General features: G+C 54.8%; 1 protein-coding gene across 1 annotated transcript; it reads left to right on the plus strand.

Moving 5' to 3' along the window:
• Window positions 1-9,385: 9,385 nt before the first annotated feature.
• On the plus strand, window positions 9,386-47,906 carry AJAP1 (adherens junctions associated protein 1). Its single transcript, XM_032131566.1, has 6 exons — window positions 9,386-9,494; window positions 26,268-26,944; window positions 34,180-34,267; window positions 37,070-37,312; window positions 38,489-38,619; window positions 43,268-47,906. Exons 1-5 carry the CDS (start codon window positions 9,466-9,468, stop codon window positions 38,559-38,561), a joined length of 1,110 nt encoding a protein of 369 aa, XP_031987457.1. The 5' UTR covers window positions 9,386-9,465; the 3' UTR covers window positions 38,562-38,619; window positions 43,268-47,906.
• The last annotated feature ends 13,317 nt before the right edge of the window (window positions 47,907-61,223 follow it).

A 61,223-nucleotide genomic window follows, 5' to 3' on the forward strand; every position in this document is an offset into this window, starting at 1 on the left:
AACACATCCAGTGCCTGCCCATCTGTCTGTCTGTCTGTCTGTCTGCAGCCTCAGCCCATGCTGGCCAGCACCTCGCAGCCTCTGGCACTGACTCCAGGAGCAAGCGGGCATCCCTTTGGAGGCAAACATGGGGAACCCAAGTCCCCTGCCTTGCCCTGTCCTCCCTGCTGCTTTCCTTCCCTCATTGCTGCTCACCTGGAAAACGGCCACAGCTGTTGCATTAAAGAAAAAAAAAACCAACCAAAAAAAAACCCCCCCAAAAAAAGGTGTTAAGTGCTTTGTTTGGGGCATAGCCCAAATATCTAGGCTTTTCTCCCAAACTCGTTACATTTATTATTCTCCTGGGAGTGTTTCCTTCCTCCCTGCGTTGAAATCAGCGAGTGTATCCAGCGGCAGGAGCAGGGAGGACCCGGGTGGATGAGGAGCAGGAGGATGTGAAGAGGTTTTCCCCAGCTGTTTCGGAGACAGCGAGCCAGGCTCCCCAGAGCCCTGCGGGAGGGTGGGATGGTGGCTGTCACCTCTCCATCCACACTGCCCGCTGGGTGTAGGAGCAAAGGAGCCCAGGAGCCTCATGGGGTGGTCAGGATGCTGCTGGAGCACCCTCGGAGCGCTCCGGGGAGAGCAGCGGGGGCTGAGGAGCAGCCGTGTCCTTCTGCCAGAGGACAGGAGCAGCCAAGGGACACTGCCCACCGTGGGAGCCAGGCAGGGCCACCCTCGCCGGCGCAGGGAGCTGCTGGGGGGCTGCGGCGCCTGGGTTTTACCCTTGAGCTCTTGTTTTGCTGCTGTTCTCTGGAGCAAGACACCTTCTCTTCCCACAAACAAAGCCATAAATCCTGGCGCAAGCAGGCTTCACAGGGAGAAAAAGTGAAGCTGGGATGACAGCGCCAGGGAGCTGTGTGAGGAGGTAAATTACTTGAAATATTGCTGAAAACTTCCATGCCGTAAATATAGTTCTGATCCCAGCTAATCAATCATCACAATTATTCTATAAATAAGGGAGAGGTTGGCTCTGGTGGTACCAGACTTTTTTCCGCAGGCCTCTGGAGCAAATTTGTTAGCACCTTAAAATAAACTATTTGCTCCAGGTAGTTTGTTTGTTCTCTCCAGGCTGCACCATCCTCTCATTCATTTTTCATCACCTTTGGATTGGTCGTTGGGAATCTTTTAGTGCTTTCTTCCCTGCCTGGCTCTCGCAGAGGGATACTGCAGGGAGCAGGTTTAAAAACCAGCCAGACAAAACACATCCAGGCGGGTCTCAGCCCAGAGTTCTCCCCCCCAGCTCCTCGCAGTGCTCATGCTAAGGAAGCCTCTGTTTAATGTCTTTTCCACAGGGCTATAAACTCACAACAGGCCATTTTTTTCCCTTTTATAGATCAGCATTACTAATTTATTGGCAGTTTACTATTTGGAAATGTTCTCATATAAATTAATGGGAAGGTGATATTACACCTAAGGCCCTGGGGGAGGAGAAAGCCAAACAAACCCATGGGCCCAGCGCTCAAGGAATGGCAGCATGTTAAATCACCCCTTTGCTCTGCAGAGGCCGTCGTTCCAAGGGCAGAGCTCGGGCTCTGTCTCCTCCAGGACTCCCACGGATCCCATCCTGGGGAGCCAGCCTGGTTCCAGGGCACACAGGTTGGCATTCTTCACTCGCCACATAATTTGCTTCTCTCCAGCTCCCAGGACCACCTGATCTTCCTTCCTAACTGTGCTTTCCAGGTGTGAAGACATTCCCAGCCACTTCACCAGGGATTTAATTACGTGCCAGAGGAAGATGCACCCAGCTCAGACAGCTCCAGTGCCCAGTGAAAATCTGTGCAATTGTGCAGTGAAATGGGATAAAAGTGGATAAACCCAGACAAATCGGTACTGGGGAGGGGATGAGGAGCCACAGTGTGTGTGGGAGGGAGGAGGAGGGTTTTTTCCAGAAGCATGAGCCATTATTAAAGACTGATCCTTCATCTCATGCACTTCAGGGGCAAAAATGGAAGTTTTCCACCCCAATAAGACCTCCCCTGCTTGATAGAAGTTTTCCCAGTCCCAGGTGCTTCCCAGTGCAAGCTCAGAGCTGGAGAGGGGCTGAATTTTGTGGCTGCTGGGGGGTCCTGCAGTGTCCCACACACAGGGCAGGACCCAAAGCCACTCGGCTGAAGGGGAACACCGTGTTCATTGACACACTCCTTTTATTTTATCAAACTATTGCTATTTATGAGGGAGGCTTATTGAGTTAAATCACTTCTCCCGCAGTAATATAAAAATGCTGCGGCTCGGGAATGCTGACAGGCGGGAGAGCCAGGCTCACTTTTCTTGCTGAGCAGACGAGGAACAGGAATGATTATTTTGTATCGCTTTGCGAAAGAGACCTTCTTGTAATATACCTGCTGTGCATTGATAAATAGCACCAGCAGATAATAAGGGCCTTGGGCAAGGAGCAAGGAAGAAAAAAGGCTTTCCAGCATGTGAACACAAATGCTTTAAATGTGAACTAAATTGGCCTGATCATTCCTCAGATTTGCAGAATTAAACCGTGCCCAATTGTCAACATCACTGAGATTGATGAGACAAATACAGCCAAAGCAAAGGGAATCTATAACAGCCCTGCTAGAGACGCTTGCAGGGTTTAAGAGCCACACACCGTTCATGAAACCCAGTGCTGTAATTTCATCCCCATCCGAGCCACCTCCCAGCAATGGGGAGCTGGGAAAGTTCATCAGCCAGGGACACAGGATGAGGACACTGGTGCTGGAGCTGGAGATAAGCCGAGCTCAGAGTCAGACCTCTGCTCTTACAAAAACCTCATTGCATGGGAGCTGCAGGGCTCAGCCTGTGAGCGTTGTGCACCCCATCGAGGTGAAACCCCGAGATTCAGCGCAGGTAAGGGTCCTGGGAAGCAGGATGGGTTTCTTTGCTTCGCCCTCTGTAGCACACCGGGATGGGATTGGCTTTCCTCTCCTGTGAGGAGCCTGTGACAGCCCCTCTCCTTCACAGAGCAGAGGAGACCTTTGCTTCAGCTCCACTTCTCCGGGTTGTTAACGGCTCCCAGCTGACAGGCACCGTGAAGGAGAGACGCCTTGCTTCACCTTGCAGCAGCTCGATGGAGAACCTGGGGAAACCATGGCAATGCTGAGGCCAGTGTCACCTTTCTAATGGTGCCGAGGATTTCTCAGCAGAGGTAACAAAGGCAGGTACCTCTCCTGCTGGTGAAAGCCTGGTCTCTCTGTGCCCTGTCTGAGCCCCCTGGGCTCTCCAGCCCCTGTCTCATCCCCCTGGGGTCTCCAGACCCTGCCTGACACCCCCGGCTCTGCAGCCCATGTGGCAGAGGTGAATCCAGCCGAGCTCTGCCTGTGCTTCCATCAAAACAAAAGGTACCTGAGGACAACATGCAGGGTGGGCAGGTGGATTCCTGCTGCTTGTGTTGAAGGTGATTAAGATGCTCACTCATCTGTCCTCAGGGTCCTGCTTCAGTCAGGGCTTTGCAGCCTGGCCAAGGAAGCCAGTGAGTGACAGATGATTGATTTGAGCTCATTCCTATCAGCCCTCACTCCTATCAGCCCTCACTCCTCTCATCCATGCTGGAAGAGTGGCAGAGCCAGAGCAGCTTCATCGACACAGTCCTGGACACCTGCCTTCAGGATTCTTGTACCTGGAGATATCTCACATGAGGAGCGTGTCCCCACCACACCCCACACAGAGACATGCTGAGGATCGTGGCATCCCACACTACCCTCAGCTCAACCAGGGGCTCATAAATTTCTTAAGCCAGCGCTGGAAATAAGAGGTGTAGGGGAACCTCAGGGCTGTTCCTGAATACCAAGAAGAAGAGGAAGCACTGAGCTCCCTGCTCAGCTCCAAGGACAAAGCGTTGCCCAGCTCCATCCCCATCCCCTCTGCAGTAGCCTGTGGGTGGCTCCTACGGGACCGGCAGGCAGTTAAGGGCAAAGACCAGAACCTGGGCAAGCTCTGGGGCTGTCAGTGACAGACATTTCGGAGCTTTGGCTCACTCTGGGGCTGGAGGAGGGGTATGGAGGGGGCAGGCATGTTCCCCGCTTTCACTGAGATCCGAGGCTTTAGCGCAGTTCTGCTGCCTGGCTGCTAAGTCAGGGCTTCACGCTTTCTAATTTTTTCTTTTGTCTTGCATACACACACGAGACAGATTTTGCTTCCACAAGGGATATTTATAGGACATATGTTGGAGCTTGAAGAAGCTGATTAGCAATGTTTAGCTTAAAAAGGGAAGAAACTGCATGAGAGCAGCCTGGCCAGACAAGTGCTACACAAGATGTGAGCTTTGGGGAGCAGCTCTGTGAGAGACTGAAGTGTTGAAGGTTACTGACTCAAACAATGCACCATTGGCAAAGCATCATGTGCCAGGTTTGCACCCCACAGCTGAAGGGAAAGAGGGAAGGTTTTGGCGGTGTGGTGGCTAAACTTCTGGTTTGCATAAGAGCAGCCCAGGTTCAGAGGGGGTGAGCACCCACCACTGGATGGTGACCTTTGTTGAGCAACAAGCTGGGTTTGGAGCCAGGCAAAGGAAAAGGCTGATAAGAAGCAGATCCTACGAGGTGGGGTAATGCTTTTTCATCAGGGCAATGTCCTCCCTTGCACAACCAGCTCAGGTGTAAAACTGCCGCCCAGGGGAAGGTATCAGGACATTCACACATAGGCCTGAGGGTTTTCATCCCTTCTGAGGGGCCATAACTGGCTCAGCTACGTTGGCAGCAGCTGTCATGTCTTAAAAGGGGTAATAAATCATCAAAGACCCCCAAAGTGCCCACAGACTCATTTCTGGGGCCCTCCACCAGAGGACTGCGCAGTATTGCAACACTCAGTGTAAAACTTCCATCGAGGGAGCTACCTGGGCATTCCCACCTGAACCTGAGCCTGTATGAACGCACTGGGGTTTGTAGGCTTTCCCCACCCCCAACAGACCGAGACCATCACTTCAAACAACAGACATCTAAATTGCAACAATCGAGTCTTGTCACTGGATCCCCAGGTGCTGAGATCCTTCCACTATCTACCCTTATCCTTTCTTTGTCTTTATTTTCCTTTTATATTTTCTTAAGTGATACCTTTATACTTTTGTATTGCTGTATTTTTATTAATGATAACCAAAACGGCTTCATTTTTTTCCCTTTCCATTGCAACCAAATTGTTTTAAAATAAACCTCTCACACACACATATATATATATCTAAAAATACTGGTCATTCAGCGTCATTTCACTCTGATTTGCCCCAAGGGGCCTATTAACAAGAACCTCAGTTACCCTATTTTCAGCTCCCTCCCTTCCTCGCTGGGCCCCAGGACTGGCTGAGCATCACGGGGCTCCTGGAGCTGGGGATGTGAGGTGGGCTCTGCCTCCTCTCCTTGGGGAAGGACTCTGGGGACAGAGGCAGCACCCCCCCTGGAAAAGCGAGCTGTGGCTGCAAGGCTGGCTGACACCTCCAGGCAGACAGCCCCTGCAGCAGGGAGGCTCTGGGGACTTGGGTGACTCTTCTAGGCTTGCAGAATGGGATCATGAAATCCCATCCAGCTTTTCCCCATCTCATCCCTCCCCTCCCGCTCTCCTGCCTTGTGATTCCCTTTCAGGGGTCCAGCATGCCAGGTTGGAGCTGTGCCTTGTTAGACAACCTGGTTTAGACCATTAGAGGAGTTTGGGGCAGTGGGGGATGCTTTCTGAAGGGAATGCAAGTCTCAAGAGAGCTGCTCAGTGTATAAAATCCCCGAGGTGCTTTCCAGAATCCTATTCCCTGTCAGCACTGGTCTGAAAAACGAAAGGACGATGCTACAAGGAGGCAGAAATTGCATTATACTCCTCTGTGCTTCACAAGCTCCAAGTAACACTTCTGCTTCTCCTGTATGAAAGGAAAATGGGTAATGACAACCTACTTCTACTGAAGAGACAATTTTCACTCCTCCTTGGCAAGCGTAGCTGGGGCAGTGTCTTTCTCTCCACTCAGAGGCAAATTAACAGATTTTGCCTCAGAACACGGTGGATGAAGTGCAGCACAGCTGGCAGCGTTCCCCTGCTGTGGTTCACAGCACCCTTGGGGTGCCCACACCTGATCCAACCCATGGTGGGTGGGTGGGTGAACACACAGGGGCTGTTATGGACAACCTGGGAAGCACAGACCGGATTGCAGGGAAAAACCCTCTTTTCTCCCCTAACACGGGTCTGCATGAGCATCTGTGCCCCCCAGCACAGCAGCCAGCCCCAGTCAGCGCCTGCAGCTTTTCACCAGCACCAGGAACTTTACTCTCTTAGAGCGACGACTCTGAGAAGAACAAGTTAGACAAATGAACTCGCTAATGACTTCCTTCCCTGCTACTTAAATGGTGGGATAATTCATGGTTCCCGCTCCTGCAGCGGGCTGCTCCATCGCCTGCCCGTGCAGGCGGCCCCGGCAGCGCTGCTGAGGAGATGAGTGAGACAAAGAGGGCCAAGATTGCCGAGTGGCACCGCCCGCCTATTCAAACACCACAAAAAATGCTGTGCTGGCTGCTTCGGGGAGGCACGGAGTGCGTGCTGCACGTGTCACTGGGCAGTGACAGGCAGGGCTCTCCGGAGGGCAGCAAGGATGCACACTCTCTGGCCAGGTATCTCCCTCCCTGTGAGGTTTCCGCTCCAAGCATCCCAAAGCAGCCCTGAAAACCTAAATAATCTCCTGTGTATAAAAGCTTTGCCTGAACACCTGCTTTGGTACTGTCGAAAACCTCAACCCTCCTTTGATCTCTTTTGTTTCTGGAAGCTTCTGGCTGGTGATGTTGCAATGTGGAATTGAGGCCAGAAGCTTGAGAAGAGGCTCAGGGCCAGAGGAAAGCTGATGATGAGGGCATGGGACCTTTCCATGCTTGCTGTCACTTGCCTGACCAATGTGCATAGACTAAAACAGATGTTTATAGCCAAAAATCCAGTAGCTCAACCCGCACTGCCAGGCCCCAGATCCCCAGCATGGTCCTCCCTGCAATCCTCCACCAGCTCCACACACTTGGCACAAATGGGGAAATAATATTTTTTTAAGTGGGGCTGAGTTAAGAGGATTTGTTTGAGATACAAGATAGCTCTCATTAACGTTTGCTCGTTTGGGTTTATTTAAGCCTTAATTGATTGTCTTTTACTTAACTGCGTTCCAGTATCTCTCGGGCTCCATCGAACGCTCTTCCCTTCTTGTCTCTCACGATCTTTCATGTTGGTGAGCTGGGTTTAATGGCTGATAAAGTCCGTGGGCTTGCAGTAAAGCTGAGCTTCCTCTTCCAGGTCCCTGCACATGCAGCCCCCAGGCAGGTGTGCCCAGGTGAACCCCGGGTTTTGTTACCTGTCTGTGCCGCAGCTGCCGTAATCAGCAGCTGAGAGCACTGTGAGTACAATCCTGGGATTGTTTGTAATGAACACGCCGGGGCTCGAGGCTCCTTCCCTTCCAGAGGCAGACTGGACAGAGCCACAGCCCGTTTGTAAGAGGCTCGCTCCAGGAGGTGGGGAGGGGACAGCATCGGCTTTGTGGCACCACCGAAGGTGGGATTCCTTTGGTGAGGGAACCAAGCCCTAACCACCCCAAGAAGTGAGGATCGTGCTTAGTGAAAACCAAACACAGCTCGGCCATTATTTAGGTACTTTTGTAGCCCTGGATCTGCCTGGGCTGGGATGGAAGACTTTGTTCCCCGGGCAGCTGCCGCGTCCCAGGATAAGCTGGTCCGCAGTTCAACCCCCGAGATTTCATCCTTCCCACATGAGGTTCCTTCTGACCAGGAATCCAGCTCCAAGGAACGTGGGGATTTGGATGCTGAGCTACAGCACTTCTAGCGGCAGCTGGAGCCGATCCAGCGGGAGCGCACGTGAGGAGCAGGGGCTGGCAAGGCGTCCAAGGGACAGCGCTGACCTTCCATCCAGCTGCCCTGTTCACAGGAGACTTCTTCTCTCCGGAGAGTAAGTTTCTCTGGAGGCAGAAAAGAAACCCAGTGAGTCAAAAAGGCAGCAGAGAGACTCATCTCTCCACAAGCCTTGCTTTCCGCTGTGGCTGTTCAGAGCCGAGTGAGCCGTGGTCACTGACGTGCCCCTTCCTTGCAGGTGGTTTGTCCCCGTGAGGGACACCCTGGCAGCGCTGGCTCTGGGCACCACGGTTCTGCTCCTCGCTTGTAGCCAGGAGCAGCTTTGAAGAATGTGTCCCCAAATGCATACAAAAACTTCTTTTATTGCAGCAGCTGAACAGAAAAGCAGCTCGACTTTTGAGAGACACACTTTTCTTACAGTACACCAGGAATAATGTCGCTCCTTACTGGCAGCACCCCCGGAAAGAGAGAAAACGCATCAGGCTCTGATGAAACACCTCCCAAAATAACCAGCGCCTCTCCCCGCAAGCTCCCCTTTGTGCTCGGCTGTCTTTGGGCGAGCACGGAGCACGAAAGGCACTTCCAGCCGAAGGGAATTCGGTGGTGGCTGCGTATCTCTCGGTGCGGGGGCCCGAGGCGGCGGTGGCGGATCCGCGCTCCCGCTGGCCCGACACTGTACCTGCGGGCCAGCTGTGCAGATCAGGATGGAAACTCTCCCAGGGTTGGCTCGGGAGCAGGATGCCCGCTCCGGGAGCAGGATGCCCGCTCGGCCGGCTGGTGGAGCCCGCTGCAGAAGCAGCCGGGCCCGCTCCGCCGGGCAGCGGGCCGGGGCTCCCCGGGGCTGCTGAACTGCGGGGGACCCCTCGCCCAGCCCGCAAAGCACGGATTGAACCCGCACTCCCCTGCTGCCCGCCCGGCGGGGACGGGCTGTACGGGACACCGGGGCTCCGCGCGGTGACACCGCGGTCCCGGGATGCGGAGCTGCTGGGCCAGTGCCCACCGGCGGAGCGGGGGCTTCGCTCCCCGGGGCCGCCGGCGAGCGACTGCTCGCGGGGTCCGGGGAAAGAAGCTCTCCAGCGGGGGAAACGGCTGCCGGAGGCGGCGTCCCGGGGAAGGACGGGCCGTTCTCCGGCGGGGTCCCGGCACTGCCCGGCGATCCCCACGGAGACGGAGCCGCAACCGGGTCCGGGCGCGGGTGCCGATCCGGGTCCACCCCCGCTCGGCCGCGGCGCGGAGGGGCCGCGCTCCGCCCCCGCCTCCGCCCCGCGCAACTTCCCCACGCCGCGGCCCCCCGCCCCCGCCCCGCGGGTGCGCGCACAGGCGCGCGCGCGCCCAGCCCCGCCGCGCCGAGCCGAGCCGAGCCGAGCCCCGGTGAACCGCACCGCGCCGAGCCGCACCGACACGCGCATGGGGCGCGCAGCCTCCGCGGGCGCGCAGCTGCCCCGCCGGCGCTGAGGGGCCGGAGCACCGGAGCACAGACCCCCGGTCCTCGCCGCCGCCGCCGGGCATGCCCGCCCCGCCGGCCGCCGCCTGCCCCGCCGCTGAGCGCCGCCGCGGGCGCGGGGCGGCGCGCCCGGATGGAGCGCTGAGGCGCTGAGCCCCGCCGGGCCGGGCCGGGCCGGGCCGAGACGTGACGATGTGGATGCGACGGCTCCCGGGAAGCAGGTAGGGCCGGGGAGCGGTGGCCTCGCGGGGCAGCGCCGGGCGCATCCCGCCGCCGGGCGCGCTCGGGGAGCGGCGGAGTTAAACCATGAACTTGGAGTGGGGAGCGGAGAGAGGGCTGGGGAGCGGAGCGGGGTGCGGGACGGGGAGCGGTGTGTGGAGCGGAGCGGGGAGCGCGCGGCGCAGCCGGCGGCTGCCGGCGCCCGGGGAGGCGGCCGGTCCGCGCTCCGCTCGCTGCCGGGCTCCCCCCGCCCGGTTTCCCCGGCCCCGCTCGCCCGCCCTGCCCAGGAGATGGATCCGCGGTCAGCGTCCCCTCGCCGGCTGCTCGCTCCCCCCTGGCCGCCCCGGCGGGGGCCGCTCGGGGGAAGGGGCTGGAGGGGCGGCCGGGGCGCGGGCAGATGGATGGATGGATGGATGGATGGATGAATGAATGGATGGATGGATGGATGGATGGATGGATGGATGTGTTCGGGAGATTAATCGAGAATTGCAAAGCAGAGGAGACGGAGGCAAAGTGTTACGTAACACATTTTCATTACCGCTGCGAAGTCATCTGAGCCGAAATCTTGTTATTTCCATGGTGCTGTGGCTGGAGAGCCCTGGCCCCGGACCCTGCCTGCGTGCGGCCCCGGGGCCCCAGCAGCACCCGGGCTTTGGTGGCTTCAGCCCATCTCAGCGGAATCGAGTGAAAGCAGCAGTGGGTTAAACAAGTGAGACCCTAAAGAAAAGTGAAATCCACGATCTGTTTCGTTCTCCCCAACCCGGTTTTGTACTTGGAAAGTCCTGGTTTTGAGCGGTTGTGTTGGGCAGGGGTCAAACATCCAACGTCCCTCCACCGAGCGGGACGGTGGTTCCGGCACATCACCTGCTGCTGGGGAGAGGGGTCCCAAGGCGAGCAGTCCCGAGCCGCCACCTCACTCCCGCAGCTCGCAGCGGGCCCTGTGGCTGCTCCCCGGGGAGCAGGACTGGGTGGGCAGGGGAGCAGCGGGGTGAGCGGATGGGTGCGTGTAGCCCCCACCGCCAGCCCTACCCCACGCAGCACCTCGGGGAGCCCATCAGCCCGCGCCGCCCCCCGCGCCCCTGCGCTCCGGCAGAACATGGCTGCAGCTTGGGGGCACGGAGGGAGGCGGGCAGGGCCCCCCGAATCCACGGACAGCGAGTGGTGATGCGAAAAGCCTTTGTCCGCCACCCTCGGGAATCGCTGGAGGCTTTGCCCCTCTGCCCGGGCTGTGGATGGAGTCCTGGAGGGTGAAACCTGAACTGAGGTTTTGTCTGTGCTGAGCAGCTGGGGGAGGCCCTCGGCCTCTCTGTTACACTCCCGTGCCGCGCCGCGTATTCCAGAGGCACGTGGCGAGCCGGCTTCCAATGCCCCCCCGTCTTTGTCCCGTGCCTCCGGCTGGTGCACCCCGACAGCCCGGGCACACCGGAGATGTCTGACATCGGAGACAGCTGCCGCCGGAGATGTCTGTCCATCCGTCAGCCGAGGATGCGCTGCTGCGTGTGGGAAGGACAGAGTCTGTGGTGATGTAGTGACCTTAGGAATTCCTCCCGGCGAAAGCACCCGAGGGTTTTCTCAGGGTGCCACGCGTTTGGATTTATCGTGTGTCCGGTGAAAAGCCCAGTGGAGCTGGAGGGCCGTTTCCCAAGGCTGGCGCGGCAGAAAGCTGTAATCCTGGGAACAGAGGACGCCCTCTGCTTTGTTATTTTTGAGGAGAGTTTAGCAATGGAAACAGGAGCCCTCTGCTTGCTTCCCTCCTCGATTCATTCGCCTTGCGAATTTCTGTGTTGTGTATCCTGGATCCCCAGCACCAGGCTGTCCTTTCTGCCACCTCATCAGCTTCCAGTCCCTCCGTGTTTTATTTTTAATAAGAGATAACTTTACTGCTAACCTTGCCTGCTGCTCTCCCTTCTCTCTAACTCTAATTGCTTCTGGCTTTATTTCTGACATTTCCCATGTCATTTCTCCTCATTTTCTCGAAGACTACTAGAAAAATAGCTCCAGGAGAAGCAGTGGAGCTTTGCAGCGCCCGTTTCACCCCACGCAGCCTCTGCCTGGAGCAGCTGCCTGCGGCGGGGAGATGGTACCGTGCTGCTCCTTTCAAGTCGGATCCCTTTCGCCCGGGGCGGTGGCAGTGCCTGACCTCGCGGCGAGACGTGCTCCTCCGCCGGGGAGGGCAGGACCTGTGCAACTGCATTGCTCAGAATTATTCGGTTCCTGTCAAGGGGAGCTGCTGCTCCCCGGTTCAGAGCAGGGCTGAGCGAGCAGCGCTGCCCTGAAAGCCTCTGCCAGGTCCCAGGGATGCTCCAGCCTTGCTCTGCTCTTGGCAGGTGTGGGTGCTGCGGGGCAAAATCTGTTCTTTGGGGAGGTGGCAGTGGCTCTGTCACTCCCTGAGTGTGCACAGACATAGGTGTACGTGCACACGCCTGCGTCAGTGCCTGCGCCCGCCTGTGAGGGCACGGCAGCTTTCTGCAGCATGCCAGGCTTCCAGCGCTGCCGAGGACTTCCCCTCCATAGCTACGAATATAATGTTTTAAACAATATGCCACGGTTTTTACAGCATTGAGCTGTGGAGTGATTTGCAGTAGGAGTAAAACCACCGTTTGCAATTTCTCGGCGATTGTATAAAACAACTCATTAAAAGCATACATCCCTGCACATTGGCTCCGTGGAAACTTTATGGGCCTTGTAGTTACTGCCAAAGAAAACATTTTCCATGAATTTCACTCATCAGGTTCACACTGTCAAATGTAGATTCAGCCGCTCGTCAAAGATGCAAGCCTTGCAGTCTGGGAAGTAATGAGAGCAGTAAGAAGTGGGAGTTAATGGCCTCCACTGAGGAGTCCTTACTCATCCCGCATCCACACAGGGGCTGAGCTGGCTGCTCCCGGGTGGATTGATTGTCACAGAAATTCATCTGGTGTCACTGGCTATGATACTTAACAGCCACAATAATGCTTGAATAAACTGCACTTTTATGCAGCGGTTCGTACCTCCACGCTGGCAGCAATTTCCCAGATGAGGCGAGGGGAGCAGCGCGGGGCTTCGGCAGCCGCTTCCCGGAGCATGAATAATTGTTGTAATAACGCCGGAGCCACTGCCTTGTCTTCGTGGTGTCTCCAGTGGGGTGGCGGGTGGGAGCTGTTGTGGTGCCACCGCTTGCCTGGGATGTTTGGGGGCTGCCCCGTGTGGCAGCTGCTGTGCCAGCCTTCGGCAGGCAGGACACGGGACGGGCGAGCTGCCGGCCCAGCTGCTCCCGGTGCCGGAGTGCCATGGCTTGGCTCTGCCTTATGTACATGGTCATCTGCTGGAAAGAAGGAGTTGCTAATGTTCCTTCAGAACCCAGCCTGTAACAGGGAATGGCAGCCAGGCAGAGGCCAGCTCTCCAACCTTGTTCCCACCTTCTCTCACCCAATCTGATCCTCGAGCTCTCTCAGCATGCCTTATTTACCTCGGTATCTATAGGTAGGTACGGATACAGGGCAGTGGTGAGCACTGCCAGCAGCTCCCAAGGGCAGCTCCATAGGGTGTGAATAAGCCGTGGGACTTCCAACAGGTTTGAGGTTCATTATGAAAATGTATGCATGCTTAAGCCTTTAAATATAGCTAATGGGAGAAGGACTGGGAGGAAAGATTACCAAGATTACCGGAACCTCAGTGCGCCGAGCAGGAGGAGCAGGAGCTGCTCTGCTCTGGGTTGTGGTGCCTGTTGTTCTCCTCGAGGGCTGGTGGTGACCAAGTGGGCAACAACAGTTCCAGCCCAACAGAGTTTGGGTTTGACAGCAACACTCTTCTAGCAGGATAATTTCTGGAGGCTGAATGTGTTGGGTGGGATCAGTGGATGGTGTGACATTGTTGGCACTTTCACCCCCTCCTTTAAAACAAAAGGGCTTTCCTTCTGTTCTGCCTTCCATCCTTCCTCCCTTCCACCTTCCTTCCCTCCCACGCTGGGTGGTGCTGCTGGGAGGGGGCTCCTGGCCAAGCCCAGCATCCCAGCAGCCACCATGGGTTATGAGGGGTTGTTCCCAAACCTGCTGCTTGGCCCTTCCTCACCTTGGCTCACTGTTTTCATCAGAGCAAATTTTATCACTAAGAGGATGTAAACTCTGGACCTGAAGTGACTCCTTAAAAATGGAATTTGAGTTTATATGAATATTTTTCTGTGGCTCTTCTTACTGGGACTTGCACCTACAGACTTTGATAGCTTATATAATTTCCTGTGATGGAGATGTACTTCATCTAATTTCACTTGGAAATGCATTGATTAAATCAGAACTGCTGAGAGATTTAAACTGAGTCTCAGTGGCCTGAACTTAACTGTGGGAGGTTTACCTGCCTTCATCCTTCAACATTAATTTGGTTTTATGAGGATTCCTTGTGAAATGAGGTTTTCTCTGCTGCTGAATCTCTGCTGCTTTCTGGGTTTGTCAGTTGCTTTCTCTGGCCTCAGAGGCTCTGCAAGGCAAAGCTGCACTAAAACCTCCGTTCAGTGCAGCACTGAGCTCCTTCACCGGGGATGTGGTGGGGACTGACAGGCATTTTGGCTCCATCACCCCCCAGTGCCCCTCGCACTCTGCCCAAGCTGGAGGCAAAGTGCCCACACTGCCTGTGGCGTGGTGGCAGGGCCGGGTGCTGTGCAGTGGGGTGCTGACATGAGGCCAAGGTTGCTGGGTGTGATGCTCTGGGAGCAGGGTGGAGACCTGCCCCAAGCGCAGCTGTGTGGGAGTGTCCTACCATCAGCGCTGAGAGATTTGGCATGTATGGTCCCAAGCAACACTGAGAAAAGGAGGAACAACCCAGCTTGGCTGGAGGTGGGTGAGCAGGGGTGGGGTCAGTGGGTGCTGGGTGCCCAGGGCAGGAGGCCAAAGCACTCACTGGGACTCACCTGAGGACTTACAAAAATAAATAAAGCACATCATTCACAAAGTGCTCATTTCCAACTCTGATCTGCAAAATGTCTTCTTGTGACTTGGAAATGATGCGTAGGCAGGAGATACGCTTTGACATGCGATGATTTTTGTTGAAGTTTGCTCTGAAGGTCTTTCTTGGCAGCTCCGCTTTCCTGGCAATGCTGGAGCATCCCAGGGGCACTATGTCCCTGCTGCCAATGGCTGCTGTGTCCCCACGAGCCAGAGCCACTGGGAGCAGAAGCTGTTCCCTGGCACAGCATCTCTGTGGGTATGGAAAGGACTCTTCAGCTCCTGCTGCAGAAACTGGCAGGGAGGAGAAGCAGCGCCTTGGCTGCAGAGCTGCTCCGGACCCCGGCTGAAGCATCCGTGGGATGAGGCTTAGCCGTGGCGAGGCGGGAGCAGTGAAGCTTCGCTGGCCTGGCTGCTCAACTGCTGGAAGTCAGCTCCACTGACTTCCAAATAAAGGCTGAGCAGAAGCTGCTTCAAAGACAACACGTAGCCTGGGAGCGGCAAGGCACTTCCTTCAAAAGGCAAGTCTGGATCCTTGAGGTGGAAAAACAGGAGCTCACCAGAGGGCAGATGCCCTAGCACAAGAGAAGCGTGGAGATGGGAACGTGCTGGTGCAGGGGTGACCGTGTGCCGCAGGACACCGGCAGCACAGCACATGCTGTGTGAGGAACCACCTTGTGCCACGCAGGAGAGCGGATTTGTAGCTTTCATCTACAGCTTGGTGAGAATTGATGGCTCCTGTCCCCAAGGGTATTGGCTGTGCCTCTTCTGCAATATCCTGGGATGGTCAGGAGAAACTCCAGCCATGTTTTATAGCACTATAAAGAGGGGATGTGGCTGTGTGATGCCAGCTGAGGAGCTGTGCAGAGCTGCTGTGCTCGGCATGGGAAGGCTGGGAACATGCTGCTCAGCAGCAGTGTTCGAGGCACTGGTGAGAGCAAATGCCGCTAATTGATGTTGCCACTTCACTGCACGCCATTCAGGTTGAAGATGTGACAAGGTCGGGGGCAGCTCAGGTTGCCCCCCCGGGAATTGCCTGCCTGGCGAGCACACGAAGCTTCCTCAGGGACGCGTTCCGTAATTGCCTGAGTCCCGCGCGTGACCCCAGCCCTGCTCCCGGAGCCTGCGATAGCATCTCTGCTCCCTTCGCAGGACTCCAGTAATGAGGCATCAGTTAATTGACATGGATGAGGACATCCACTTAAGGACCCACTGGAACGCGGGTGATGGATGCCAGGAGATGAAGCCGCGCATCCCGCCGGGAGCGTGGTTGGCTCTGCCTCATCCTGGCCAGAGCTAAAGCTTGGCTGAGTCCGCGGCGGCGGGGCGTTTATGTAGGGAAGGTGTGACCATTCCAGATGCCAGCAAGTGCTCCCAAAATGAATCAACCTGTCTTCTACAAGTAGCTGTCATTCATGCGTTTCCTTACAAAGTTTTTAATGGAAAGGACAAGGATGACTTATTCATCTTCCTGTTTCTTGTCTTTGTAAGGGGCTCTATTTTAGCATCATCCGACATGATACACTCAGGACTTACTCTGGGCTCCTGTCAAAGTGACATATTCTCTGGCAAAATCAATTTTGCTAATTTTGATGGATGAGGATGGATGCGCATAGGTGCCTTTGAAGGAAGTTGAGATTCTGAGGGATGCAGGAGATCATCCCTTGCTGCCAACCCATTGGAGATAATGCTGCAAAAGTTTAATCTCTCCCGCAAAGGGGATTATTGTTTTTTAATGAGATGCAGAGCGCAGTGATCCCTGACTCACTGGCAGTTGGGCTCTGAGGGGCTGTGCCCCCAATGGCACAGTGTTCTTGAGGTCCTGGAGGCAAATCCTCATCGTCACTTTGATCCATCAGGATTTTGCCATGGCTGCAGTTGGGAGAGCCTGTGAGCTGCCTGGCTTCTGTATGCGCAGTGAGATGGCCACGACAGGGAGAACGGCTCTTCTCCATGGAAAAGAAACTGCTCGGTGCTAAAAGGGATTTAAAACTCTCTGTGACAGGATCAAGAGTCTTTGCCCTGGAGTTCATTCCTGCTGCCTTCACTTTCTATTTTAGCTTGGCTTTTTCATCATCTTTTTGGGCTGTTCTTTCTCCATGCTGCGTGTCACGCTGACCCTTCTCTGGCAGCGGGATGTCCCTGTGGTGGGGCTGGGCACAGCCGGTGCTGTCTCAGGAGTTGGGGGGGGGGGGGCAGGAGCTCCCCAGGACCACCAGCCAGAGCCTCGGCTGGGCAATGCAGTGCCCTGCACTGAGCTCCCAGCTCCCAGGCCTTGGCTTTCTCCAGGCTTCCCTACTGACGATTCACACCTTCAAAGAGAGCTCTGCTGCTCCATTTTTTCCTATTGTATTTCTTGCTCCATAAAAGCCATCTGTTCCTCTTTCTGCGTTCAGAGTCTTCATTCCTCTCATCTTCTCCATTTCTGTTAGAGTTTATGGAGCTTTTGAAATTATTGACGTGTTGCCTGTGTTCATTCCTGGGGATGGCTGCTGAGGTTTCCGGGCAGGCTGTGCATCTCTGGGCTGCCGGGGACTTCCCAGGAGAAAGACAGGTTTGGATCTCAGCCACTGCAGTGCAAATTGAGAGCAGCTCCACCAGGAGACTGTGGTGCTGGAGTGAAGACCCGAGTTAGTTGGACTTCCATGTGTGGACATCCAGCCTTTGCTGTGGGGAAGGGTCGGCTGGGCCTGTGCTGGTCAGCCAGACGCTTCCAGCGGGTCAGTGCTTGTCTTTGCTCCTGGGAAAGCAAGGCACTTTGGGAAGCCATCATTAAAAATCCCGTTATGAGGTATTTTCTCCCTGGGTCTGTTCCATGGTTGGAGGCGTTTCCCGTTGATACGGATACCACGGTGCACTCTGATGCGCGGCTCCTGCGAAGACACATTGTGTTACAAAGCCACCACAGACCTCTTTTAATTGTTTTGTTTTAAAGCTTGTTAAGCTGCTACTTTAGATGTACTGAGCCAACTTATCTTATTTTTGTTTTAGATCAAAGCGTTTCCTGCATTCATTGTAATGACACGCTCGAGCACATTCATTTAGAAAATAAGATCAGTGCTGGGTTATTTATCTGGAAAGCTGTGGGGTTAAAGGGCAGCATAAGCTGTAGCTTTGTGCCATGGTTTTCCTCTCTGTAGGTCCTCCAGAGCCGAGGGCTGGGTTGAATTATTTGCTATCCCTTGGAATCACATTGTGAATATGTATTCAGAGGAACAAAATCCCTCATAAGCTCCGGTCTGGGATCTGGCAGGACTATTGCCATTCTGGTGGGGAGAGCCTTGCTTCTGCCATGCCATTCCCATTCCATCCCATCCCATCCCACCCCATCCAACAGTGCTGGGCATTGCATCCTGCTTGGACACCCCAGTGCAGTCCCTTTATCCAAGGGAGAGACCTGATCATGCTGCAGTTGATTGTACAGGAGGCAAACGTGTGGCAAAGGAAGAAAATTCATGAGCAAAACAGGGGAAGCAGAAAATCCTTGGATGGCAGCTGTGGGGAAGTGCGCTGTCCTGCCTGCGCCTGTGTCCACAGCAGGGAGCCCCTCAGCTCAGCCGCTGGCCCTATTTATTGTGGTTAGCATTAACTAAGAGCAGGGATGATCTCTAAGCTCTGGTTTTAATGTGCTTCTACATATGTTGCAGCCCTGTTCCCTCAGCAGACTGATTTTTGTACATGAGGGAGTGTTTTCTGTCCTGTGATGGGGATGGGAGAAGGCGGCACTGTCTCGTGTGCCAGGACCTCCTTGGTCGCCATCAGTATGTAAAGCCTGGGCAGCAATTCTGTGGTGCACGAGAAGGTGGAATACACGAGGAGGTTTGGGTAGAAGCTAAAATGAGGGGGGAAACCCCTGATTTCCTTAGGTTTATGGATTGTTTTTAATATCAGCAAGAGCAGAGCTTGAGACTGTGGCTCTTCAACAAGATTTTGGTGGATCTGGATATCTGAAACTTCCCAGCAAGTTGTATCTGAGCTGGAGCTCTTGCTGCTGCCTGGTCCCCAGCGCTGGTGCAGAGCTCAAGGGGGGGATGAGTGGGGTAAGTTGGCGACAGGTGCCAGTTTGGGCTGGAAAGCCAGCGCTCACAAACCCCCTTTATCCGGGCGGGACAAAAGCCGAGTGTTATCGCTGCCGGGTTGATGAAACGCCCCACTGTCCGTCCCTGCCACGCTAAATGCACGCAGTGTTTGCTGGCTGGGGCGGCCGGGTGGCAGTGGGGGAAGCGACGGCCGTGCTGTGCCCACTGAGGGGGATGCTCCAGCAGTACCCACACCATGTTTGCTGGGAGGGATGCTCCAGTGGTACCCATACTGTGTGTGCTCAGAGGGATGCTCCAGCGGTACTCACACTGTGTGTGCTGGGAGGGATGCTCCAGTGGTACTCACACTGTGTGTGCTGGGAGGGATGCTCCAGTGGTACCCACACTGTGTGTGCTCAGAGGGATGCTCCAGTGGTACCCACACTGTTTGTGCTCAGAGGGATGCTGCAGCAGTACTCACACTGTGTGTGCTCAGAGGGATGCTCCAGTGGTGCCCACACTGTGTGTGCTGGGAGGGATGCTGCAGCAGTATTCACACTGTGTGTGCTCAGAGGGATGCTCCAGTGGTACCCACACTGTGTGTGCTGGGGGGGATGCTCCAGTGGTACCCACACCGTGTTTGCTGGGAGGGATGCTCCAGTGGTACTCACACTGTGTGTGCTGGGAGGGATGCTCCAGTGGTACCCACACTGTGTGTGCTGGGAGGGATGCTCCAGTGGTACCCACACTGTGTGTGCTGGGAGGGATGCTCCAGTGGTACTCACACTGTGTGTGCTGGGAGGGATGCTCCAGTGGTACCCACACTGTGTGTGCTCAGAGGGATGCTCCAGCAATACTCACACTATGTGTGCTCAGAGGGATGCTCCAGTGGTACCCACACCGTGTTTGCTGGGAGGGATGCTCCAGTGGTACTCACACTGTTTGTGCTGGGAGGGATGCTCCAGTGGTAGTGATGGGCTGTGCCCATCACGGGGGATGCTCCAGTGGTATCTGGGCTGTGCCCACTGAGGGGAATGCTCTGGCGGTACCCAGGTTGTGCCTATCGTGGGGGATGCTCCAGTGGTATCCAAGCTATGCCCACTGTAGGGGATGCTCAAATGGTACCCAGGCTGTGCTGCTGGGGGAGATGTTCTAGTGGTACTTGCCCCATGCCCACTGTGGCGGATGCTCCAGGACCACCCACACTGTGCCTTGCCAGGAGGAATGCTCCAGCAGTACCGTGGGGTGCAGGGCCTGAGCCTGCCACTGTGCTGCTCCCCTTGGGGAGCACTCAGGCCAGTTCATCCCCTGGCTTGTCTGGGACCTGTCTTGCCATGCTGGCAGATGAGCCCGCAGCACTTGCCAGGGAGCCAGACTGGGCTCAGAGCTCCTGCTGCCAGAGTGGTGGCAGATAAATGATCGAGCACTGGTTTTGCACAGAAATTTGCTGGAGACATCTTTGTCTGAAGATGCATGCAAACTTCTGGGCTTCCCACCCACTTTGGCACTTCTCAAATCCTGCCTGAAATAATCCCTGAAGACCAGGGAAAACACTCTCAAGCAGATGTCCTGCCCTCTCTAATCAAGCTGAGCTGGACTGGCCATAATGGGCAGTGTTGGCCAGCTCACTGTGTTAGCTCTCACACTCATCATCAGGCTGCCTGGAGGCACTGGGCCCTTTGTCCCGCCAGTGTCTTTTAAAATATTTGAAAATGGGAACTGAACTTGAAACTCAGGGTTAAAGGTTGGCCCAACTTTGGCAGCAACTGGGCGCAGCTCTTGCCTTCGCAGCGATGCCACGCACGCCTGCTCTCTGCCCGCTCCCTTTTACTCTTCCCCACATTGCTCTGTCAGATCCTGACTCTTCCCACTGTGTGGGTGTGGGATGCACTGGAGACGTCCTGCGCTGGCAGGCCCCAGCACCAGCCCCAGGCGCCTGCACTGGGGCTTTGCCCTGCCTCTGCCTCTGGCAAAGGACGGGCCTGGAGGCGAGAGCAGCCGGGGCCGCGCGCTGCGGAGCCAAAGCTCTGCGCTGACGGCGTTGGCAGGGGCTGCACCTCCCGCATCAGCACATTGGCTGATGGTACCACTGGGTATTAATTATGCCTTCCGCACTCGCGGCTATTCAAATGGTAAAATTGTTTATTTGCAGCTGGGTGAGCTCAAGGCAGAGGCAGAAGAGCGAGCGGCTCCCCCCCGCCACGGCCGCCCTCCTGCCCCCCTCTCAGGGCTCCCCAAGCACCACCAGGGATGGATCCCACTGCCTCCATCTTGGCATTCCCATCCTGGGGGGAGCCGTGGCTTCCCAGCCCCACCCAACCCCTTTCTGCCCCGTTTTCCCAGGGAAGTGGGTGTTCACTGTCTGCCTGGCTGCAGCAGCGTGGCGGGGAGGATTCAACCTATTTCACCCTCTACTGATTTCCCTCCATGATAAATCCCATCCCCTCCACCGTGGGAAGCTGCATCAGTTTAATTACTTGTGGGGAGAAAGGGGCAGCGGAGGAACTTAGGACTTGTTTTAAATATCACTTTTATTAGCAGGTAATCCTGAAGCTCAGGACTGTAATATAGATAGGTAGTGATGTGGCACATTTAATTTACTTAGGTGCTATTGTGTGTCAGCCTTTGTGCCTTAAGTCCCAGTCCTGGCTTTAAAGAGCTTGGCAGCCATATTTTCACAAATTTATAATTATCTAGGAAGAAGCTGGGGCTACAGATGGCGCAGTGGGTTGTATGTTCCCGATTCCCATTGGGTCTGGGATCAGAAAAACTCATCCCATAGCAGAACACAGCTCAGGAGAGAGGTCTCCATGGTGCTGCTGATGGCAGGGGTGTGGGGTGGGACGTGGTTGACGCCACGCGGGAGTGGTCCACAAGGTCTCCTGCTGATCCCACAGCATCCATCATCCATGCCACCCTCACACGGGATGGTGCATCTCCCCTCCTCCCAGCCTTGGGGAGCGTCCTGGTCCAGCCCAGAGTGCAGGATGGCAATGCTCCATTTCCATGGTGATGGTTGGTAGTGTGACAAGAAAGGACAGTCGCTGCACTGCAGGGATCATCACACAGGACAGAGGGAAGGAGAGGAGAGCAGCTGCAGTGGTGGCTGCAGTTCCCACCTCAGCGAGGACACACAACCGCGGGCCAAGTATCTGCCACTGAAGTTTTCCCCTCTTCTTCCTGCTCCAGTGTGAAAGTCACCCGCTGGGATGCAGCGGCCTCGTTCTATTCTGTATGGAGCCAGCGAGTTCCTGCACGTACTCTCATAACCTGCCCCGCTCCGAGCACCTTTGTAGGACACGCCGCGCTGCCAAGGATGCTTTTCCTAGAGCTTTCTTGCCTTGTCTTGCCTGGGTCAAGGAAACATCACCCCAACTCTCTGACCACAGCTCGTGCTCCGGGCATTCACAGGAATATTTCTGTCCCTGCCTCGCTTGGTGTTCAGAGATATGAAATGCTCAGAGTGCGTAAATCACCCCAACAAGGACATAACCTTGATTCCCTGTGCAATACCGATAGATTACCTAACAGGAGGCATGAAATGGAAGAACGGCTCCATTTGTATAATTCTGCATTAAAAATCAGCCTATTCTGCAGTTAATGCTCCTCTGAAGTGTCTCCACAGGCAGGGGAGAAAGGGGCCGATGCTGGAGAGCAAAAAAGGACCTTATGAAAGGGACTGCACTCAAGTGAGCCTTTGAGGCTTTGGGGAAGTGGGTTAGTGCTGACGGGTGGTGTTTTGATGTTTGTCAGAGCTGTGATCCCAGTTAATTTTCAGACACATTACCAGAGCCAGGGGGTTCTGGGAGCACAGCGGGTGCACTGGACTAATCCATGTCCTGTCTGCAGCATCAGGGTTGCCTGAGGTGCTGCCACCCCTGAGAGTGCCCAGGACTGGGGCAGGGGCTATTCTGTCCCACTCCATGCTGGATGCTTCTGCTTTCCCTCCCTGCACGTGGAGGTTGGTACCATGTGCACGGTGGTGGCAGCAGCCAAGTTCCACAGCAGCCTCTTCCCGGCTGCCGAAGACCGCGGCGAGCTCACGTCCTCCAGCATCCTTGAAATTAATCTCTCTCTCAAGAGCCAACTGTCCTTCTTCAAAGCACACAGCTGCACCTGGAAGCATTCAGGAAGGGGTTTCATACAGGGGAGGACTCTGAAAGGTGTGTTGGATGGGGAGGCCGTGGTGGCTCCAGTGCAACACCCACTGTTCCATCACCTTTGGAACCAGGATGGGCTCGGGTGGGCTCAGGAAATAGCCCCGGAGTGCTTGGTGTGCCTGATCCGTGTCATTAGCCCGGCAGTTTCCTTGAAATCTGCTCTCGTGCTTCTCGCAGGTAAATATTTGTGGGAGTTCCATTTCCTGTGTGTGGGCGCGGCCGCCTCACCATCCGTGGAGCCAAGGGAGAGGATTTGTGGCTGCTGGGAGCCAAGGCCTTGGATGAGGAGAGCAAGGACAGGATTTCATTTTCTCAAATATATCCGCTCTGTGTTGCTTTATCTAACCCAGTTTCAGAGTTTTATTGAGTTTTTCGTAGAGTTTGAAAAGTATTTTGGGATACCATTCCCATTCACCTCCAAGATGGGAAAGGAAGTAATGTGAAAATTGCCCACGCTCCTCAAATTTCTTTGCAAAATAGGTTGTGTGTGCTTATAGGGGGGTGAGGAATAACCAAAGCCCTGATTCCCGTGCGAGGAGCGTAACCCGATGCACCCCTCTGGCCCATGTGTGCCCCCGGCCAGGACTGGCTCCGTGCCCCCAAACTGAGGCAGGTGGGTTCTGTGTGTGGGTCTGGATGATGTGTTCCCTTCCCTATGCCGGAGCCCCTCTTTGGGCGCAGTTAGGGAGTTATCCCATGCACTGGGAGCAGCACAGGGGGCTCTCCCTCTGCTCTGCTGTCCCTGAGGAGCAGCTCGTGCCACTGAGGAGGTGTTTGAGCTGTTTGATGTCTCGGCAAAGCAGGAACGCCCTCCCGGCCTCCGAGCAGCGGTGACTTTGTGCTGGCGCTCCCGAGAGGCGTGCGGTGCTCTCCTGCCTGCTCGGGCGACGGGGAGGCGGAGGCGCGGGGGCTCCCGGGGCGCTGTGCCGGGCCGGGCCGTGCTGTGCCAGCCGCAGCGGGCTCTCCTGGGACAGCCCAGGTTTTCTGGGGCAAGGACAAGGTGGCAGCAGCTCCGGGCGGGATGTATCCCCGCTGCCTGGGTGTCCTTTGGGACGTGTCGCTCCCCCTGCCAGCCTTGGCAGGGTGCTGGTGTGGGGCGGGGGCAGGGGTGGCAGGGGAGGGCCGGGTGGTCCTGCCTCTGGCCGCGCCACGCGCTGCCGCATCCATCCCCGCCGCCGCGCCGGGCACATCACGCTGCGTTGCCACGACAACGGCAACTCCTACACGCTGCTATTTATTCTGAAGGACACTTGCTCTTATCTGTTGTTGCAAAGCCCTCAGAAGATCGCATGCCACGCAAAATTCCTCCGAGGTAACCGGACTTGGCTGCTTCTGTCCCTGAAGCCATCTCCTGGGCACATGCCAGCCGGTGTGGTGGCGAGGAGGACACTCCTGGGGTGACAGCCCCTTGGGTGGCATCACTTGATGGGACACTGGTGGGACAGTGACCCAAGCTGTCCTCAGGGCAGAACGGGGTCTGCCCCATCTGGGTGTCCCTTACTGCATCCATCCCAGAGCCTCTGGCCTGGGGAGCAGTGGCAGCAGTGAGGGACACTGGTGTGGGTGTCACCAGCGCTGCCTGGCTGCACTGGGACACAAGTTTCCAGCATGACCCAGGGGAAGACAAGGGTTGGAGGTTGTTTCTGCCCACAGATCCTCCTGGTGCTGCTGTGAATGATGCAGCCACGCTCAGGCAGGTTCTGCAGGAGCAAGCCCCTGCAAGCTCATGCTGCCATCACTGCAGCCTGGAATGTCACAAGGAGACAGCAGGAGATGGAAGCAGGAGGAATATCTGTTTTTCCTGTGAGCTGCCAATCCCAAGCACCGACATTTTGTCTTTCAGAAGTTTCCAGGCAGTGGCTGGGATGCAGCAAGCACCGAGTTTGGGCTGGGCACATCTTCCCTTGCTCTGTTCAGCAACCGTTCATAAAAGTTCTGAGTGTGACAACACAGAAAGCTGGGAAGGGGGTGAGGTCTGGGGGTGTGCACAGATGATGTAAGAGGTGGCACCTAGGGTGAGTGACATGCCAGGAGGTACCCAGAACCTTTCCTTCCTTGCAAGGAGAGGTGTCAGGTGATGCTGGGGAGTTTGGCAGAGGCTGAAATCAAGCCTGACACACTACAGGAGTGATCCTGAGCATTGCAAAGGTGAGTAAGTGTTTGATGATCCGGCTGGAGCATGAGCTTGTGACTCCTCGCCAGTGGAAGCACGACATTGCCTACAGCACGTGGGGGACACTCTTCGTGCTGCCACCACTCTGCTGGCCTCTAAAAAAACCCACCACCACCACCACGGTTTGGGTGGTTTGTGGTTTTTTTGAAGCCTTGAAATCCTTCCTCCCCCAGCCTGAACTATTTTGGTTTCTGTTGTCTGTTTCTGGCTCTTCCCTTTCTCCTTCTGCGCTCTTTCCTTGCGTTGCCTTCTCCCTCCCCAAAATAAATGCTGTTACGCTTTGAAAAAATACCCAATTAGGAAAAAAGCAGAGATCCTCTGAGCAGAAAAAGCCTGTGCCTGGGAGTATCCAGGTCAGCTCCTTTAGCTTCGCTTGCTCAGGCACGGAGGGAGTGTACAAATGCTTCTGTCAACCAGATGCACATTCTGTCGTGCTCCCAAGGACTGTGCGGGCGCCGCTGCAGAGGATTAGCCTGTTTAGCCATGTAAAGCTCTCATTAACTCCTGCTGAGTTCAACAAAAGTCTTTCTCATGTAAAAGCTGAGTAAAATGGAGGAAAGATTTTTGGGCTTTGGCCTAATGACTTTTTTTTCCAGGGGGGAAAAAAAAGCAACAAAAATTTGCCTATCAGAGATTTTCTTGCTGCTTTACGTGGGGCAGCATCAGAGGAAACATGAGGCAAGCAGGGCCCTGGTGCTGTGCCACCGGGGAAGGGAGAGGGCTGTGACGTGATGTGACGTGATGGTGACATGAAAGCAAAATTGTAACTACTGAAGCTGCCAGCAGCTCAGGGGGGTTCCAGCTACTCTGTGGCAGAAAGGGCAGCAAAAGGGGCTGCTCCTCCTGCCCTCCGTGTGCTGCAGGGTCGTGTTCAGCTCTGGGTGCCCCACGCCGTGGGAGGGGATGTGCCATGCTCCGTGGGAGGATGTTCCTGCTGCGGCGTGGGCGACTGCCATAGTGGGAGATGGGCTACACGTGCAAATGCAAGAGCCCACGGACTCATCTGCTCCAGCCCTTTGAGGGACTCATCGTGCTGCCTGTGGGCTTGGGAAGCAGGGGATGGGCTCTCTGATACCTCCACATCTCAGTGTCCCTGGAGTGAAAGCTTGTGCTGCTGGAGCTCCACTGGGCCGTCTGCTTTGGATAATTCACCCAAAAGGGCTGAGTTCAGACAAAGCAGGCACTGGCCGCTTCTCCAAGGTGTTCCCTGGTAAAACCCATCCTCAGGTCATTCCCATCATTCCCAGACCAACTGAAAAGTCACGGTTGCAAATGGGGATCCTCAGCCTGCCATGCTGGCAGTGGTAGTTTTCAGGGGGAGGGAGTGCAGGGTGCCCCACGATGCCATTTTGGGGGACTTTGGCTGGAGAACCAGGGAGGATAATGATACCCATGGAGCTGGGGGACGTTTTGGGTGGCTGGGCTGGGAGATCTAGGGTGTGCCATACTGAGAGGGAGTGCGGGGTTGCCCCACTGCCCTTCTAACACGGTCCCTGTCTGTCCACAGGTCAGGTTGCCCGCTCGGAAGCCATGCTTGGATTTTAATAGCCATGTTCCACCTAGCCATGGACCTTGCCAGCTGCCAGCCCCCAGCCACCGGCACCGGGGGGAGGCTCTCGCCACGGCCGGCGCTCCGGCACAGACTGTCCCGTGGCTCGCCGTGGGGCACGGGGAGCGGGGAGGAGCTGCAACGCCCCGGCCCCCCCTGGACCTGCGCCCCCGCGCCCCCTCTGCAGAGACCCCGCTCCCGCCGGCCGCCCCCCGCTGCCCCACTGCCCGCTGGCCGCCCCCTGCGCCGGCCGCGCTCCCGGAGAGGCCGGCGGCACCTGCGCGGCCGCGGCTTCGCCCCACGGGACGGGCGGCCCACGGCGCTGCCCGAGGTCATCGTCTGGGGCCCCACGGGCGAGGAGGACTCCCTGGAGAGCAGCACGCTGCCCGGCGCCTTCGCCACCACCACCACCACCGCCGCCGCCACCACCGCCGCCACCACCGCCGCCGCCGCCGCCGCCACCGCCGTCACGGCTGCCACGCCGCCCCGAGGGCCTCCCAGCACCCCGGGCCCCGCGCCCGGCGGGGACGTGCCCCGCAGCAGCCCCGGCCGCAGCAGCACCGCCGAGCCGGCCGCCGGCCACAGCAGCGGAGGCAAGGATGCTCGCCCGCCCCGCGGGCTGGGAGACAGCACAGGTAGGGTCTGCCGGGGGCCGGGGTGGTGGCGGGGACATCAGGAGGGCTGGCGGGTCCTGGAGCAGAGCACGAGTGTCCCGGTGGCAGCGCTGCCTGGGACAGAAGTTAGTGTGACATTAAAGAAGCGCTCGGAGGAGAATGGCGGTGCTGATTATCGCTTTTATCCGAGGCGTTTTCCAGCCACTTGCTGTGTTTTCCCATTACAGTCTCCATCCACAGCCCATCTCCCATAATCGCCCTGAGCGCCACGCTCGGCACAGCAATGCCTTCCCCCAGTGCTGGCTGCTGTGTGGACATGGATGGGAAAGCTGCTTCCCATTTATTGCAAATTATATTTGTTATTGCTGATATTAAACCGTGGGATACCGGTGGATAGTTTACAGAATTTACTCACTGTGCATCGACTGCTTTAAGCCCACTGCGATTTTCTAGTCGAAATGAAAAGGAATTTTATGGCCTAATCTTAATCTCAATTAATTTATCCAGCCTGCCCTGCTTGGCAGAAAGAGACGATGCAACCAGGATGTTGTTCCTGACTTAAAGGAGTTATTTATAGCCGAAAAATAACTCCCAGCCTACACACCTTTTACAAAACGCTGGAATTGCCTGGATAGATCAGTGAGGGAGTATTGATAAGGGCTGCGGCTTTTGCTGTGCCCTGCATGATGAGAGCATCAGCCTGGTCTCCCCAGACCTGCTGTGGTCAGTGCCTCTGGCCTCAGTGGCATCACCCAGTCCAGGAGGGTGGGGTCCAGTGGCTTGTTGCCATCAGCCAGCTGCAGGAGCCCCTCTGCCTGCACCAGCTGTGGGAGGATGGCTCCTGGCATGTGCTGAGGCTCTGGGACTTATTGGAGTGGGCTGCCTTGTTTAGGTGAGGGCGAGCTGACAGTGATGCCACCCACCCGCCGGTGCCACCACTGCTGTCCTGCGTGGCCGCAGAACAACGGGAGCTGCAGCCCCGGCAGCTCCCAGAGGGCCAACTGCTTTAATCTTCAGGCTTTAGCTCTCATTAGGGGCTTTTTCCAGGATCGGAGTTTTTGCTAATTAACTTCTCTTTGAGCAGTGAATGCGATAAACTCCTTCCCGGGTCTAAAGGCCCTGTTTGATCCCAGCTCGTCCACCCTCAATTGAAAAGCTCCTGAGCTCCAGATCCGCTTTTCCTTCCAGTGCTGGGGCTGAGCACCCAAGAGAGCTCTCAGTATGCTCCCAGTGGGAGCACCATGCCCCTGCCATGCCTCAGGACAGCGTTTCGGGAGCGAGCAGCCGACACTGTCTCAAAGCAGGGTCTGTGCCCGTGCCAGTTTTGCTGGTGCGGCGCCTGTGCGAAGCCGTGCAGCTTCCCAGCCCTGCTCCACTCTGTTATATAAGCTGTAGCGGCTGGAAGTGTTTGTTCTCTGCTGGGAAAAACATATGGCTACAAATGAGGATGAGGTAACTCGCCTGTACGGTTTATTTGCCTCAGCGAGCATTGCCAGTCCCTGTCCGGTGAGGCGCCTTGACGGGAGCCTGGGGCGGGCGCGGTGCTGCTCACGCTGCCTGTGGTCCCTCAGCTGTCCCTGGCAGCTGCCTGGGGGGCACAGGTTAGTACCACCTGTGTGTGGCACCCACGGGAGCCAGGGTCACTCCGGGAACTGGCAGAGCTGTGCCAGGGCTCCTGGAGCCACGCAGATCCACACTCTCCCGTGCTCGATTCCATCGGAGCAGGTAGCTGCTGTTGTGCTGCTGCCCCCATGTCCCTCCTGTGCTGTGCCCTTGTATCCCTCTGTGCTTTGCCTCTGGGTCCCTGGTGGTTCTGTGGGACCGTGGGGTCCTTGGGGTGCACGCAGGGTGGTAAAAAGAGCCGCTTCACTTCAGCAGAGGCAGCAGTGCTCGCTGAGATGAGCAATGGGAGCAGCTCTGCTCTGTCAGATCTTCCTCTCGCCCCCCTTCCTCCTCACTGAGAAGCGAGAGAGAGAGAGAGAGAAAAAAAGCCAGAAACAATGCCTTCATGAGTCGCTGACAGCAAAAACAGGCTTTAAAAAATTCCCCTGGAAGAGGAATTACTCGGCTCATAGGCAGGAGAGGCGGCAGAGGAGCGATGGCTGGTAATGCCTGAGATGAGAGGAGAGGCTGGCGCGTGCCGTGGCCCGGTGGGTGCTGCCACGGGGGCTCAGGTGACCTGCGGCTCAGGTCTTCCTGTCCCGGTGCCACCCCTGACGCGCAGCACAGCGCTGCTGGCATCAGCTGGGCGTGCAAGATGTTCACCCAGGCATAGTTTATGCTTGTGCTTTTCAAAAATGTGCATCCTTCTTCGGGGCTGTCGTAATCATTTTACTCTGGAGCAGGGAAAGAGAGGAATAATTAAAATTCCAGCATGCTGCAAGTGGGAAGGGCTGTGAGGAGCTTTCACCGGGCACTCTCCACGTGGGCTGGGCTCCTCCGTCAAGGCAGAGCATCCCCGGGTCCCGCAGCCTCAGCCAAAGCAGAGAAGAGTGGAATGAATCAGAGCTGTCAGAGCAAGGCAGGAATTGCACTCGCTGGTTTGTCCGAGGCTCCTTTCAGGAGCTTTAGGATAAAGCCGTCTTTAATTAAACCTTTAAGTGCTTTATAAAGCAGAAAACTCCATGTGCTGCCTGCTGCTCTTAGTGGTATTTGATGGCTGGTCGTGGCGCGTTTGGCACCGCGCTCTGTGAGCAGCGAGCTTGTGGCAGAGCTGGTGCTCAGGGACACCCCTTCCCCAGGGCTGCCGTTCTCCTGGGAGGACGTGGGGATCATGTGGGTGTTGGCAGCTGGATCTGAGCTGGTGGTGGCCCCAGGCCACTCACCACCCCCTCCCCACTGCCAGCCAGCAGCGTGTCAGGAATAAATAATAATAGAGGCGTTGCTTCCCACTGGTGATGACCCTGCCTCCAGAAAGAGGGGTGCTGGAGGCGAGGAGATAGTGGATGCAAAAGGCTTCAAAGGAATTAATTAAAGATAAAATGTGTTTAAAAGAAAACCCTGGGCAGTGAGGATGGAGCTGCCTCTTTGATCTGCAGTGCCAAGGAGTGGGGAGATGCCACAGCTGGGGGACGGAGAGGAGGTAAAGGGGCTGGACAGTGTCTCCTGGGCCGGCACCACCGGTCACCCTCCCTGGGAGGTTCCCAAAGGATCCCTTGTAGGGCCGTGCATCAGCTGCAGTTCTCCAGAAGGGTGGAGGATGATGGTGGAGGCAAGGAAGGAGCGTGGCCATCAGCTGAGCTCTCCCTGCAAGGGAGACAGGACACTGCCCGGGATGTGCAGATGGCAAAAGTGCCTGTGCACATCCTCCCACATGCATCTCAGTGAGCCAGAAACTCTCCTCTGCTGCTCTCCAAGTATTTATTGCTCGGTGATATTTGCTGTAACACCTGAGAAGATAAGTCCCAGGGTCTTTAGCATAAGCCTTCAGGATCTTCCTTCTTGGTAAGAACATTTCGCAGCAGCAGCAGTAGTGGGAAGATGTTTTCCTTCTTTCATCAGTCCAGCTCAAAATACCAGGAAGTTAACCAGGAACCTTGGTGGGTTTTTCACTGAAAAGCTGCATTTTCACCTCAGGATGACTAACACTCCCTTGGCTGGGTTTCGGAGTGATCACTGATTTACCAGGTGGAAAACCAAGGGGCTTTGCTGCCCCCAACTTTGCCAGCAAGAAGGTGTTGGGAAGAGCAAACCCAAGGTGGTTTGTGGTGCGGTGGATTGGGCAGCAGAGGAACTGGCTGTGTACTGTAACAAGGCTTTTCAAGAAGGCTTCTGCTGCATCTCCACCCCTGTATCAGACCCTTGTGGCTTTTGTAAATTATTCTCCTTACAAGCTATTAACCAGCAGTAGGTTCATGTTACGGCCAAATCTGGCTGATCCCCCCTGGGAAAGGCCGGCGGTGGCAGCAGGGAGGCCACACCACGCTCCTGATTGAATTGTTCTGTCCGCAGGCAGCTTTGTCAGGGGATGAGGCTTTTGGGGCTCAGATGTGATTTCTGATGGCTGGGGAAGCTGTAAAGCCTCTTGAGTCCAGCCGGGTTGCCCCAGCTTCTCCACGACGCTGACGAGGAGGCATTGGCATCCTGGTGCCCGGGGCATGTGAGAACAGAGGAAGGAGACTCATGGCAGGGATGAGGATGGGATACTGAGGAGAGGGAGATCCACACAGCACACCTGTGGGAAGGGGCTGGGGTGCCTCCGGTGCAGCCCTGGCTGGGGGTAGCCGTATCAGGCCCGTAAGAGTAACTCCAGTTTTCTCCCTTTCAAATGAAATAGAGCTGTTTTCTCCTTTCTTTAATTTTATGCAGCTTCAAGGCCTTGACGAGAGTCTTCAAAGAGTTGCAGCTCGTAGCTGTTTTTATTGGGAAAATGAAAAATACAGGCTGCCTAACCAGAGCTGTTGAAATAAAGGCCTTGGGGGATAGAGGTTCTCTTTGTTTTTAATTAAGAGCTTATATCTCCTGTTCGCTGCCATTGCGCGCTCCTGCAGTAGCAAGACACTAGTCTCAAATGGATTTTCTCGTGGAATTAATTCCATTGATGCAGAGCTGTCCGGGAGCCGTTTCAAAAGGTGGCCAGAAAGGCCAAACCTCAGCACTTTCATCTCAGCAGCAAATATATGGTCTTTAAAATAACAGATAAAAAAAGCCCTGGCATTGGCTTGCTCTGAGAAGATTGGGGTTTTGCCCGGGATGTGGGGAATCGGGAGCTGAGTTCTGCTGCCTGCTGGGATTCTGTGGCCCCTCTCCCCCTACCATGGGGATGAGAGGCCCCAGTGAGAGCGGAGTGCACACGGATGGCATGAGAGTGGAAAAACCCAGCGATATTTCAGCATTTCCGAGGGTTCAGAGAGCGCCTTTGAAGAGCTTTCCCTCCTGGCAGGCAGCACGCGGAATTCTGCTGCACTAGCAGAAGCGCAGAGGCTTGGACACACTTTCAGTTCCATTAAATACTTCTCCTGTAATTACCCTCCAGTTAAATGGTCACTGCGTCAAATTGCCTGGTAAAAGCCTTGGCAGGGGGAGCCCTCGCCGGGCCCTCACAGGGCTGAGGCGTTCGCAGGTGCCGAGGCCGGTGCTGGGTGTCCCTCCCTGCCCTCCCGCCGCTGCTGTCCCTGCAGCTTCCGGTTTCCACGGTTAATAACGTGTAATTATGTGGCTGCTGGGTTCCGTGACCCGCTGGGATCGGAGCTTTTGCCGTGGAGATGAGCAAACAAAACCCAGGCACTGCAATCCCTGCTCCCAGGGTCTCTCTCTGGAGGCACAGGCTCTCCCAGGGAGTTATGCCTGTGCCAGGCAGCTTCCCACACTGGAGGAGGAGGATTTTGCTCTATGAGCTGTTGATTTTATCTTCCAAGTCCCCTTCCTCCATCCAACTGGGCTTTAAGGGCTGTGTCTAAAATACTGCTTTGCCTTTGGCAGCATCTTTCTCCATCTCACCTCACCCCCCAGGGTGCTTTATGTCCCTTACAGGACACTCGCCTCTCGAAGGGTGCCCCATCCATTAACCCCACCCCTCGGAGATTGGATATTTGTTTGATCTTGATCCGTATGGCCCTACATTCTTTGAGGGCCTAGAGGAAATGATTTGATATATTTATAAGTTAAGAATAAAGACCTGGCAGCATTTACTGCAGCAGGTATCGCTGTAGGGCTTCCCAGGGAACCATCCTGGGCCACCTGTCTGGTCCCTTCCCTCTGTCCATCACCACCACTGAGACAAAGATCTCCCGTCCTCTTGAAATCCCCCTGGCTTCTGGTGCAGAACTAATACATGATGCAAAGGAACTTTGCTGTGCCGGTACATATGGCAACTTATGTGTGTGATGGAGTCTAAAATTATCCAGCCTTTCTTAAAATCCATGTGTCCTGCTCCGAGGAGCTGCCATCCTTCCCAGTGCTCAGCCACCTGCAATCTGTTCTGCCTGTGCCTTTCCCATTACGTAAATGCAAGGATTAATTGCATCGTTAGGTTCTCCCTCGGCCCTGCCACCACTGCCTGAGCTCCCAGTGTTGCGGAAGGTCTCGTCCCTGACTCCGCTTCTGTTTTCAAAGGAATCGGGCACTGGGCTGGTTTGATTTTATTTTTAGAGTCTTTCCTTTTATCTCTCTCAGCAGCGTCCCACTGGGAGCTGCTCCAAGACTGCCATGCAGGATGCGGCCGGGCTGGCTGCTGCCGGGGTGGGCGTCACTCCTGACCTGGCACGCGTGGGCACGAGCTGCCACCGTGCTCCTCGGGCCCGTCGGGACATGCTCCCATCGTCAACACCCTCTGGGAACTCATAGCATGGGGCCAGAAGTCTTTCTCCATGCCTCACCTTCAGGAGGCGGGGTGCCAGTGGGCGGTGGGGAGCCCCTGTGGTATTTTCCCTGTGAATTCCCCTGGGAGATGAAAGCCAGAGGTGGAGCAGCTGAGGAGTGCGTGCCATGGCTCCGGCTCTGGGTGGAATTGGCTGCTGCCCACCCTGCCAGCACGGGGGCCATGAGCGAATCCTTCCCCACGAGCGGTGGCTGCTCCAGTGCTGCCCGGTGGCCCCCAGGCAGCCCCAGCCCCAGCTGAGCTGTGGCCCTGGCACTGACGCCGTCCTTGCCACAGATGCATACAGATATATATACATATAAAACTGCTTATTTTCCTGTCATTCTAAGACTTATTTATTTATTAAAACTACCATCCATCAGGAGCTGCAACATCTGTTTGTGAAAAATAGCACATCCTTGGGCTGCAGCCAGGAAAAATCATTTCATTATGAAATTGCAACTGTAAGGCAGCGCAAAATCACAAACATAGTGTACAGCGAGCTGCTTTTGTTTCCAAACTGCTCATTAGGAGTGATCCACGAGCCAAAATGATACCCCATGGAAGGTGAAGAGGGGGAAATGAGCCCACCCGACCTGCAAAGTGAGCAGCCGTCAGTGCCGTAATTATTATCCCTGGTGAATCCCACAGCCGGTGCAAGGCTGCGCTCGTCTCCCTTTCCGTCCCGGAGGGGAGACGTCTTCACTTCTCTTCCGTTCTTCGTGCCTAATTCGGGCTGACAAGGAACATACTTGAGAGGATAGGAAATGAGGAGCCTGGCTTACAGATTATTTTGTGTAAGGCAGGAGAGAGGATTGCAGCACCGCTGCCGGGGGCTGTGTGTGGCCCCGCACCAGGAAGGGCTGGGAGGGGGTGGCAGGGGGGCTGTGTGGGGAGGGGGACTCTGCCGGGGTCCCCTCAGTTCCCATCCCCACTCTCTTTTTTCTTCTGTCTGCAGGTCTGGCAGTTCATCAGATAATCACTATTACCGTGTCCCTCATCATGGTCATAGCCGCGCTGATAACAACCCTTGTCTTAAAAAATTGGTAAGGTCCCTCCTGCTCTGCTTGGTTTGGGGGCTGGTGTGGGACGGGGACAGGATGGGGATGGCGGTGCCCATCCAGCTGCAGGTGCCAAAGCCCATGGCACCTGCCGGGATAGTTTTGGAAAGGCATTGCAGGAGAAAATGGGGGGTTTACACCAAAACCTCCAAAGGAGGTTGGCTCATGAGGGTTCGGCTGTGCCCCCGCAGCTTCCCCACCTCACACCACCTGGCCCGTGGCTTTGGGGACCAGCACATGCCCGGGGTTGGGTGGACAGGTCTCACATGGGACACGTGCGCATCGCCGCTCCGGGGCTGAGTGCCTCAGCACGATGCCGCCTGGAGAGGACGGAGCCGTGTGTTGGGCCACAGCGGATGTTCCCAGGATCTGCCCGGTGCCGGCAGCAGCTCCTCCACCGCCTTCCCTAAGGAGCTTTGATGCTGCTCCTAAAATCCCCAGCCTGGCTTGGCAAGAAGCAGCTGCATCTCCTGCCCTTCCTTGGGACCCCAGGGGCTGAAGGGCACCTTTGAAGCCCCTCAGGTGCCACGGTTTGAAGCATGCCCCAACCCCCAGGGCGCTGCTGTGCTCCTCCAGCTTCATTTTCTCCCGTTTATTCTCTCAGCGTGGCTGGGCGTATGGCAAAATAGGTTAGCTTTCGCTCCAGGCACTCCTCACTTTACCTATTTTCCCAGAGAAACTGGCCTACTTTGAGGTCAGCGTTGCTGGCGTAGCGACACAGCTTCAGCACGGGGCTGAGGCAAGAGAGAGCGGCCGCACGGCCCTGTCAGTGGCTCTCCCCTCTGGCCTGGCCAAGCTCTGCGTGGGTGCTGCAGCAAATCGATTCCTGCAGCCAGGAGGAAATTGCAACATCGGGTTGATGAGGAGTCTGCTGGCTGACTGGGATGAGGGAAGAAGCCCTTTGCAGGGCTATGGAGGCATCTTCATCTTGGCAAAGCTGTAATGCGGCGCAGCAGCCGACCAAAAGCGCCGAGGTTCTGGCCCCACAGCTGAACTTGCTTTGGGGAGCAGCCAGTGACGCTCTCTCCTGTAGCTCAAGCAGGATTTAATTCACTAAACTTCCCTGGTTGCCACAGTGTTTCAGTGAAGGAGCAGGGAAGATAGTTTATAAAACACTTGTGGGGTTTGTCTCCCGTCGCAGCAGTGAGCGGTACGAGTCATTGATCCGGCTGACCACAGCTTGGCAGAACAGCTCAGTAACTGCTGCTGAAGCCGAAAAGGGGAAAAAATAAATCCAGTGATCAGTGTAGAATAGAAATGCTTTACAGTAAGTGAAATTGAGAGCTCACCAGAGAAAATCCCTGGCAGGGGAGTGTGGGCAGCACCCAGGTGTGTCCCAGGTGAAGAAACAGTACCTGGGAGTTTGCTCAGCTCTGACCAAACTGCCTCGGTTCGTTGGGTGACCCCGGGCCGTGTGTGCGTGCTCCATGGCCGGGCTGACCCACATCGCACACTCCAGCCCCATCCCCAGCAGGGACACAGCCGCCGTCCCGTCCTTTGGCTGGCACTTGTCGCCCTCGGGCAAGACGGGTGAGCGATGGCTGCATGCCAAGCCAGCGTCCTTCTTGTCACTGCTGCTCCTGCACACGTGCCGTGGGGAGACAGCAGTTGGTTAAGGGCTGTCTCTTTCGGTTGCATCAACCGGAGCAGAGCCGGCAGTGCCCTGCTGCTGGCAGATGCTGCCGCCTTGGCCAGCGCCACTCTCGGCACAGCCCCGCGCTCCTGTCCCCAGAGTGTCCCCAAGGGTGCCCCTCCGCAGACAGTGCCAGCATCTCCAGCTCCCACCGCCCTCAGAGCTGCCACCTCCCAAAACTCCCGCATTCTGCGAGGCGCTGTCGATCCGATCTGGAAAAAGTGGCATCTTAATTAAATCAGTGTCTAGACCCTGAAATAGGACCAGGCTGATTGAGGGCGGCTCCTGCGAGCTGGGGTTCTCCTCGTCTCTGACATACTGAGCCAGAAGTGTTGTGCAGCCACGAGATCCTGATGAAGCCTCCAGAGCTGGAGGAGCCTCCAGAGAGCAGGGCTGCCCTGCCAGCCGTCCCTCTGCTGTGTCACACCAGGTCCTGAGCTCATTTATCCTGAGAAGTTCCAACCTGTTGGTGCCTGCCAAATGGAAAGGGTTTCACTTCATTGTTCTCACCTACATATTTTCACTTAAGAAAAGGCTTTTGCTTCCTGCAGGTACAAATGTGTGACTCATTAAGTAATTCCTCTGATGGGAAAAAGCTTGTGTCTAAAATATAAATTTGATTCTTAAAAAAAAGCACCAAGCCAAATGACTGCTTGTGGCTGATCTTTCCAATTCTGAATTGGAATTGGAATTTCTGAATTCTAATCTAGTATTGAGCAATCTGTAATGACTGGTCAGTCGGGTGAGTCCCCTTGCCAAGTTTCAGGGATACACTATGCATCCTGTCCCTTCTGCTCTGGCCTTTCAGGCCATAACAGACTTATAAAAATGATGGAGAGCAACATTTTACACAGGCAGACAGTGGGATGGTACTGGGGGGATGGTTTTCAGCTAAAAGAGTGAAGACTTAGGTTAGATCTTAGGGGAAATTTCTTCCCTGTGAGGATGGTGAGACCCTGGCACAGGGTGCCCAGAGAAGCTGTGGCTGCCCCATCCCTGGAAGTGTCCAAGGCCAGGTTGGACGGGGCTTGGAGCAACCTGCGACAGTGGAAGGTGTCCCTGCCCATGGCAGGGGGGTGGAACTGGATGGTTTTTAAGGTCCCTTCCAACCCAGACCATCCCATGATTGTCTGATTCTCTGTCCCCCGGCCCAGCTGCGCACAGAGCGGGCGCCCGCGGCGCAACAGCCACCAACGCAAGCTGGACCAGCAGGAGGAGAGCTGCCAGAACCTGACTGACTTCGCCCCCGCCCGCGTGCCCAGCGCCCTCGACATCTTCACCGCCTACAACGAGACGCTGCAGTGCTCCCACGAGTGCGTCCGGACCCCCGTGCCCGTCTACGCAGAGGACACGCTGCACTCGCCCGGGGATTATAAAACGACCTTCAATGGAAACAGGTGAGGTGGGCGCCGTGGTTTCCCGGTGGGTTGGGGAGCGCCATCCCGCTGTGGTGATGGGGTGCTCAGGGGTGATGTTCTGGGAGCATGTGGCAGAGCCACCTGCCTGTCAGGTGCTCACCCACTCATAGTTCAGTGTGGGACTGGCCCCTGACTCCCAGTTCTGGCAGCAGCGCTGGGTGGGTGCCTCAGCAGCCCTTGGCCCTGCAGGGCTGGGCGAGCTCAGCACCACACGGTGTTCAGTTCCCAGCTACTGCTGCTGCTGCCAGCACATAAAATGCCACTGGATCCATTTTTCCAGCGCCCAAGCTGTCTCCTCAGTGGCACCGGCAAAGCTGCCGGGCTGCAAATGAGCGGGTGATTAATGGAGGAGCAGGCGGCGAGAGCCAAATGAACCGTTTGGCTGCTGTGAAATAACGGCGGAGTGTTAATGAGGAGCGTCACTGGCAGCCAAGGGATGTGGCCGTGCTCTGCCAGCCCCTCGCCTGCCCGGAGGGAGGGGATCGGGAGCAGGATGGGGAGCGATGGGGTTGGGAGCGATGTTTCCCACACCAGAGCCCTTTCACTGGGTGCTGGTGTGGTTTCACCATATGGTAAATGTGTGTCCCCATCAAAGGTAGAGGGGAAGCCAGGCACAGAGTTTTGAGGGAGAAAATAAGCAGCTGATGCTCCAGGCAGCCTCAAGGAACCACGGCATGCGTGGCAGCCACAGCCCATGTCTGCCTGCCCCAAGGACAGGCCTGGAGCCAACAACTTCATCGATGCCTCTTCAATCAGCAGCTCTTGCGTGTGTTTGGGGTTCTGCTCATCCGCATTTTCCAGGGCTTCCTCACATCTTGGAAGGTGGAGAACTGGCAGGGATTGTCACACCTTTTTGTTGGGTACCCACAAGCCTTGGTCTGATGTGAACCGCCCCCCCCCCAGCCAGGTGACAGAGAGTTCCTGTGTTCTGGTTGGCAGGGATTATGGCTTTTCTGCCAGCCAGGGATGCTTTCTGGGACCCTCTATCCCAGAGCACTTCCAGACAGCCTGGCAAGCCCAGGCCCACTCAAAGCATCACTCTAGAGAGGTGTAATTTTTTCCCCCTAAGAAGCTGATTGTGCAGCAGGCCACCCCGGCTTGCACCGTGTGTGTTACGTACCAGCGTGTACAAGCCCCTCTTTCTGCTCGCTGCAGACCCTCTTCTTCTGACCGGCATCTTATTCCCGTGGCCTTTGTGTCTGAGAAATGGTTTGAAATCTCCTGCTGACTGGCCGAAGCCTGTTTGACTTCTGGGGGCAGGGCAGACGCCAGCGGGCTGTTTCCTGGTACGTACCGCGCTCCCCGCATCCATCCCGCATCCATCCTGTGCCCCCACTGTGCCCATCATACCCTGCCTGGTGCCCTCCTCCCATCTGCACTTCTGTCAGTGTGACTGGACATATTTCCTGCCGTGGATGGGGTGCTGGGAGCCAAATGGCTTTTCCGGGGAGGTTAACTGCAGACAGGCCCACGCTAACAGACAGGGACTGGGATGGACACGGACTCAAAAGCAAAGGGTCCCTGGGGCAGCCTTGAACTTCAGCATGATCCCATGGTTCCAGCCCACCTCTAAAACCTCAACAAGCCACAGTAATTTCCGTGCTGGGAAATGGCTTGATCTGTAATTAACCTCTGGTGGCATGATGGACAGCCCGCCTAGTCCGAGCACCAGACATCCGGCATGCATGCTCCATCAGTATCTGAAAGCTCATTTGGTGATGTTTGCTGTCATGAACACTTCCATGCTCACTGCCAGGGTGCTGGGGTCCTCCTCCTCCTCCTCTTCCCTTTCTTCCTCCTCCTTCTCCTGCTGCTCTGCAAAGCCAACCCTTCGAGCACAGTCCCCAGCAGCCAGTCACACCTGGGGTGTTGCTGTGACTGAAGGAGTGCACTGATGTTGTTCTTGTTGCAAGGGTACAATCTTTGGGGATTTTCTTCTTTTCTGTTGAGTTGGCCTGAGCCGTTTCCACCTCCTTGTGTCACTTTTGAAGGGGGCACAGCTGATAGCAGTGGCAGGAAAAGCCATTGAGGTCTGTGTGTGCCAGCTCGCCCTGGGCAGAGGTGCCTGCTCCGAGCCACATGCTCAGATGAATTAATTGCTCTGTCCCAAGTCCCTGCTGTAATGAATCATATATTCAGTGTAAATGAAATTTCCAGCCTTCCCTGGCTGCAGCTTACTCGGAATAGCCTGTTTAACATTATGCACAGCTATTGAACACAGAAATATAATTAGATTAGAATGGAGGGGAATAAAAAGTTAATGGTCTCGGCCGTGCCGCGGCTGGCGGTGTCTGGACAGGGCAGGTGAGGTGTGTGCCAGTGCAGTGGGGCAGAGAGCAGGAGTTTGTCTGGCATGGCCCCACTGCCCCCCAGAGCCTCCTCTGGCTGAAGCAGCTTCACTGGTGAAGGTGAAGGGCTCTCACTCCCCATCCACTGACGTGCGCATGTTTTTTCTCTGACTCTTTTGTTGTGGCCACTGTCTCAGGGGACAGAGGGCGAAGGAACCCAGGCAGGAGCTGGTGCCAGGAGTGAGGACAGCAGAAGAATGAGCAGTGCAGTTCTGCAGGGAACACCAGCCTCAGCAATAATCCATTGGGCCTTTTCCACCCTCAGTTTTGTAGTTTGGGATGTCTTTCCATTGACTTAAAGTGAATTAAAAAAAAGAAAAAACATGTAAAGCAAGCCAGCTACACTCAATGCCATCTACAGCTCTCCATGCCTCAGGTAGAGGGAAGGAAGGAGCAGCTCGAAGCACTGTAGGAATCCTCTGTGGATCCCACTGCTCCTGCCCCCAGTCCTGTGAAACCCCAGGCCAAAGACTGTGCCCTGGTCACCTCCACAGATTTCTTTAAGTAGCCTGAAGCCGTTCCATTATGCCTTATTAAATCCTTGAAATTCTCATTGACCCGTTTTCATGGAATCCATAAAACGTGCATTGACGTGCTCTGGAAAAATCTATCCGGCTCGTACCTGGAGCATTAGCTCTGTAATGGCACTTCAATTACAGATGCAGTTCTGGAAGCTGCTGTTTGGTTTCATTAACGATAACAAAATGAGATTGATCCCCAAGCTGTTCTACCTGTTCTCTGCGTGTTTACTGTGCATAGGTGTATTTGCACCAGGCTGTTTCTGGGACACACTTGCATAAGTGGTGTGTCCCAGTTGAAACCAGGTGCTGGTGGGAAATCCCGCAGGTGAAATGAGCATTCCAAGTTTCATGTGCCACTGTGCAAGGTGCAGATGGCGTTGAGATGAGCTCCCTGCTAGGCTGTCCCTGCCACCGTGGTTGCCTTGTGCTGTCACCAGCTGCCAAGTGCCAGAGGAGCAGTGGGATGGAGGGAAGCGCCAGAGGAGCAGAGGCATGGAGGATGCCTCTCCAGCTCGTTTCTAGAGGAAAGGCTGGTGGAAAAGGAGATGCAGCTGCTTGGGCTGCACCGCTTCCGGGGGAATGAGTGTTTCCTGGCTGGCATGCACAGCTGCAGCAAGGTCACCTGAAGGGGACAGTTGCTGTTGACCCACTACACCACAGCAGAGGCAGAGGATGCTCTGGAGCACATGCAGCTTTTTGGCTGAAGGGACTACATGCAGCTTTCTCCTCACAGCCCCTTTGTCCTGGTGTTTTACAAGTTTTAATTGACAGCACTTCACAGCTCTGAGCCGTCTGGTTGGCACATTAGTGCTCCTGATGGTGTGGGGCCAGAGCTGGAGGCACAAGGCAGGTGGCATGTCCCAGGACAGGGATGGCAGGACAGAGGTGCTGCAGGTGTTTCGTTGACACAACCACTGGGAGCCAAGTTGGAATTTAATGTGAACTTCACATCTGACAGTCCATCAGCCTGGTGTGAGGACTGACCGTGGTGCTGCCCAACTGGCACCCTGGCCTTGGGTGATGCTGAGAGCCTCATCAGGCTGGGCTGAGCACTTGAGGCAGCAGATATAAGGGACAGCACTGCGGAGCATCTCCAGCCTGGAGAGCTGCAGGGAACACCAGGGTTGTGTCACGAAACCTGATGAAACTCATCTAGTTACACAGGGAGCAGATGTTGAAGCTATTTCCTGGGGTCAGATTCCTCCTGCACCTGCAGGAGCCGTGGGGAGGGTTCCTGTGCTGCAGGCATGGTCCCCGCCAGGACACCGTTCCTCCCCACAGCAGGCGACACTGCCCGTGGCAAGCAGCTGGTGGAGCTTTCCAGCAGATTGCTTGTGCCAGCAGCCAGGCCCCACTGGAGCACCAGCTCCTTGGTAGATGTCACACCTCGGTGGATGTCACGCCTCAGCAGTGGCTGCCAGCAGCTACTCCTGCAGGCGGAGAAGCTGGTGCGTCTGCAGCAGCCTGGTGTAGCAGTGCAGCCTCAGTGTGGCCCTGGGCTGGGTAGGTGAGGAGTGGAGCAGTCCGTGAAAGCTCTCAGGAGTTACCTGCAGGGAGGGATGAAAAGGAGAGCTCCCCTTGCCCTGGTGCCAGTGGTGCTGGAGGAGCACCCAGACAGAGGCAGGAGCACCGCCGCTCTGCAGACCAGCACGGGACGTGTGACAAAGACTTGAGTGGCTTTGTCCGAGCACCGCAGCACAGGGTGGCTGGTTTGACTTGATCTCATCCTGGCTCTGGGGCTTTCTGAAATGGAGTTTGAGATTCCACATTATTCTTGTCCTTAATCCCACTCTCTTTGACTGAAAAACCCCATGGAATGAGATTATACAAAAATCTGTAAGGTTGATCAAGCGCTGACCTACTTTGCACAAAGAGGCTATTTGGGATACAATACCAATTGTACATCCTGCCATCGTGCATTAACCAGTGCTCACCCGGAGCCACGGGAGGCTCGGCACCGCTGGCAGGGACGGGGCAGTTTGGGACCCAGCAGCTGTGCTGGTTCGGTGACATCGGCCTGACCCTGCCCTGGCACAGGGCAGTGAGAGCTGACGGCGTTGTGTGGTAATGCCGCGCTCAAACACGGCAGCAGCTGCTGTGCTGGCCCCGTTCTGCCTAACAACAGCAAATGGTTTGTGTTAACATTAACAGATAATGAGTCATCATAAAAAATCCCGGCTTGTCTTCGGAGGAGTAGCAGCAGTCCCAGCACTCCCAGCACAAGAGATTAAGGACTCTGGAAAATCTGTCTCGCTAATTAAGACTTCAGGGTTGTTCTTGGCGATGGTGTATTGGGCATCTTGCTTTAAAATAGTGGTTTTTAGAGAAAGAACCTTGGGACAAAAAGCATGCCACGTTCTGGATGCTGATCCCAGCCAGGCAGAGAGCACAGATTAGGGATGTGTGAATTAGGGATCCTGGGATTAGGGAATCCTGAGCACTGCTGTACGGGTTGTAGGTACCTGCTTGCAGCTGGCTCTGGCACACCCAGCTGTGCTACAGCCCATGAAATGTCACGGACATGTAAAGCAAGTGGCCACATGCCAATGATGCGGAGTGATTGTCTTCACACTGAGGGTCCAATATTGTATACAGAGAGATCTTCCAGTAGACGGTAAATAAATAGCTTAAGGACTTTGATAGGATCTCTGGTTTGGTGCTTAACCAATTCCTTATTGATTCTTTAGATTTAACTTTAGAAAATCTTGTTAGTGCTTGTCATCATCTGCTCATCTGCCAGAGCACTCGCTGCTCAAGGCCCGAGTGTGAGAAGCTGCAGAACGCAGGGATGATCAGGAGTAAATCCCACTCTGGAAAAGGCCTTGAGGAGAGAGAAGTAGTGATCCCAATCCCCAGCACAGACTGGCAGCTGCGGAGAAGGAGGAGGAGGTCACTGGTACCCTGCTGCCTCCATGCTCCACTCCCCCAGGAATCCTGCAGCTCCACAGCCAGGGGGAAGGAGGAGGAAACCTCCAGGTAGTGGGGGATCATCCAAGCAGTGACACAAGACGTGGTACAATTCCCTGTCATGACATAATCTTTCTTTTTCTTCTCGTCCTCAACAGGATTCCATTGGTGAACCTGTAAAAAATATAAAAAAATAATGGGTTACCTGTACCTACCATTTCTGTTTACCAGTAGGAGACTCAAAGAGCAGCGTTCTATGGGCCAAATATATTTTTATAAAAATGAACACGCCTATAGGTAACTGCGTTGTCAAGGAGCGCGTTTTTGGGAGGAGAGAAAGGAAAGTGTGCGAGCAAAGAATCCCGTGGAGGAGGAGGAGGAGGAGGAACCAGCAAGGGATGGAAAGGGAAGGATGAGCGCCTGGAGCCCGGCCATGGACGGTGACTCTGAACCTGTGCCAATAATACCATTATGTGCCATGAACCGACGCAAAGACTTTGCAAAGAGCCGAGTCAATAACGCCTGGAAATGTTGTGGAGGAAGAGTGGGGCATCTCTTCTGGTGGGGTCATCCATTCCGGTCCATACGCGTACATACATACGGTATATGTAGAGAGAAAATATATATATATATATACACACACAAACACTTTTTGTACTGTAGCAATTTTTGAAGATCTTAAATACTCATTTTTAAAGATGATGTCATGGGCTAAAAGTCTCATTTCTTTAACACGCATCATGCAAACTGGGTGATCTGATGTTTTCTACTTTGGCAGCTTGCCTGTCAACCTATATGTGTATATATAGGTAGACATATATACATATATATACGTGTGTGTGTATGTATAGACATATATATGTATGTATACATATATATATATCATTTTGGTTCTTTTTGGAAATGCTTTTCCAGCGTTGCGATGTGACCGTGGTGGGAGACAGCCGGGACTGCGCTGCCGGCGGGAAGCAGAGGAGAAGCTTCCCAAAACCATCCAGAGCACAGCTCAAGGCAGTGCTGAAGGTATTTCCCGGCTTCTGTATCCCGATAAATCATCAAGGTCGATGGGAAGAAGCCGGAAATCCTGGGCCTGCCTTGTGTCCACAGAGCTGTGATCTCCGCCACGCTAGGCATGACACCTCGGGGCTGGACGGGGCAGATTTTAGGGGCGGACTTCCAAAAGATTGGCCTCTCTTGGCACAGAAGACAAATTTTAGGAGTAGGGTGTGGGAGGTTTTTTGGAAAATGGCTTCTAAATTGGCCACAGCACCAAAGTGTACTCAGCCCTGTGTGAGAAACAAGAGGAAGGAGCTCGTTGCCTCCTGCCCCAGCCTGGGGCTGTGGGATGGAGAGAGCCTCTTCCTTTGTTCTCCTGGTCTTGGCTGGCTCTGCTGCAGCAGGAGAAGACACAGCCATCTGTCCACAATCCTGGAGATCACTTAATAGTGTTTAAAGGGAATTTTTGCCAGGGAAGCACGATTCTGCAGGCTCCGGCTTGATGTGTTGATCTAGAAACGTCCATGCCCATCCAGCTCCTGCTGAGGTGGGTGGTGGTGGTGGGTGCTGACCCTAAACCCTCTTTCCAAGTCTTTCCATGGAGTCGGGTGCTGCCATGCTGTGCTGCACATCGTACACTGGGATGGGTCTCTCTCGGGTCCCTTCAATGTTAAATGGGTGGGAACGACAGCAGAGATCAGACCAAAGTCCTCCAGTTCTTTTTGTAAACTGTCCTTGGTAAATACTAGTGCTTTTTTAGAACTGTCCAGATCCACGTTTCTACTCCCCCACTGATTACTCAGCTCCTTTTCTTTATGATAATGAACGTGCAGTTTAAAAACAAAACAAAAAAAGTAGAACCCTGGTGTCGCGCGTAGCCACGCGTGCGGTCTCTTGTTCCCATGTCCTTTTCTGTCCTTTTCCCATGGAATTGCACAGTCTGGATTATTTGTCCTGAATTTTTGGACACTGCCTCAGACAGAAGTCTTCCTTGCCAGCCCTGACAATTACCTGCGGACTCGAGCCAACCATCCCCCTGGGGAGAGCAGTATCTCCTGGGTGGCTCGTGTCTGGCTCTCCAGAGCATTGGATGCCTCCAGGGAGGAGAGGGGACAGTGTCTTGCTAGAGCAGTGGCGCCCAAAGCTTTAGCCGTCCCTGGGGAACGTGGGGAGTGTCTGTCCTTGGGAAGCGTGGAGTCTGAGCGACTGCTCCAGCGTCATCTCAGTGTCCTGGGGCTTTCCTGTGACGCTGGTGTCAGTGGTGCAGCCCCTGCCACAGGCTCTCCTCCCTTTGTGACTTCATGGGAATCCATCCACGCCAGCTTGGAGCCACGTTCCTTGAGCTTCTCCCCTTAATCTTCCTATTTATTTCATTCCCACAGGTATTCCAGTGTAATCGCGGTAGCAGTATGACAAGAAATATATCTCAGCTCCCTCATTCCAGGGCATGTGAAGCAGCATTCTGTTTCTGCATGGATGGAACCTGCTGCCTGCAGGGGAGTCGTCAGGCAGAGCTGGGGGATGCCAGGGCAGCACGGGCAGCACTAGTGCAAGCAGTGGTGATGAGGAGGCACCTGGCTCCCAGGAAATTCCCTGTGGAGCTGGGGAAGAGGAGAGGAAAGCGTGTGTGTGTGTGTGTGTGTGTGTGTGTGTATCAGGGAGAGAGAAGGAAGGCGAGTCACTGTGACCCCGAGGATGGTCACAGGTTTCAGAGGGCAGGACTTGCATGAGCTTCCCCCACAGTCTGCAGCAGGACATGTCCTGGTTTCCCCGGAGCTGAGCGGTGAACCAGGGAACAAAAGTAGATGCACAATCTTCCCTTATTTATAAGGACCAACAGCACTTGCACTTTATCAGAGGAAGCCTCCCCCCATCCATGCTGGGCCAGTGCGGTGGAGGGAGAGGAGGAGGAGGAAGGGCTGGGATGGAGCCGCTGATGCAGTGATGTACAAGGCAGGATCCAGGCGTCCCAAGGTCTTGCACAGTGAAGAGAAATGAACTGTGGTGATTTCATTCCCTCCTATTGATGAAAGCCAAAAAACAAGAAAGAAATGAAAATAGAAAGTCGCATTTCCATGACATAGTCTATTGAGTAGATCATTCCACCATGGAAAAGCAGGGAAGCGTGGTGTTCTCAGACATGCTCCCGTGGGAGCCTTGTCATGTTTTGGGCACATCGTCTCACCCCGAGGTCCTGGAAGCTTAAAAAAAGAAAAGTTTTGCTCCTTGCTTTGCTGTAAGCCCTCAGCCCGCTGCTGCTTGTTTCTTTTCAGTTCATTTTCCGGATTCCTTAGCCCCTGAGTAGTCCCTGAGAAACACACCATGGCAGCCGAGAGGCTGCCACATCCCCAGACGTGTCATGGAGTGTCTGTGTGTCACTTGTGGCTCTGTCCTAGAGAAAGTGGTGTGGGACAAGCCACCCACGGCAAGGAGAGGTTGGTTCTCCTCCAGCTCTGCGGCAAGCCCAGGCTTCCCAGGGCCGTGCGGGACTCTCCTCCCTCCACATCCCTTGCAAACCCTGAGCAGGAGCCACAGGATGTGCCGCTCCCACTGAGCCAGGGAGTCGGCTCCGCTGCTGCCACCGGCACCAGCGGGCTCTGTCCCGCACCAAACCGAGCTGGTTTGGGGCTCTAGGTCCGAGCTCCCATGTCATGGCACCAGCAGGTAGGGCGGGCAGGGTTTGTTCCTCAATCCCCTGACCTTTGGAAGCCGGGGTCCCCCGAGGGCGGCTTCACCTCACAGCACCCCGGGCAGAGCCGGCCCTGGGCAGCCGCCCGTCTCTCCAGATCCGATCGTTTACCTTCACTCTGTCTTCCCAGCTGGAGAAAGGGCGGCCGGTGGTGGTGGCAGGAGCCGTGCTCCAGAGAACACCAGTGCTCCATGGGGCACCATGGGGTCAAGGGCACCGAGCCTGCCAGGAGGTCACCGCAGCGATGGCAGCGCCGGCGCGGGGACGGATTTCAGGTTACCTCTTCTCCACTGGCAGCTTGTCACGAAGGAAGGTAGTTCAGCTGAAACGGTAGTTAAATAGTAGATATTCTACACATAATATATATTTTGTAAAAAAAAAATTAAAAAATAAAATAGAACAAAAATATATCTATCCTATCTCAGCCCGCCCATTTCAGGATGAATGTGGTTGGAATTTTCTTTCAACCAGATATTAAATCTGTACGCAATTTTTTCAAAACCAGCAAGAAATCCCTCGCCATTTCCAAGTCTGTGGGTTTGGTCTCCCGAGCTCATCTAACGCTTCTCACACATTTTTAAGAATTACTCTCAGCGTTTGTAGGTACATTTTTAATAGTGTCACGAGTGGAGATTATATTTACTTTGAAAAAAGTATATGTTGCACAAAAATGTACACTAAGGGCACAGATTTCTGACCCAGATTCTTCTATTTTAGGTTCCAAGGGGTTTATTTTTTTTGTTTGATAGGACATGTACAGTGAAGTTTACACTTTATTTTTATTTTGCCAAAACCCGTTTTCTAACATGAGACAGTTTTACTTTGTAACCAGTTTTACATCACTGACTACTTCTTTCTTTTCCTGGGAAAATCCTGCACCGGGAGGCATCCGGTGGAAGCGCCGTTGCCTTTTGGCATTGTGGCTGCCCCACGCGCCCATAGCGCGAGCTGGGGCGGTGCCAAAAGGACCTTTTCTTCCCGAGCGGTTTTTAATTTGTCTCTGTCCGTGGAAGCCGTGTATTTGGAAGCACTGTAAATGCCACCCTGTCCCCTTGCCCTCTGTATATTTAGTACTCTGATGTTGCTATTAAAACTGATATGAGAACCGCGCAGCCGGTGGTGACTGGGTTCCTCCGCGCACGGCCGCAGTCCCTGGGGAGGGGACGGGGTTGGTTTGGTGTCCAGAGGGATCAATGTCTCAGCAAGAAGGAGTCCAGAGGCTTCTCTGGGGAAATCCCACTGTTCCCAGCTGTGCATGCCTCGGGTGAGCAGCTGGGAAATAGCCCGGCCTTCGTCCTGGGAAGAGGGTCTTGTGCATCCCCTTGGAGTCTCCGCCATGGCAGCACCACCTCCACACCCTGTGGCACAGGCAGGAGGGTGCCCGGTCCCCAGGCTCACCCAATGTCCCCCAGATCTCTGAGGGGACCCTGTGTGCCTTGGGACAGCTGCTTGCAAGAAGGAAGCCATTTAATAGGACTGTTGGGGAGTTAATTAAACATCACTAATGATGTCTTAAACAGCTCTGCTATGAAATCACTTCACCCAGCTGCATCTTTTACCCAAGGAGGAGTCCTGGCCGTGGGCGGGTCACTGGTAAGTGATGGCTCTGGGTTGCACATTGGGTGTGGAGCAGGTCACAATGGTTCACACTCAGGCTGGCCCTGCTGCTGCACTGCTTGACAGATGGACAGACGGCTGTGGGGACTGGGCAGCACAAGGAGGGCTCTTGCCAGGCAGCAGGGGCAGCTCCCACAGCCCCCTGTGCTCCCACAGCATCCCCCTTTCCCAAGGCACTGGGACAGCATGGCTGTCATTCCTCACAATGCCATCTGACCTGGAAGGGGGGAAAGCCTCTATTGGTGTCCATGTTGGCTTTGAAGAAGGATGGTCTGGGAAGACAGACATCAGCCCAGCCACCTGCCACTTGCATTCCCAGGCTGTGGCAGCAGCCTTCCCGCAGTGCCAGGACCCTCCACAGCTCTCCGTGCCAGGGCAGCACAAAACCAAGACCAGAGATGATGCCCAGCCCCAGCCCAGACAAACCTCCAAAAGCTCTGTTCTGCAGGAAAATATATAGAAAAATGGGGAGGGACAAAGCGAGCTGCTCTTCATTTTAGGGCCAAATTGCCACCTTAAATCACTGAGACAATGTGTACAAGCGAACAGGATGCGAATGGCCTCAGAGCTGCATATATCAGCCAGAGAACTCTGTTCATTTCCAGATGCAAGTGGGATTTCAGGGCATGAAATACAGTGTTAGGATCTCATTCCTTTCCCTGCTATTTATCACAGCCGGAAACGTACTCACCAGCCTGAGCTGTTCCAAGTGTCACTGCTGGGAGCGTGGAGGAGAAATATTGTGCTGAGCCGTGGGAGAGGGATTGGGGTGGGACAAGGCAAGCAGCCAAAGGGAAGAACCAGCATCCCTACTCCCTCCAGCACCCATCACCCCGGCATGGAGCTGGGAGCATCCCCTCCTGCTGCTGGTCCCGCCGTGCAGCGAGGGCCAGGGCACGGCCACCACACACCATGCCCTGGGTTAAACAGTGCCACGAGTGGTCCCCAGGGCTGGAGGGGCTGTGACAGGGTCACCATCCCCTTGTCAGCACTGGAGGCTGCCAGCTCATGTCCCTTCAGCTCTGCTCAGCAGGCCGAGGCTGGGAAATGAGGCTGGAAAACAAAACACCACACACTGGTGCCGCAGCACACAGTGCTGATAAAAAGTAGGACTAAGCATTATCCAAGTTTAATTATTATAATTATACCGGGGAGAAGTAATTGCTGGGGATATTTTAAGCTTCAATCAACACGCTATTTTGAAAACCGAAGCCCTGATTTACCCAGGGCGAGGTGGTTACCATCAACAGGCACCCGTGCTGCCGGCAGCCAGAGGAGCCCACCGGGAGGGTTTGTGAGCTGCTCGGAGCTTCTTGTCTGAAAATAGGGATTTGGGAGGGCAGGAGGGTGAGACAAGCGGTGGGAAGGTGGAAAGGGGTCCCCCATGTCCCACAAAGCATTGATTAGAAGCCTGGATCCAGCACCAGGATGGGCTGCAGGAGCAGCATCAGCTTCAGGAAGAAGAGCCATGCAGGATGGGCAACCCCAGCTTGGCGGTGGCTCTGAGGAAGATTGGCTGGAGCTGGATGATGTAGTGATGCTGAAATCATTTAAGCTTGTTATGGTGGTTTCTATGGCTCTCTGGCTGGATGTAACAAATTGTCTGCATCATTTTCCAGATGGATCATTCTTAAATCATCCAGGACAGGCTTCAGGGCTCTGCACCGAAGCAGCGGAAGGCACTTTGGTTCAATAAATGCTGGAACTGTTCTACATCAAGTGCTATTTCTTATTAAAAGTGTAAGTACATCATCCCGGCTGATGGGTCTCCAAGATCTCCACACTCTCCGCCCTCTGAGTGCCCTTAGGACCCCACGGGGATGGGGGACAGGAATGGGGGGCCACGTGTAGGTGCCTGTGGTGGCAGGCAGAGTGGCTCTGCGGCAGAGCAGAGGGAACGCTGATGGATAAGGTTGTCCAGCAGCTCATCCCTACTCCCTGCTTCCCCGTCCCCAGACAGGTACCAGCCCCCGGCACGCATCCATCTCCTGGCGGATGGCGTGGCCCACGCACGTCTGAACAAAACCTTTTATTAAAATTGCAATTAACTGACCCATCAATAAGTTCTGCTCAGAACGGGGGATTTATCACTGCTGTCGTTGCTGAGGCAGCCCGTGGGTCGTGCCAAGCCCCGCGGTGCCCTGTGGCAGAGCGAGCTGCCGACGCGCCCGGCCCCATCACCGCGCTTGGCCGCGGCCGCGCGCGCCCGGTGAACGACGAGCGCTGAGAGAGCAGTTTGTTACTGCCAGGCAATTTGTGCTAATAAGCAGTTCGAGGCAGCGACGCCTCTCAGCAGAGATGAGTTATGGCAGGAGGGCTTGGAGAGGAAGAGCCCTGAGGATGCCGCAGTGGAGGAGACCTGCATGGCACATGTTGGCACAGCCCGTGGTGGGCACAGTCTGTGGCGGGGCTTGTCCATGGTGGGCTAAGTCCACAGTAGGCTCAACCCACAATCTCCACATGCCCACCTGGGATGGGCAGTGAGGAGGCTGCCCATGGCTTGTGCTGTGGACTGGCTTTCCAGTGGGTCTTCTCCTGAGGACTCAGGAAGCACATGTGGATGCAGTTCCCAGGTTTCAAATGCCGGGCTTGTATTGGATCTAATCTCGGGTATTTCTGGTGCTGGCAGGGACTGAGCCCCAGGGCTGCGGGACCTGCTTGGCTCTGCTGGCAGTGACATGTCTCTATGTGTTTAATAAACGTACCAGAATGAAATCCCCACTGTTCCTGCTCATTTTCCGAACATGATATTAACTGAAAAGTGACATTTTTCTTAGTTCCTTGTCAGGCCAAAACAGGGACAGAATTTCTTCGGGGGTTTATTTTCTTTCCCTTGCAAATTTTCAAGCGTGAATAAGTGCTGTGACTGGCGCAGAGGATGGAGGCTGGAGCTGGTGGTGGGTGTCCTGGGAGCCGGCTCCTCGCCTCTGCCACAGCAGGATCAGTGCAGGAGGGGCAGGAGCAAAAACCCTGGTGGCACTTGGGGGCAAAGTGACATCCTGGTGTGAAGCCCTGTGTGAAGCCCATGTGACACCCAGGTCAGCAGCACTGGAGCGCAGCAGGGCATCACTCAAGCAGCGATGCCAGGGGAAACACGTCCACCTCTGCGGGCAAGCGTGTCCTCTCAGGAGTATTTATTGACCTGTCAGAGGGCTCGGAGGTGGCTGACCGCACTTTCCCCCTGCAGTAATTGATTCCAGTCGGCTTAGGTCAGGGAACAGCTGATTTCTCTGCCTGATACTTGTTCTGGCCTTCGATAATGCAGTGTTTAGGAATAGAATACAGGATTCACCAGCGGGGGCACATGACATGATGTGTCCGATGGACAGCACGAACAGGTATGGCCACATGTGGCCTTGAGGCTTTATTTTCCCAGAAGAAGCCACAGTTAAGCAACACTAATTCAGCCTCTGGCTGCCAGTGAGTGTTTCCAAGCTCTCTGCTAACCCACAGGACTGCTCTGCTTGTGGTGACATGGGGCCAACCCTGCCTGAAAGCTGGGATCCAGCTCAGTCCTTTCCTCTGAGTCTCCTCTCTCCAACCGTGCAGGCTCTGTGACTGGGGTGATCAGGACTGGCCCGTGCCCGGGCTTCACTGTGAGGGACGTGGTGCCTTTGGTCTCAGCCAGGCTCAGTGTGGGCAGTCAGAGTGCAACATCCTAGCTCAGGGCTGGCTGGCCAGGGGTCCTGAGCACTTGCAGGTACAGGAGCCAGGCTGTCACCCTCCCCCCGGTGCCTTTCCAATTACCAGCACATTCTTCTCTACTTAAAAGCCCAGCCAGTACTCTGCCCTCACACTATAAAAAGCACAGCTTGACATTTGTTTTTCCCTATCTATTTCTCATCCGTGTTTTCCTTCTCGTCGCTTCAGCCTCCGCGACAATGTCCCAGCCAGCAGCTCGGCACAGAGCAGTGGCTTGCAGCCAGCACCATTTGTGAAATGGGTCTGGGAAGCCATGGGAAGAGCCATATCCATGTAACAGTCCATAAAGCTGTCCATCGGAGCAGTTAGCCATGCTCAGCCCTGGGAGAGAAAAAGCCCCACATTCACCAATTTGCTCTCAATCAGCCCCAAGAGCCTCTTGGCTGAAACCATTCTGTGTCCATGGATGCTGTTAATGCTGGGGCTCGTATATTTGCCCTGGCATTCTCCCAGGGGCTTAGGAGACGGGAACCCTCAAAACCTGGCCGTCCTGGGCAGACACTGGCGTGCTGGAGCTTTGCTGTGGCTGTGTGTCCCACATTGCCTGGGAAGAACCTGGCTTGGTGTCCCTTGTCCCACCAGCAGTTTTCAAAGTCCAGCAGAGAGCGTGGCTGAAAACCAGGTGCCAGGAGTAATGGTTTAAATGCCACTGAAACCTTTTCCCTGAGTGTTGGCAGGCTTTAGAACTGTCTGGCGTCAAATAAGGGACTCACAAAGACACTGAAGTCACCTCTCCTTGGGCAGAGGGGAGGGCAGAGCAGTGCTGGGCTGTGCCCACATCCCAGAGCCGGCTCTGCCTGAGGAACGACTCTGCAGGATGGGAGAAGAAGCAGCCAAGAGCCCAACAAAACCCTCTCCTGAGCCCACAGCACCGCTCGGTGCCAGGGAGGCTGGGAGTGGGTGAGCAAGCCCCTCTCCGGGGAGGCAGCCTGCTGGCAGGGACAAAGGCAGTGACAGCTGAGTGACACCGAGCAGCAGCTGCCAAAGCCCGGTAGCATCCTATCCCCAGGGGGCTGGGAAGAGACCAGACAGCGCAGCCTCGCTGGCGGCAGCCGGCCAAAAGCACTGGGCACACGGAGTGAGCAGACAAAGCAGGGGGACGAGAGCCCCCGGAGCCGCTGGAGACCTCCGAGTGTTGCTGGGCCCCACTGAAAGGACTTGGAGCTGTTTGGCAGCCAAGCACCACCCTCAGTCCCGCCGGAGCGCCATGGAGTGTCAGATCCAGCCTGGCTTGCAAAGAGAGGAACGAAAAGGGGAAGTGAAGGTTCCCAAGCTCCATGAAATTCCTTCCCAGGGTCCAGCTGCAGTCCCATGTGAGGGAGCCAAGAGGGGAAATACAGCATCCCTGCCAGGGCCAGTGCCGCAATTCCCAGGGAAGTGAGGACATTGAGGCTGTATTTTCAAGGTGAAAAGGATGAGAAAAGGGAAAGGGGTAGGAGAAAGAAAGGAGATGAGGCATCGGTAGGATGCAGCAGGAACGCCAAATGGGCACTTCTCAACTTGAGGAAAGTTTGGGAGAGCCATTAAAGCCAGAGATCAGTGAAGGGGGAAATTGAAATGTTAGGGGCTGGAACGGAAAATTAGGCTCAGATAATGGCCCTGGGGTTTAAAGCACCCTCCAATAATCTGTTGTGAAGAGCTGTTAAACACTCCCATTGGAGATGTCTCTGTATCCAGCTGTCCTGGCAAACAAAATCCCCAGAGCTGTGGCACGACAGGCATGGGGTCACAAGGTCCTGCCAAGCTCCCTGGCATCACTGATCAATGCTATGGATAGCATCCAGAGATGAAGGAGAGGCTGGAAATGCTTGGGAAAAGCAGCAGCAGTGAGACCCAAAGGACAGGATTTCCACAGCCAAAAAAGCCACAGAAACCGTCTGGATTGCTCTGGACTTGTCCCCTCTTGCCACAGTACTGCCAAGGAGATGGGACTCGTGACACCCACAGGGAGGTCCCGCACCCAGTGCTGGGGCAGCAGCAGGAATAGCCCTGTGCCTGGGAAGTCCTACAGTTGGACTGGGAAGACAGGAGGACTCTCTGGAATTAGGCAGAGTCAAATGCCTTTGATCTAAAATGGATTTGGAGTGGAGCTGGATGCGCTTGTCCATCCATGTGTTTGCTGCCAGGAGCATTTAGCGTGGCTGGCCTCCCTCTCCCACCAGCACTTCCAGCCAGGCTTTCCAACAGGCTGGGGCTGTTCCAGTAGGACCCTCAGAGTAAAAGGAGCAATGGAACAACCTGGGTTTGTGGAAGGTGTCCCTGCCCATGGCAGAGGGTTGGAACAAGATGGACTTCAAGGTCCCTCCCAACCCAAACCAGTCTGTGATTCTGTGATTCTAAATCCCTCCTGCAGCTTAAAGGTGCTGACATCCGCTGTCAGCACTCCCACAGCAAACACAAGTGCACGTGGAACATGGACACAAGCACAGCAAGCTGCTGCAGACCCTCTCCCTGCTCACATGGACTGTGGGAAGCTGAGGGAGTCGTGAACATGGCACACACGGATGTGCCAGAGGCTACAGCTGGACACAGCTGAGCCAAAGCAGAGCTCTGGAAGTCAGCTCCTCTCACAGGCAGGTGTGCAGGAAAGCAACTGCCTGTGGGGTAGGAGCCTCCCAGGCTTGATTAGGCTGGGGGAGACGTTATTTAGGAGCCAGGTAGGGAGCCAGTGCTGTCTGGGGCTCAGCCCATGCTTGTGCCTTCTAGGGGCCCAGTGGCAGCTCTTCCCTGGCAGGTATGTGGCAGCTGGGGGGAATTGCTCCTATTTCCCAGCTGGCATCACACACATTCCCTTCCAGCCCTCCTGCTCGCAGTGATAAGCCTGGCTTAGGGAGATGTGCTAATCTGGCAGTTGCTATGAGACCCACTTGATGTCTTTGATGCAGTGTGGAGGCAGGTGAATCATTAGGAGGAATATCAGGTTTTCTGGCACAGCTTGAGGAGACGCTGAAGTTTCCCCATGGTCGGCAAGATGCAAACACTGAGGTCCCAGCAGCTGGGAAATGCATACCCCGGAGAAGCTGGGAGCATCGGCTTCTCCCTGCCACGGTCTCTCTTCCTTGTGGCTTTCCAAACTGTCAGCCTCCAGCTGCTGCTGGCTCCTTACAGAACAAATGTTTCCCAGAGTGGATTCTGAGGAGGGGCAAGCTGAGGATGTGCTTCACTCTAATTCCGGAGCCATCTCTGCCAGCTGAGCCTGCTCCTGGGTGCAGCCTGGGGCTCTCCAAAGCAAGCGCAGATGGAGAGAGCAGGGAATGATGGCTGGAAGAGGTGGGAATGCCAGCCAGGAGGGCCGGTGCTGGTGCACTGGGGGCAAGGGAAGGGCGCAGCTCATTCCTCCTGGTCCTGGCATTTACCACAATCAGGATCACCAAGCTGGGGTCCCAGCCATGGTGCTGCACCCTGCACAGTATTTTATGTAACTGGGGGAAGGAACCAGCACAGCAGAAATTTTTAATTATGTATTTGACTGGAATAGTCTCAGTTTGAGTTCATGCAACGTTGGTTAGTTACCTCAGATAATTAGAAATTTTACAGCTGGATAAAAAGTTTATAAAGCACTGAAAAGGGTAGGGCATTTGGGATGGAGATATTTGGTCCCTCTGCTGGTTCTGGAGAAGGGAAGAGTTTTGGGCTTTCCGAGGAGTCCCAGTTCCCACTGGCCCCTGAAGGTGGTTCTGCTGGCAGCTATGGCCCCGCTCCCTCCATGCACAGGCTCCTTGGCTGGGGACAGAGGGTTCAGTGTGAGCTACTGGTTCAACCCAGGCACAGACTGGTGGTAATTAATGGGAATCAGTAGGCCCTCAAGCTGGGGATGGGTGGTTGTCCCGGCAGCGGGGATTTAGGGATGGTCCAAGGCCAGAAGATGGTCAGTTTGGAGGGCTCATGGTTCCCCCATTGTCTGTCAACACACCCTGAAGTGCTAATTCAGGTTTTGTCAGTGAGGGTTTTTTCCCCCTTGGCATCCCTTTACTGAAGGGAGCAGAGGTTCAGGGAGGATGTTAATGATCATCTTGATGTTTTCAGTGTATCAGGGAGGGGTGTTTGCTCCCCCAGTGAAAGCCCTGGGGGTGCTGAGCCAGCGGGTGTTGCTCTGCTGACGGGGTTCCGCTGCAGTAACGCAGCAGCCTGCCCCGTTCTGGTCCTCGGGGGAAGAGGGATTCAAGGAGGGAAGCATTAAAAAAGTACCTGTTGTAAAGGAGTGGAACAGCGTGGGCCATTATTTACATTCAGAGTAATAGCTCAGCACAGCAGCAGCTGAGAGGTGTCTCAGGGCGGCACGCGGGGAATAAAACTGATGGATGCTGCATTTCCCTGACACACAGGGCTCGTGGTGGAGGGACAATGCTCCTGTGAGCAGGCACTGGGAGCCTGCTGGGGCTGGAAACCTGGCGGGGAGCAGCCCTGAGCTGCCTGCAGAGGTTTTGGCTGCTTTTAACCCCAGGATCTCCTGGGGCATCTCCTGGTGCCTGGCTGGGCTGCTGTCGCTGCAGGTGCCCATCACCCTGCATGGGGAGCAGGTCTTCTCCTTGAGCAAACCTGCTAGGATCCCTCCCTGGACAAATTCATGTCCATACAATTTAAATTCTTCTTTAAAGCCTGTGTGATGACCAGGTTTGGTGCTATAGATAGGAAGAGTTACCGTGGGTGAAGGGTTAAGTGCGTGGTGGCTCACGCAGATGTGAAGTCTCCTCGCAAAAGTGCAGCCTTGCAAATGGAATAAAAGTGGTTTTTTGAGGTATTTTAAATCAGTTTTGTTTATGTAATCTGACAAGTTATTATGTGCAGTCCTTATCTGACTTCATGATTTATGGGAAAGAATCTCAAATCTATATTTAAAATTACTATTAAACACAATTTTTTTGCCTCTTCAGCTGAGATAGAAGCACCATTAGCAGTTGTTGCCCTGGAGCTCAAGTACTTCATTAGGAAAATGAATTAGGAAAATTAATTTTTCCCATTAAATCTTCCTAAGATCCTGATGCTATATTTGCTTGTAAATGTTCAATAATAATAATTATTTTAAAAAATAAGGTTCAGCTAGTTGTGATCTTTGGTTTCTCTTCTCTTTAAGCTCCTGGGGGTGTGTGGCTGTGGATTGAGACCAGGGGATGCCACTGCCAGCATGGTAGGTTTGTGTGGGCAGACTGAGACCTGGTAATGGAGAGGGGGAAGAAAAGGCCTGTCTGGTTCAGAGAACTTCATCTGGTGCTGCTTCTTGTTCAGTTTACTGATCTTTCAGAGCATTCTGGGAAATGCTGGAATTTCCATGGCTCTCGTTTTGGTTCAGCTCACGTCCTGGGCACTGAGATGCTGGGTGGTGGGAGATGCTCTGGAAGATTGTGGTGCTCCTGTTCTCCATCCATCTGCTGCTTCAGTCCTGCAGAGAAGTGGCTTTTCAAGTGCAGATGAATCTGAATTCATTTGGCTTTCTCTTCGTGAGCCCAGAGAAATGCCAAAGCCTCTTCTCATGTCTCAGCTACTTCTGGCAGGTTTGAGCTCAGATAGGAGACGGGTTTCTGTTTTCATGTTCCTCCAGCTTCAGAACAAAAGAGCTGATGGCATTTGTACATACATACACATGTATTGCTCCCACCTGGAATATTAATTTACTTTGAATTCAATCACATTTTGTTACATCTTCCTAGTTTAATTTTTTTCCCCTACTTGAACATTATTCCCACGTTTTGATTTTAAAGTTGCTGGAGTTGGGGTGCACGTCCCCTCCAGAGGCTTGTGTCTCTCTGAGGATGCTGCCAGCATCATATCCACAACCACATAAGGATTGTGGAGGGGAGAATCCCAATGCTGAGCTGAACAGGAGGCAGTGGTTGTGTTCCAGAGAGCCAACCTGTGCAGTGGGATTTATGGAGAGATTCAATTATGGACAGCACAGTAAATTTCTCTTTAATAGAGCCTTAAATATTCACTGGCAATATTTACATAAGCATTGTAACAGCTGCAGAGGAATCATTAAGGACTACTCATGGAGATAATCTCGATTTTAAAATTCCTTTAATGTGCATTTTCAGAGAGATTACAGCCACAGCTATCTGGTCAATAAAAAGCCTATCCTCCTTCACAGGGTCTGCAAGCAGACTGGGAGGACAATCAAAAATAACCAGGCAAAAGTATCTGGATTGAGCTGGGATTTTTTCTGGCTCCTGTTAATTTTTTTGGCAGCCAGGTGTCATTCCAGAGGGATGTCATGTGTGGCAGTTAGACACCAAAGCTGTGCAATCAACCACACCCAATCAAATGACCAATGGCCCCTGTGAAAGGTTTCCCCATCCAGCTCAGTGGCTGGAGTTATTTGTGTTTCCATAGAAATGCAAGAGGGATTCCCCTCTTCCCCAACTCCCGCAGAAGGCATTTCCAGGATGTTCTACAGGAACTGCTGCCGTGGCCAGTTACTGATCACTGAGCTGTTTCTGGGGCCAGTTTGCTGTTGCAGGTTGGTTTGGTTGGTTGGTTTGCAGTTTTATAACCATCCTTGGCACCTCCTGCTGAAACCCTGCCCTTGGTACCTTTGGCTCAACTGCTGCTGCTTCTCTGTCTTGTGTGCAAAGTTTAACCTCCTCAGAGCCTTGCCTGAGGTTCCCATGCAGGAGGTTTGCTCCATGGCTGCTCCGGGAAGAGCCGGGTTCCCATCTGAGAAGAGATGGAGAGACCTCAGTTCCAAAGGCTCCCGAACCCGTTCGGCGATCGGGCCGTGTGTTAACAGAAGTTGAGCAGACTCTAAAGGCTGGAAGATCCCGACTCCTTCTCCTCCTTCAGCAGCTCAGTTGGCCGAGTGTGAGAAGACACTAATTTGAGCTGGCAGCAACTCATGTTCACTTTGGAGGAAAACAAGGCATCGGAGAATAGGCAGGAGCAGAGCTCGGCTGCAGAGCGGCTGCAAGGCGCGGGGAGGACTGGGGGAGCTGCTCACGGTGGATTCCCAGGGAAAAGGACATACTAAGCTGCTGGGCTCTACCTAGCAGCTCAAAAGCCTTTCTCCAAGGCTTTGTGAGGTGCTGGTTTATGTTTTCCTGGAGGGGAAGGAGTGGGAGATAAGGGGTGCGAGGCAGATGTTGGTAAGGGCTGTGTCTTCTGCAGCCTCTTCCTTGTGCAGGTGGCTGAGCAGAGCAGTGAGCATGGCCTGTCTGCAGACCCATGTGCGACCCTCTGGCAGGGCTGGCACAGCAGCACGAGCCTTTTCTCCCTCCCCTTGATCTCACAAAATGGGAAGATTTCAAGTCGGAATCATAAATATGGATCGTGTTGTTTTACGAGTTTCCCACATGGAACAGCACTTTAAATTAAGCACCGTAAAGCTCAGCTGAACGTGGTGAAAGAACAATCCAGGGCTGAGCTGAATGTACAATTGCCTTTCCCTTTCCTTTTCTTCCTCCCTGGTCCTGGTAAATCCAGTACACCAGGAACCACAGTCGGGAGCTGTCCCTGGTCCCAAGCGATGCTCTGGGCTGAGTTCTGGCAGAGTTTGGCCCCAGCTGCTCACCTCAAATATTTCCTTGGAGTTTTACATGGCAGCTTAGTCCCAAACCTTCCCAGTGAGAGCTATTTCAGTAACTCTGCCCTGCCTCCGCATCTGCAAAGTTTACAGAATAAACCTGTTTGGCACTGGAGCTGGTTTGGAATGGCTCTGTGGGAACAGCCCTGCTTGCCTGAGCCAGGAATGTTTGGTTTGAAACCTCTCTAGTCCCATGAACTTTTTCTGCCTCCCAGGCTGGGGTCTGGGCCTGGCAAGCAGCCCTGCACTCAAGAACTTGCTCTGGAACAAGCCCAAATGCAGGGAAAATGTGTTTCCTACACAGGCAAGCCTGGATTTCCTTCTGCTTATTCTGCCCCAGCAAGTTCTGGTTCCAGCAGTGATGTCCCAGAGCCACTGAGGAGCAGCTCCTTGGCCTGTGGAGAGAAGGTTTTGGAGGCTGCTGCCTTGAGCTGGTCCTGGGGATGGGGATGGCAGCCAGGGGGGTTTCCAGGAAACCCAGGGTTTGTCTGGGCAATGCCATGAGGATTCTGTGTGGCACTGGGGATGCTGGGAATTCCAGGGCTGTGTCCACCTGCAGGTGGACATTGGGAATCTGGCTCCATTCACCAGCTCCAGGAACATATCCCTGCTCTGAGGTTCACTGCAGGCTGGGGGGGCATCTTTTCCCACATCCCACTGCGGAGGCTCGCTCATATTTAAGACCCTGCTTTCCTCCGAGCCAGATTTTCATCCCTGGCTCCATAGAAACCGCAGTTTTCCTGGGCTGTCAAATATTGTTTTGCCTGTACTCCCAGAGGAGACAATGAAAAATTTCAAAGTAAACACTTGCCAGTAGGTGTAGGGGAGAGGAGTCAAGACCCACCAGATATTCTCCCTCTCTGCCAAGACTATACATGTTCATTTTAATTTCCAGAGGTATTTATAGCTCCTTCCTTCCTTTCCAATTATCACCATGAGAAAATGGTGGAGGGGAAGAGAAAGCAGGAGGGAACTGGCTCTGAAGTCTGTCATTGGGATATTTCCTCCCTTCCTTGTCCACTGTGGTCCCTGCTGCAAACATTGGAAGCTGGAGCATGTGCCACAGCCTGGCCAGGGCCAGAGAGGCATCCTGGTGCTTGGGAAGATCCAAAAGGTGCTGGCCCGGGTGCTGCCTTCTCCCCTGCAAGAGAAGGGAGCTGGGGAAGGAGAGCAAAGGGCAGAAAACAAGCTGTGATTGCAACTTGTGATTGTATTTGGTTTGTAACAGCCAGAGCAATAATCGTGTTTGTGGAGCTGAAAAGGGAAGGGAGACAAATGGTCTAATTTGGATCAATATTAATTTTATGCAATTTAACTTTTTATTACAGCAAATCGTTCAATTATCGTTCTAGGGATCTATCAAGGGAGAAAAAAGCCCTTTTAGCTCAGAAAATGCCCAGCTGAATGGGGAAGGTGTTTGTGGGCTGAGGGAATTTTTTTATTGCTGCATGTTTGATCAGCCACACATATCTGTGTGGAAGGAATCCGTGCCTGCAGGAGCAGCAGCAGCTCCACAGGGATGGGAAAGCAGGGATCACTGCCAGGATCGCTGTGGAGAGCGAGGGTCAACGAGGCACCTGAACCTCTGCTCCATTGC

This window comes from Corvus moneduloides, chromosome 22 (genome assembly GCF_009650955.1).
Source record: "Corvus moneduloides isolate bCorMon1 chromosome 22, bCorMon1.pri, whole genome shotgun sequence".
Taxonomy (NCBI): domain Eukaryota; kingdom Metazoa; phylum Chordata; class Aves; order Passeriformes; family Corvidae; genus Corvus; species Corvus moneduloides.

Bases quoted from the DNA above. Each gene is read 5' to 3' on its own strand.
- AJAP1 (XM_032131566.1), top strand. From the start codon at position 9,466: ATGTGGATGCGACGGCTCCCGGGAAGCAG. The intron at 26,945-34,179 runs GTAGGGTCTGCC...TTCTGTCTGCAG, and splicing joins CGGGCTGGGAGACAGCACAG to GTCTGGCAGTTCATCAGATA. The intron at 37,313-38,488 runs GTGAGGTGGGCG...TGCTCGCTGCAG, and splicing joins ACGACCTTCAATGGAAACAG to ACCCTCTTCTTCTGACCGGC.